At 34.5% G+C, this 60948-nt stretch overlaps 1 protein-coding gene, 1 non-coding gene and 2 pseudogenes across 3 annotated transcripts; all 4 read right to left on the bottom strand.

Moving 5' to 3' along the window:
- Positions 1-1751: 1751 nt before the first annotated feature.
- On the bottom strand, positions 1752-4373 carry LOC120173537 (annotated as a pseudogene).
- Positions 4374-6378: 2005 nt separating this feature from the next.
- On the bottom strand, positions 6379-8782 carry LOC120173538 (annotated as a pseudogene).
- Positions 8783-21741: 12959 nt separating this feature from the next.
- LOC120173548 lies at positions 21742-21847 on the bottom strand. Its single transcript, XR_005521076.1, has one exon. It is a non-coding gene; the product is annotated as a small nucleolar RNA Z43 (small nucleolar RNA).
- A 928-nt stretch (positions 21848-22775) lies between these two features.
- Positions 22776-27179, bottom strand: LOC120173478 (protein LIKE COV 1-like). 2 transcript variants are annotated; one of them, XM_039180634.1, is made up of 8 exons: positions 27062-27161; positions 26833-26966; positions 26081-26133; positions 25175-25287; positions 24494-24661; positions 24263-24360; positions 23754-23880; positions 22776-23098 (listed from the first exon to the last, which is right to left on the bottom strand). In XM_039180634.1, the coding sequence occupies exons 2-8, from the start codon at positions 26944-26946 to the stop codon at positions 23010-23012; spliced, it is 762 nt and encodes a 253-aa protein (XP_039036565.1). In that variant the 5' UTR covers positions 26947-26966; positions 27062-27161; the 3' UTR covers positions 22776-23009. The 2 variants fall into 2 exon arrangements, with proteins under 2 accessions (XP_039036565.1, XP_039036564.1); XM_039180633.1 differs by having other exon boundaries at positions 26833-27179.
- Between the last annotated feature and the right edge of the window lie 33769 nt (positions 27180-60948).

Here is a 60948-nt window from a genome sequence, read left to right as displayed (position 1 = left end):
ACTCGACTCAAAAAATAATATAATTATCCTTATATATTTATGGATAATTGTAATATATCCTTCTATTATATTTTTTCAATTAGATACTTATTTCAAATAATACAAATAAAATATATATATTTGTATCAAGTCGAGTATGAGTTTTTACTTATAAATCAGGTTGTTTCTGGGTCGGATGAATCTGAGTCAGATGAAAAGATAGAATGGTAATATCATATTCACATGACTAAAAATCTATATCTAACCCCAATCTGTGTACATCTCTACATTGACACTGATAATTGGAAAGTTTTAAAAAGATAAAGAGAATTTTGTCACCTTTTGCATTTTTGATTAAAAAAAAAGTGATTTGTTTATTCATAACAAGTTTTGAATCAAAAGCTTGTCAGTATGCAAACGTCTGGCTTGAAGGTCGACGTTAAATGACAAATGAAGAGGTTGAAGGCTTTGGCTATACCAACAAGTTTGAATTCAAATATCTATTGTATTTCCCATAGACAAGAGCCTTTGAATACGCAAACACAACGTGAATAGGGTATCTCACTGCCCAGGAAGCTTCCAATCAACAACGATACACATGAAAAACCCACATTTCTTATGCCACACCAACAGCTAAACGACAGCGCTTTTGAGTGATTGAGTTCAGGTTTTAGTCTAATATTATATGTTAATGTGTGCACGAATCCTCCTCTCGTCACCATTGTTATAGGTCATTATCGATTTTCATTATTTTAATTTTGGATCATTTTTTAATTTAGTTTTATATATTTTCGGGAGTAAAAGATTATAATAAAAATTAATTTAATATTATTATCGCACTTGGAAAATCTATTTTAAAGGTTTGATTTTTTTTAAAATGTTTTACAACCATGCATGTTTGCATCCGTGAGAATTATGTTACTGGGACCAAGGATGATATTTAAGTAAAATCCTTTTAATAATAATGTTTCTAAAACTTGAATAGTTTAATTTAAATGTTTGAGAGAAAAAGTTCACCGTCAACCCTTCTGACCACTCGAACAATAATGAGTACTGTCCATGGTAGGAGCAAATTGTAAGACAACTGACGTCACCATTGCTTGTTGGATTGCAACACCAATTCGAACCCGTCATCACTATTATTTGGGTTGAATTTTTAATTAAGTTGAGTTTTGTTCAAAAACTTGAGTTACTCTAATCTTGTTTTATAATATAAATTTTATTTAAAATCTTTTTGAGTAGAATCGAATTTATAAAACACGAGTCAAATTGTTTAAGATTCTGTTTAAATTTAAGTATAAAAATTTATAAAGCTACGATACTTAATGACTTCAATTTAAATAATTTTCTATAACTATATACAATATACATATATATTTCTTTTATATTTTTCATATGTGATGTGCATATATCATGTAAAATTGAGAGACTTCAAAACCAATCTATTAATTATTAAACATTTCGAGTTATTCAACTTCTTTTTATAACTCGAACTTTATTTAAATTATTTTTAAATCTAGTGAAATTATGAGTGGATTCGATTTTCCCAAGGCATATCCCTATTATGATCAGACTTAAGCATCGGAAAACGTCGTGACATACAAACTCCGATACCCCACGAACTTGACTAGTCCAAAAACTTTGGGCCGCCAAGTTGATATTTTGGTTGAACAAATCCAGAAAGAAGGGCGTGTAATGCTGCCCCCAAGTAATCAATGAGTTCATCCTGCCAATTTGAATAAACAAATTCATTCAAGTTACATTTTCTTTTTCCCTAGCACGAGCTATATCCGAATTCCAAAGTTTTGATATTTACACAAGCAAATGCCAATCAAAAACAATTTATCTAATCAAGACTCGCATCACCTGTGCTGTATCCTGCATATTGAGCAATCTGGGAAGCAATTTCAGAGATCCAGTTCAGTGCAGTTCCACAAAAGAGTTCCCAAAACCAGAGATCTAATGCAAGGACCCAAAAAAAGATGAGTAATGCCAATGTCTGGTAACGATTCAATGGCCACCCGGAAACTTCCGCCATTTGTCTTCAAAAACGGAAGGGAACTGCTCTGGAAATCTTGTTTCGTAATGGACCAAGCCGTTACCCATTGTACCCGGAAAGGAACCAGGTCGAATTCCTCTTTTAAGCGTCTCCCTAGGTCCGGCATGTGGCCACCCCCATATAGTATCGCTATCTTATTATTACCATCATCAATCACTCGTCTCAATGCTTCCATAGCAGCCCTGTTCCTCTCACCGATGATAACCGATCTCTCTTCCACATCAGCAGTCACTTGTGTGAACCTACACAAATAATATTTGTCTCTTTCAACAATTCTTGTCACATGATATATATGAACTTTATGTTCAATTCAGAACTACCCAAATACACAAAAGCATAGCTACCAACATCCAAAGCACAGAAATGCGAAAACGACTCCCAAGTTCAGAAAATAAGTTTCCTTGTAAAACAAGTGAGGTCTATCATCGCATTTCCAACCAATTGTAAATCCCATATAATATAAAATATTTTTTCCAAAACTTACTCGGAGGTTAGTCTTTTTGCAAGGAAAACCTTCATGGCTGCACCAAAGTCGAGCCTTGATAAAGCTTCTAGCTCTGGATAATCAGATGCCTGGCTTCCCACATCGGCACAAACACCACTGATAATGAGAAAACCTACAAGTGGCATAGGTAGCACACGAGAGGCCCATATAAGCTTGGATCTCCAAGGATCAAGGTCCTCTGGGACTGAAGCAGTCTGAACTAAAGCTTTTGTCGATTTAAGGGTCATATCGCGTGCAAATGTGAAGAAGCTTTCACCTTTTTCAAGCTGGATAAAATAGTATTTGAAACATTAGACGTATAAGCATGATGATAAAGCTGACCTCAGATTTCACATCATAAATGCATCCAACAATGTTATCTTACCTGAAGTAACTTGAAGGTGTCGTAGTCAAGATCTGCATGGTACCAATTATCAGCCTGGTAATCAAGACAATCTAATTGGAAATCAAGCATAAGTATCCGAGCCATCTGCCGCTGAATGCATCCCAAAATATTGAAACATCGTGACCGTGAACTTTTGAGTCTTTTTGCCGCAGAAGGGTTCCTTCTATTTTCCAAGCTCTCTCTGCTGGCTACCATCTCATAAAGAACACAATCATATGGTGCAAGCTCCTTCTGAAGGGTTTCAAAGTACCTGCAGCCAAGATTAGTCATTCAACCAATTCAACTAGAAAACTCCATGCAAGCATACATAGTAAAGTTGCTACAAGTAACCGGACATTTTTGCGATGCTCGCACAAACTCAACCCATTTTACTCCCAAAAAGGTTCTGATTGAAATATTAAGAAGAAAAATAACCTAATCTTTAACACACTTCCATCATTCCTTACGTAGGAAAGCCAAACCAAAACCCAGATTTTCATCAGCGGAGTTACATTCTTTCAGTGCCATTTTCAGTCCTTGGAGCACACAGAGAGTCATGCTTATCTACAACCAAAACCTATTGCTTCACTGCAAAAGTGCATTCATACAGGGTTACAGACTCACACACAGCCCAGATGATGCTCAACTTCACTCATTCTTTTTTTTTCCTTGAAATAGAACATCATTCAGTTTAATTCATTAGCATACAAATAATTTACCAGACATTTCCAGCTAGATTTCTGCTCAGCCTTCATAAAGAATTCATTCAATTATCATGTCTTCAAATTACGATATTACACTGTTTTTTGGAAAATAAACTACAATCAGATAACCAAGGAACAACCCAGCATTCAAAATACATTACCACGAACAAAAAAAATATAAATTACTTGTAATCTCATAAAAATTCTACGTTTGAATTAGCCTAACATACTCTGTATCCGCTATATGGATTGTTGAGACCAAATCAACCTGAAACATCAATTAACAGAAAAAGCCCCACAATTAGAACCCAGCAAACTGAATCGTCTTTAGATCATTCACAATTCAGAATCAAAGCTCGAGCGGTTGTAGAAATACCCGAAGAAAAGGAGAAAGAATAGACCAAGGGAACCTCTTACGATAACCGACAATAGCCGTCTGCAACTCGCCGCTACCGCTTCGACTCCCTCTCTTGAATCTCATGAAATCCGCTATCGAATTGCCGTTAAAAAACTGCTCCGGCGGCCCATCTTCAACGGTCGAGGAACAACCCAAGGGCTTTAACGACGGGTATTTGAGATGCTTTGAGAATCTGGGATTGGGTTTAAAGAGCTTAAATGTTACGGGCCAAAAAGATGTAGAATTGGAAGATGGATCGAGGTTTGAAGTCGAAGGAAATGAAGATGTGGATGAGACAAGTGAGAGCGAACTCGAAACCATAGTTTCCCGGGTGTGAGAATAAGGGAAAAAGATAAGGATTGGGCTTCCACTCAATAAAAATAACCTGCTCCATAGTTTTTTTTTTTTTTTGGGGGGGGAGATATTTTGCTCCGAGTTTCTTGGAGGAAACTGAAACCACCTATTCTCAATTATTCGGACAAGGAGGTCAAGGAACAATTGATTAACAACTCAACCAAATGTAAGCATCTAATGGGACAAGGGTGAGAAAATTAGATTCCACTCTAAAAAGTTTCGAATTTTAAGTTGTTTGAATTATTTGGTTCAGATTTTGAACTTAATCGAATTTAACTTTATAAAATTCAAATTTATAAAATATGTTATTGAGCATTTAAATTCGAGATATTTTCAAGTTCTAGTCAAGTTGAAATTTGATTTACAGTCGGAAACACAAACCCAGACACATAGAACAAGAGATGCTGGAAATGAAATTTATTACTGCACTGTTAAAACAAATGAATACTACTATGACATGAAGAATGTCCCCTTAAGGAAAAGAATAGTTACGTCTGAGTTGATCAATGTTTACAACAATGGAATGAATTAAAGCTGTCAACACACATTTTTATCCTTTTAGAATTTAAACTCTTAAAGATAGGATAGAATTTTTTTAGGATTCAAAAAATAGGATAGAGTTCTACTATTATTTAAATTCCTAAAGATAGGATCCACAAGCACTATAAATAGTCATTGTAACTCACCATTGTAACACACGATTTATACACAAAACATAGAGGAAAGCACGGGAAGATACAAAGGCAAAGCTATTGTAAAGGATTCGAAAAGGAAATAAAAGGTAGCATTTTCTTTTTTCTTTCTTTTGCATGTGCACGTTATTTTTCTTGAGATTTGGTTCGAATAACCCAAAACGTGGGTTGCGCCGATGACCAAAATGGGTGGGGTTTCAAAGTTTCGAACCTAGATCTACCCCGAGGCTTATTTTTAAAAACCAGATTGATTTTCGGTTAAAGGAGGGAAAGAGCTTTTTAAAAAATCTATATTAGTCCCTTTATTTATTATATGGATATTTATTCATTTATTTTTATTATTCATGTTATTATTATATATATATATATTAAATTATTTTCATTTGATTTTTTACTATATTTTATTATTATTATATATATATTTCTTTAATATTTACTTATAAGTCTAATATTACTATATATATATTAAATTATCTTTATCTAGTCGTATATTTTTTATACTTTTAATAGTTTATTTATATACATATTATTAAATATATATATTCTTAATTATTTTTATTTGATTATTTCTTTATTTATGTAATATATCTTATAACTTATATATTTATTATGTTTATTATTTTCGTTTTTTTTATTCATTATTATTATATTATTATTTTTTTTTAAAAACTTTGTGTCTTTATCATTATCATTATTAAACATTATATTATATACTACTAACTTAGAGGGCCCATTTTTTATCTTATTTCTTACTAGAGCCCCCCATTTTCGGTGAATTGGGAGGGTAGCTTTTCTATTTTTAAGTATTTGGTGTACATATATAGCTTATTTATTTTATTATACTTTGATATATATATATTTTATTTTTTTCCTTTTTCAAATATTACTATATATAATTATTACTTTACTATTTTTTCTTATCTTACTTATTTTATTTATTTTATTTTTCCCTTGTATCTTATTTGTTTTCTTTACCTTGTTTATCTAACATATTTCTCGATTTTTTTTCAAATCAATCAAGGGTAAGTAATTAGGATCGAAACTTTACCTTTTAATTTAACTTGTTATTTTTCTTAATTAAGACAACTGGAAATTACGTAGTACCGAAAGGGCGGTTCAAGGGTGCTAATCCTTCCTTGACCGTAACCGACTCCCGAACCCGACATATTTCTGGTAAGATGCAGATCAGGTAAGAAATAGGGTATCCGATCAACCCATTTATTTTTAAATAAATGATCGGTGGCGACTCCAATCCACATTTTTCAAGTCGAAGCCCAATTCCAAAGCCCAACCGAAAGACGGTTGCGACAAAAGCAAAGCAAAATGAAATGCAAGTTCTTCAAAGCATAAGCTACATGGTCATATAGAACGATAAAAGACATTCATGTATTGAGAGACCCGGTATCAATGCGAGAGAAGCTGAATGCCTGCTTCTAGATCTTCCAAGGTTATTGTGCACAGTTCATCGGCATCTATACAATCGAAACTGAGCCGAAGATCAATGTTCTCCCTAGCATTAACTAGCATCGGATCGACTAAACCTCCGTTCATCTCCTTACGCTGCTTTTCTGTTGTCTCTCTCTCTATTAGTCTTGCTATAGCATCTAAACTGCAAGAACTATCCAACTTAAATCCATACAACAAACTCTGCTCTGTTTGATTATTCATCTTGATATGGAGTATGTTGGCTAGGTCTGAGGAGTTGAAATCACTAAAGTGAAAAAATTTCGTCACCCTTCGGCAGAATCCTTCATTAGAAGCAATTACACGCTTCATTGGTTCGCTATATCCAGCGAATATGACTACAATTTTTCCGGTGTCCATTACGGACATGATCTCTTCTAAAGCCTCCAATCCATAGTCTTTATCATCTGATTTTTGCATAGGTATTAACCTATATGCTTCATCAACAAAAAGAATTCCACCCTCAGCTTCTTGGATCTGAGGATGATCAGTCCATAGTTCATCAGAAAAAAATAAAAATAAAAATCAAGCGAAAGATTGAAAAAAATAAAACCATGAAGAACAAGGAAACCTTTCTCCTTGTTTTTGGCCCTGTGTGCCCAACAAATTCACCAACCAAATCTGTCCTTTGAACTTCTGTTACCATGTCAGTAGGTAGAATTCCAACCATGTGAAGCAATTTCCCAAGAACACGAGCAACCATGGTCTTACCTTTTAAGACCAAACATAAGAAGTGTAAAACTACAGGTTTTATGGAATGTTTGCTAAAAAATGGTAATCAATTTTGAGCCATACGATCCAATTGCATTTACCTGTTCCAGGATTACCCAGGAATGCCATATGAGGAGGTCTTCTAATGCCAACTTTCAACCCAAGAGCCCTGCGCCTTTCATCCAAAAGCATCCCCTTTGCCCATTTCCGAAGCTGTACTTTGAGCTCCTGCAATCCCACGATATTTGACAGCTCTTTCTCAAGTTCGTCCATCTTAGCCTTGGCCTCACTGCATGCTTCTAGTGCTCTTCTCTTCGCTGCTCTTCAAGATGCCTAAGTAATAATTCCTGTAACTTCTCACTTCCAGGGCCTTTGGAGAGATGTTTATAGGAGTCATACCTCCTGCAGGTCAAAAGGGGTATCAACTACCATGAGTTGGTAATAAAAGATAAAACAAACATTAAGAAATCCACAAAGTAATACAATGAATACTACATCATCCTCGGCACTACAATCAGCATTGTACTCAAGTAATGTCTTGACAGTGCATGGTTGTCAGATCGAATTGAGTCCCAAACAGCTAGGTGTAAACGGTGTCATTCCATTCTGCATAAATAACATGGATGAAGAAAATCCTCAATAGAAGTCGAATTCTGCCATGCTATTCTAATAAAAAAAACATAATGCTGAAAGGAAAATAAGGAGCTGAGAAAATCATTAGCTTTGGCTTCAATGAAAGCACCATGAGCGAGAAGCAACCGCACAGCTTCATTACATCCGTTCTTGGCTGCCATATGCAATGGGGTCTCACCGTACTGCAAATAAAAGAACAGACAGAACTTAGAGGAGGAATCCAAAAGGTCCAAATCAAGGAGCACCATTAGATTTCAGAACAAAAATTAACTGATAAATACCGTTAACCTTTTCTGTACATACCATATTTGGCTTCCAATTCAACTTTCTCAGACCCTTGCCAGTCGAGCAAAAGTTAACTATCTGGTCTCTGTCATTTCCAGCAGCAACATGCAGCGGTGTCTGTGCTATCTGCATTGAGCCAACTGGAAATTAATAATCTAAGAATACGATGGAATAGGTTCCATACACATATCTGATACATGTATATGATAAACATGAAATTCAACATCTCTAATTCTTTAGGACTTTTAGCAAAGTAGTTCACATTTGTATGAATTATGAATGAATCATTAGCTCATACATAGTTGCCCATGAGCTGATTCCCATGGAATAGCTTCAATAACCCATTTCTAGCCAAGTAAATTCCCCGGATCTAAATAGTCCACTACACCCACAATTCCAAATCAGCTATCTTTGATTGATCCAAACTAACGACCTAAAATTTCACCATAAAATGCAATGAATTATAAAAAATAAATGAAGCTCAAAGGAATGGACTTACAACAGGGTTTCTCTCGTTGAGAAGAAAAGGCTTGTCATGAAGAGCTTTTGGAGACCAGCAAGATCCCCAGACTGAACCAACCCATGAACCGTGATGGGCTTGACAGATCTTGACCGTGATCCTGACGCCTTTGCATCCTTTCCAAAAGAAATAAAGATAATTTCTTTCCTCTCTGCCAAGTCAAAGAAAGAAGAAAGACGAAGACAGAGGAAATGAAATGAAGAGTAAAACCAAGGGGAACTATTTCGTGCTTTACAGAGGGATAGATCGGCCCCGAATCCGACTCGCGCGCCCTGAATCTAACACTGTTTTTTTAGCACTTCCTTTTGTATATTCTCTTTGGCGTTCGTAAAGTTTCCCAAATTTTGTGGTTTGGATTTGGGCCACTGGGGACCTTTACTCTACTGTGGGCGGCGGAGCTTCCCAGTTGCCACCGTCCACCAGATGGCCACCTATTTTAAAGCTGTCAACAATCAACCACTCAAATTCCTTCATGAAACAATAGAGTTAATTCCATAAAAATGCCCCAAGTATCATTTTCCTTCATGAAACAATAGAGTTAATTCCATAAAAATGCCCCAAGTATCATTTTAATTCTAAAATTCGTCCTTATTAAAACATCCTAATCCAGCTCATACAATATAAATATTACATCAACATGTCGTTTCTTCTACTTAAACTAGGTATCTCCTCTGTTTGATTTGGTTTTTTTAATAAAATTTAATTGAATCGTATCATACTTTTTTTTTAATATAATCGAATCAAATGACATAAAAACTAAAATTTTTATCAGATTTGATTCAATTTAATTGTTCATATTTTTCAAACTTAACTGAATGCAAACATTCAAGTTTAAGTTCACAAACAATAATGTTATTAGTTTTAAATTTCTTATAATTTAAATTTAGTTTGGATTGTTGTTTTCTTTGTTTTAGTTGGTTTGATTCGAAATAAATAAATTTTACATTGAAAAGATCAAATCTCAACCAAATTGTGATGTCTAAACCGAATTGAAACTAAACTGCATAGTTCGGTTCAAATCTTCTTCTTCTTTTATTTTATTTTAAAGCTCACTTTATTTGCTCTAACGACCAACACATAAGAAGTGTAGTATTCCTTAAATTTATTTGTCATATCTTTTTAATTATTATTTTACTAGTTTCATGAGTATTGTATTTAATCCTTTTATAAATTTATTTATCGATACTTATGTATTAATTTATATGATTTTTTTATTAAAATTTTATAAATATCCAAAGTTTTATAACTTTTTGTCCAGATCTTAATTGCCCATACCTTAAGTAGACGCATATTTATATTTTGATTCATATATTTAAATATATTATATATTAATTCGGAGCTAACATTTTATGCTCAAGCTAATAATTAAGGTAATGTCAGGATTTAATTAATATGATAATAATACCTTAAGAATTAATTGAAATATTTTAAAGTTTAATGACTAAATTAAAATTTGGGACAGTGTGATTAACCCAAATAATCATTTATCCTTTAATTCCTTACTGTTTCTATTTAGGGGTGAGCATTCGATCGAGTCGAGTCAAAGAATTTCGAGTTATTCGAGTTGACGAGTCGTATTTTACAACCCGAATTAACTTGAAAATTTTTCGAGCCGAGTCGAGTTTAAGAATTTCAAATCGAGATATTCGAGTTTCTATACTAATTTTATCATAATTATTTACAGTATTATGTCAAGAATTTGTTCCAATTCTTTGACTTTCTCTAACCATGTAATATATATATATATATATATATATATTCTATTCTTTTCACACTGTAATCTTATTTAATATATTAAATGTAATCTAAAATTATGAAATATATTTCTAATATTATATTTTAAAGAAAGTATTTTAAGGGTAAAATATTGATGAGAGTATAAAGGAGTTAAGTAATTGATGGGAATAAATAATTTGTAAACAGTTGTAGTCAAAAGAGTAAATTGAGTAAAATGCAAAGTTAAAGGACTAAATAAAGAGAGAGAGAGTACATTTTTAATTAAAAAAAGTAACAATTGAAGCCACATAGGTATTCTATTGTAGTATATGAGCATGTAGTTCAAAATTGATAAAAGCCGGACTTAAAATAAATAATGAATTGAAGAAATAAGGAAATTAAGAAAAATTAGGGGACTGCATTGAAAAATAAAAAATTATTATCAAAAATATGAATTGAAAGTACACATGTATTCTACAATGGTTTAGGAGCATGTGATTAAAATTTGATAAAAAAAACAAGACTTAAAATGAAGGAGGAATTGAAGAAATCATGAAATTAGGAACTAAATCGTAAAACTGTCAAAATATTTAGTAAATTTTTTTATTTTTTGAGTAACTTGAATTCCAAAATTTCAACTCGACTCAAACTCAAAAATAAAATTGATAATTCAAATTGACTTGAATAAATCGACTTGAATAACTTAAAATTAAAAAAATCGATTTTTTAATCGAATTTTGCTAAACCATATTTCAATTAAATACTAGCTCAATGTTCAGTTTTGATGAGCTGTACTTCAGCTTATCTTCAATAAGGGCACGTGTCGTTAGTGTAATTGTTGGAAATAATAATTGGGTAAAAAATAAACAGCAAACTCATTTTATGCATAATTACCCTGATATTATAAGTTAATGCATATATTTCATGGATATTGTCATTTACCATATTATACATAATTTACCCCCATTTTATATCCTGATATTGTAATTTACCCCATCTTTCATGAAGAATGGATTAATTTATGCATATATTTCATTAACATCATTGAATTTTTGGTACATAAAGAATGTGTTTGGTTCAATTTATGTATTTTTTATGTTGCAAAATCATAGTAAGGTATTTGTTACGTTGGTGGAGTTTTATTTATAAGAAATTATTAGATAGATTTTCATCGTGTAATTTATGGTTTAAACCAATGAAATTTACTGATTTTACATTTTGTTAAAATGAACTTTTATTTATTTCTTTGGTATAAATAAAAAGATACAAATCAAACGATCTCGATTGTCGCAGTCGTCTTTCGGTTGAGCTCGGAATTGGGTTTCGACTTGAATTGATTGGGTTAGAGTCGTCACCGATCATTTTAAAACAATATTTAGGTAGATCGGATACCATCTTACCTGATCTGCGTTTTACCAGAAATGTATCAGGTTCGAGAGTCGGTTACGGTCAAGGAAGGATTAGCACCTTTGAACCGCCCTTTCGGTACCAATTAATTTGTCGGTTGTCTTTAATTACGAAAATTAAAAATTTAAATAGAAATTAAAAAACCCGATTCAAATTACTTACATTTGATCGATTTGAACGAAGACCCTTAAAAAGATAGAAATATTAGATTTGTAATGAAGTGTAGGATCGAATTAAGATAGAGTGCATAAATATGAAAATAATAAACAAAACAAAAAAAAAACAAAGAGAAAATAATAATAAAATAAATGAAGATAAAAAACAAAATAATTAACATGGTAAAATAAATAAAAACAAAACAAAATGAATAAAAATAAAATAAAAATATAGAGAAAAAATGGATAAAAACAAAAATACAAATAAAACGAAAAGTAAATATATATATATATATATATATATATATATATGATGTTAGGTAAAAAGAAAAGAATAGAATAATATAATATAATATAAAGAGAAAAAAATAATAAAATAATAATAAAATAAGATATTATCTAACGGGAAGAAATTGAGTAAGGAAAAGAAAAAGTGGGGAAGGGGGACCTAGCTAAGACTAATAATGCATGTGGTAATATATATATATATATAATATAATAATATTTAAAAAAAGGAAAAATAAATATATACATATCAGAATATTAATAAAGCAACTAAGTAAATAAAATATTCGGTTGGTAGAGCATAAGGTTCTTAACCTTGAGATCGTGGGATCAAGTCTCATAGAAGGCATTTCATAATTTAGAGGTCTCCTACGGAAGTTGCTTTCAACATAGTGTTGGGGGCAACCTACTATCTTACCTCCCCCTTACCCCATTACATATGGGAACAATGGATAACCATTTAAGTAAATAAAATATATATACATAAATAAAACAACAACAAAAATAAAAACAAATAGAAACAAAATAATAAAAATAATAAAAAATCCAAAATAATAAATAATAAATATATAAATATATAAATATATAAAAATAGATATATAAAAAATATAATAATAATTAATCAAAGGGGATAAATTAGAAGAAAAAAAAATTAAAGGCCAATTTAAAAAATATTCGAGGTTTAATCCCAATTTTAAATGTTTAATCGAATATACGGGTCGGGTCGGTCTGGCTTTAGTATAAAAGCCAAAAATTTTAAATGTTTTAATCGAATATACGGGTCGGGTCGGTCTTGGGCTTTAGTATAAAAGCCAAAAAAAAATTAAACATGCTCATTTCTCTTTTCAACTCAAATTGAACCCCCTTTTCTCTCATTTTCTCTGGTATGTTCTTCTAAGCGAAGAACACAGGCCCCAGTTCCCAGAAATCGACCCTCGACCACCCCGCTCTGCCTCGCCGCCGGCGTCGATCCACCGATCATCGGTGACAAAACACAAAAAGATAAGCTTTTTCCGAAAACTTTTAACCCCCTCGTTCCAAAAATAAATTTTGTTTTTGCAAAGTGGCCTCAAGGGAGGCTAGATATGGGCTTTAAAGCCTCGAACCTTCCCCTAGAGTTCATCGACCGAACCTCCTTGGAGATTTTTTTGGGTTTCCTGGGCCACTTGTTTCTGCTGGGCTTTTGGGATGTTTATTTGTAAACAGGCTATATGTTTGGGTCTGTCATAATGTAATGAAAAATAAATAAATAAATTATGATATGTTTATAATATGTAATGTAATACCCATACACCATATATTATAAATAATTAACATGTAAATTAACATGCAAAAGCCATATGGACGAAAATGAGTGTCTACAGCTGCCCCTCTTTGTCCTTTTTCGTGACAAAGATAAAAAGACACAAATTTTCGTTTGGTGGAGTTTACAATTGAATCTGATAGTTTAATTAAGGATAACTCCCTGTTGAATTGAGTTTCGGATGGCTCATCCGTCGCGAAGTCAAGTCCATCTTGAAATGATATCAGTGACATATAACTTTTCTTGACTTAAGCTATGTCGCCGAAAAACAGTTTCTTTTCACTAAGGCACGGCTAACCCAAGTCTTCTTCTCGACTTGAAAACCTCGACTGCAACTGGACAATAGGGTGATTAATGTGTCATCGAGCTGAACGGAATCGAACTCAACAATTTTGCTGTAAATTTTGATATGCCTTTGAGCTGAGTGTAATCGAACTCGAAGGTCTTTTGTTGGCAGATAACCCTTCTCGACTTAAGATATGCTGCAAATGAAACGCCTTGGAGCTGAGCGTAGTCGAATTTGAAGGATTTTGGTTAGCAGATAACCCTTCTAGCCTTGAGTTATGTTGCAAATGATGTGCCTTGGAGTTGAGCGTAGTCGAACTCGAAGGTCTTCTGGTGGTAGATAGCCCTTCTAGCCTTGAGTTATGCTACAAATGATGTGCCTTGGAGTTGAGCGTAGTCGAACTCGAAGGTATTTGGTTAGTAGATAACCCTTCTAGCCTTGAGTTATACTGCAAATGATGTGTCTTGGAACTGAGCGTTAGTCAAACTCGAAGGTCTTTTAGTGGCAGATAGCCCTTCTAGCCTTGAGTTATGCTGCAAATGATGTGCCTTGGAGCTGAGCATAGTCAAACTCGAAGGTCTTTTGGTGGCAGATAACCCTTCTAGCCTTGAGTTATGCTGTAAATGATGTGTCTTGGAGCTAAGCATAGTAGAACTCGAAGGTCTTTGGATGGCAGATAACCTTTCTAGCCCTGAGTTATGCTGCAAATGAAGACGATATCCTTCGTTGTGAAGTTGAAATTGTGGAGGGCCCCTTCGTTGTGAAGTTGAGCCTTGAATTGGATATCCTTCGCCGTGAAGTTGAAATCCAATGTACGTTGCGTTGTTTCGAGGCCAATATCCTTCGTTGTGAAGTTAAAATTGGCTCTGAATGAAACTGGGAAGCTCATTTTTCGTGAAGTTGAGCTTTGAACTGGATATCATTCGTCGTGAAGTTAAAATCCAATCTTGTGTAGATGGGCACAATATCCTTCGCCGTGAAGTTGAAATCATGGATTTGTGGGCACGATATCCTCTGTCATGGAGATTGAAATCGTAGATGGCCCCTTCGTCGTGAAGTTGAGCCTTGACTTGAATATCCTTCGTCGTGAAGTTGAAATCCAACTATTGTATGTTGCTTTGAGTTGGATATCCTTCGTCGTGAAGTTGAAATCCAATCTCGAGAAAGTTGATTTTGAGTTGGATATCCTCCGCCGTGGAGTTGAAATCCAATTTCAAACAAATTGTGTCACTTCGAGTTCAATATCCTTCGCTGTGAAGTTGAAATTGACTCTGAACGAGACTCAGAAAGTTGTTTTGTCGTAAGACATTCGCCCCTTCACTGTGAGGTCGAGTAACCCCATCAACTTTTGAATGTGCTTTTGAATCGAGTATATTTCGTCTTGAAGTTGAAACTTGACTCAAAAAGCTGCAAAAAAATATGTATGCTAAAAATGATAAATGTGATGCTCTTAAGTATGTCTAAGATGCATGCATGAATTAATTCTGTTTTATCCCTTTGATAGAGCCTCATTTTTGTCTGCTGGTCTTGTCCTTGGAATCGACCATGCCCCATTTTCTTCTCAGGTTATTGGTAATGTCACAAGTTCTATATGATCTCTCGGACTGATTGTTTTGTGAAATGCTTGAAATTTGGCATTGTTCGTTCTTTCTTCAATGGAGGTAAAATGAGCCTTAACACATTCCAGGACCTTTCACATTTGAGACTGTCATGTTTGAAAATGTTTTTTCCTTTTTCTTATTCAGGAGGGGAAAATGATATGAAAATAGAAGAATTATGTAAAACATTGCCCCTTAATTCAGGCTCGCAATCAAATCGAATCAAATTATAAACATGAGTTCAAAGAATATTAAAGGAATTAATAGCTCTTTTAATTCTTTCAAAGTTATAACTCTTTGACAAATGTTCAAATGGATGAGTAGGCTTTAGGTTTGCCTCCTTTCTAAGGTTTCGGCCACCCAAAATGTCATTTTTTAAAACATCACAACAATGCTTTTTTTTGGCTGGCATTTAATTGGATGTGACAAAATGACGCAACTAGCATTATCAATTACTAGACTTTCTATTTTCGGTTCTCTGAAATCTTCCATTTGTTCAAGTTTTTGTAAGCTCCTCTAACAAGGTAGTGCAGAAATATTGGTCTAAAAATGAAATTCTTGAGTGTTCGTGTGAATTTGACTATAACAGGTGTTCCTTAACTCCCTTAGTTCATTTTTACCGAAAATCCTTATTTAAATTTGCCATTGTCTGGCTAGCTGAATCCATAAATCCGGGGAATTTAACCAATTGCTCTAGAGGGACAATTTAATATCATTGTATAGATATTATGATCGCCTTTATCAGGCTAGCTAAATATTATCCATAAAGCTAGGGTGTTCAACCAATTGCTCTAGAGGGACAACTCAAGCTTTATTGTATATTATAATCACCTTTATTAGGCTAGCTGAATCTTATCCATAAAGCCGGGGCGTTTAACCAATTTCTTTAGAGGGACACCTCAAGCTTTATTGTATATATATAATTTATATATGGGTATACGGGTCCAATTTCTAAGTTTGTCAAGAAGAACCTGTTATAGTCTAGGTGTTTTTGAAAGTCAAGGAATCTCATCTTTAGAGTTCAATTTCCAAACAACTGACCTAAACTAGATTTGATTACTCGACTATTCCATCTGTGAAGATCATTATCGTCACTGGACGTCTTAAACAAAAAGTATAGAAATGTTATATGCAAAAGATGCCCATGTTGTCCGCACCTATGCACATCTAAATACCAAGCCTCTTTTCATTCTTTTATGAGAGGAGAAGGCTATATGTAACACCCCAACCCATACCCGACCTGGATACGAGTCCGAGATGTCACATTGACATTTTCAAAACCTTTATTCTTGTAAAATACTGAACATTTGAATTTATATTAAGAAAATATGATCATATAGTTCAATTGTATTTGGTATAAAATTTTGCCATATGAACAGTACCCAAATGTTAAAATTTCCAGATTACAAATAGAAAACCAATACCATTTACATATATATATGCGTTTCAAAACTCGATCAGAGTGTATCCAATACAAATCCTTTTAATTATTACATGCCAACTAAATATTTTCTAACAAAATACATGTAATCGATCTACATTTCTGATCTGATCTTGGTAAGGAGAACTGACATGTCTTGTTCCTCTTTATTTCTCTTTTCGCTTTCCATACCTACGTGTGAAACAATCACACGCTAAGTCGATGACTTAGTGAGGCATATAAAACATAATATAACCATATATCATTTCTTATAAATAAAGGCATACATCTGCGAATACTATCATTAATCCCTTCACTTACCATATAGTCATCATGTAATTTCTATAACATATACTCACATGTATATCCTTGCAATTTAACATCCTTACATAAATCCTGTGATCTATTACATATAACAAATCGCATATACATATCATATTCAATATACTTATTAAATCTCTTTATTAGCCCATGTACACTGTTGAGAGCTTAAGGTATGTGAGTACATTGAGGTTGTGCACTATTATACTGTCACTACAGCTCATATAAATGTCCCGAAGGACCAGTCCATAGATTCCGAAGAACCTAGGTAATCAGTCCATATGTCCCGAAGAACATAGGTAAACAGTCCATATGTCCCGAAGATCATAGGTAAACAGTCCATATGTCCCTAAGAACATAGGTAAATAATCCATATGTCCCGAAGAACATAGGTAAACCCTCGACCCTTGGCATGCCAACTATACCCTAGCTCTCATATCACATAATATGGGCATTGTAATTTATAACAGCTCACATCACTTATTCATATCATTTTTTCTTTCTGTCACGTACCATATGTACGTGTAATCATTGATCTTATAATCACATATTTCATATAGTCACTTGGCTTATTTCATTTCGCATTGGGCATGTCTCATAGCATATATCACACATGCATATAATCATGTAACATATATAATAACCTATATCCATTTCATGTATCCATGCACATATCAGAATCATAAATCAAATAACATTTTAGGAGTCACTTCTTACCATAATAACTCCAATACTGGCTCATCGCAAGCCAATGTTCGTTCAATAACATAAGTACAATTAAAATTGCACTCACCTTAGCCTTGCTTTGATTCGATTATAATCCTTTGATTATTCCGGAACTTGTTTAGGCTCAATATCTATATAAATATATCATTTCAAAACAACTATCAGAAGCTTAAACTTTAAACTTGATGTTAATAACTTAAACCGGTTTAATGAATCAAATTCCATTTTTCATTTAGGGGGAATCGATACCCCCCCAGGGGGAATCTGTTCCCAAGGAATTGATACCCCCCAGGGGGAATCTGTTCCCCCTGCACATACTGGAATTTTCGTCCAAGAGGGGGAATCGATTCACTTCATAGGGTATCGGTTCCCTCTACCCAGAAATTGTATTTTAACCCCGAAAATCATCAATTCTTCACTTAATTCTTCTATTTTAAACCCCTATCATGTCATTAAACTCAACTACCATTACTTAAATAACTTATATCCATGAAAATCATCTATAACTTCAAAATCCTCCTTCATATGTAATTCAAGAATCATACTCAATTTTCAATATGTTCTAAATACAATTCTAACACTTCTATCTTCTTATTCTCATAGATGACAAGTCAAATTCAACTTAAAATTCAACTTATCAACTCTATTCCATGATTTCATATAAAAACTCATTTTCTTAAATCTCTTATAACTTCTTCATCTTTTGATTTTAAGATAACTTAAGCTTTCCTTAAGCTTAGTTATCATCTAAGGATCAAAACTCATGCTTAAAATCAACAAACAATCAAGAAATTAGAGAACTCACCTTTGCTTTGAGTTGTCACGTGGAGAATAGAAGAAGATGAAGAAGAGAATTGCTTTGAAGCTTATCTCTTCAATCATTCTCCACATGGGTATTATAATACCCATTATTATTTAATTATTTTCCTTGTTCAATTACTCATTTGCCCTTTGACTCCTTTAATATTTACTAACAAATTTCAGGAAATATCTCCACATAAATTATTAAACTATTCAATTATTCTACTTTAATCAATATTCTGAAATTTTACAATTTAGTCATTAACCCGTAGTTTGGGATGTTACACTATATCGGTTCTTGTAAGGGAAATGTCTTGTTTTGTTACTTTGTCAAAATCTGTAACTTTGAATCATTTACATATTTTTTTAATTCAGTTGATATTCAAAGAATTGCAAGTTGTAAATTTGATTCAATGATCAGCGTAAATTCATTGAAATATCCTGATAAAAAGAAATATGTCAAAGTTCAAAAGAAATATGAGAAAGTTCAAAAAAACAAGTCCAAACAGGATGCTGCAAAACAGAAGAAAGCCTCATTAGGATGCCCCACTATTTACAGAATGTCGAGGATTAGGGCCTTCATCTGTACTTGCTCCCCATTTTTCAACTGTTTCACTTGTCGGAACTCATTTTGATGTACTCTCAGCTGCAAATTTCTACTTCGGGAATGTCCTGGCTTTCATCGTAAAATTCCCGCTCTTTTCTATTTGAACGATATGTGGATGAGGTGTGCCCAACTCTTGTTAGTTAATGTGAAAAAGAAATGAAAATAACAAAAATGAAAAATATGTTTAAATGCATAATGCATGCAATGTTTGAGGCACTGATCCAAAAAATGTGCATGTTATTATAAATAATCCTTATTGGGGACAAAAATGTTACGTCTTAAGAGACAAAAAACATTTTAATGGTATAGATCCCAAACAACCTCTGACAGGTTGATTCGTCTTTCGTCTTTTTTCTGTCACCGGTTGAATACCCTGTCGAATCGTTCCGGCTACTTTGGCTAAACTGTGCAAGTGACGAGCTGCTTGCCCCAAAAAGTCTCGAATGATTGCATCTCCGGCTTTCACTCTCTGTTGAGCTTGTTCCTAACGAAAGCGCCATCGAAGCCCTCTATCGATAGAAACTATCTAAAGTTTATCTGCTTGTTTCTTGAATTCGTCAGCAATGGCATCCAGCTCAGCTAGGGTTTCACCATCTTGTTCTCGTAGTCTTCGAAAGGACTCTCCAGGTCATTAACCTTTTCCTCGTCTTGCCCCTGCAACTTTCGCCATCCCGTTCTGGAAAAGTTGACTTTTGACTTGCTTGGTGGAAATCCCGATCCATTATGAGTATTCTCTGACCATAGCTGGACTTATGAGTTTTTCATCTTTTGTATTATAACCCCCTTTGTCCATTAATGCAAATTATTTACATTTAATGAACACATTTTTGGTGGATCAACACCTCTTTTGAATGATGCAAATGATGAAAATTAAAATGAAAGAAGGAAAAAATGAAAAGAGTTGGTGAGGTAAATCAAAACAATAATGAAAATAAAAAGTTCTATCCCGCATGATATCTACCCCACATGCTTATTATTCCTACCCGGACATGATCTTTATCCCACATGCTAATTTCAAACAAATCATAACCGCATATTTGTCTAGTTTGCATGCTTTGAACAAAAAAATAATTCATGCATCCTAGGTTTTGAAATGAGGTTTTGGGGTGGGCTCTAATTTCTTGTACTCTCTCAGTTTAGGTTCTAAAAGGTACCCAAGTTCTCCTTGCTGGTCCATTGAGCTTTCCAGACTCTTAGTCCTAAGCCCATTACAAGCTTATGTGGACTAAGTTAAACTCGAGAGGATACATTCCCTTATGTCTGTGCGGTGAATAAATTCACACGAAGACATAAGGTATATGAATCCCGAAGGTTACTTGCTAGGCCTGGGCGGAGAATAATTTCTCACGAAGGCGCCGACCACCGGTCATCGACGGCAAAACACAAAAGATAACCTTTTCCCGAAAGCTTTCGATCCCCTGGTTCCAAAAATAAATTTTGTTTTTGCAAAGTGGCCTCAGGGGAGGCTAGATCTGGGTTTTAAAGCCCCGAACCTTCCCCTAGAGTTCATCGACCGAACCTCCTTGGAGGTGTTTTTTGGGTTTATTGGGCCACTTGTTTCTATTGGGCTTTGGGGTTGTTTATTTGTAAATAGGCTATATGTTTGGGCCTGTCATAATGTAATGAAACCAAAAAAAATTATGATATGTTTATAATATGTAATGTAATACCCATACACCGTACATTATAAATAATTAAAATGTAAATTAACATGCAAACACCACTTGAACGAAAATGAGTGTCTACATCGATAATAAAGGAAGTATTATTGTTCATTGAGATCTTGGTTCAAACGTTAAGTGTGTCTAAGGTACAAACGTTCAAGGTCAAATAAAAAAATATTTTTAAACAAACGTACTTACCTCGTATTAATAAAAATAATTATTTGAAAGTTAGTTTAAAATAAATAAATTTTATTAATTGAAACATGAACCACGTTGTAAACCAGATTCATTAAATAAAATCCAAGTATTTCCGGACAATGTAAACGTTGAAAATCGTAACAGTTATCGTAAACGAAATATAATTTTCAAAATTCACAACATTTCTAAATTTCGAGCGTTATATGGTCGTAGGAATATGGCGCTAGTAGCGAGTACAGTGAGCCGAGCAGCGAATACGGTTGGAGCAATGAAGGCCAGACCGACCAGGGAATGGAGACGAAGAAGAAGAGCCAAAATTATGGTGGAAACTCAACCCCTCCACCATTGTTTCTTATTTCTTACAGTCATGAGAGTCAAATTGATTGCAAAAAATGACAAGTTTTTCATGAGAAATAAATAATTTTTTTTTAAAGAGAAATGGATAATCGGCCTCATGGAGAAGATTAGGCATTTTCAACACAATATTTCAGACATATGCTTGTCATAAAACATGTTAAATGGTTTTCAATACAACCTAATTAGCATAAGCAATTTCATGTATATAAAAAATATTTGAAAAAAAGAAGGGACTCGGAGTATGGGTGGTGATATAGCAGGATAGTCGGCAAGGGCTATTAAAAACAGCCGATTTACGACGAACGAGACCTTTTACTGATGAGATCGTCACCGTCCCTTCTCACATAGATTTTCTTTTTGCAAAACAAAACGAAGAGCTAATTTCACAAGGCACAGACTAGAACTTGAACCCTGGAATAACGAAGGAGAAGGGGGGAGAGCAGGTCAAGCCTCCAAACCACAGTCGATATAGCTTAGCCTACGATGCTCGTGAAACCCCTACTTTATATAAGGAATTGGACGCAGATTAGGATTTTGCGGATATAACGGGCCAGGACCCTGGAATGAATCTACGAAGTAAATGGCTCCGCCGTACACCTTGTAACTTTGAATAGGTCTAAATATATGTAATCCTTATATTTGAATAAAATATTAATCTATTTTAAAAAAAATTAAAATTACGAGTCCTTAACATTTAAGTTTTTTAAATACAGAAACAGTCCAAAGTTTTCCCAAAATAATGGGATTGACCGAGTCAAAATTTTATTCCACTTAAATTCGATCGAGTATAATTTTTCTCTCTCTATCAAAAATAGAAAAGCTCCACCGTATCAAGATTCGACCTAATTTTTGAGGTAAAAACTTAGACCCAATCCAACCTTACCTGATACCCATATACATTATCATTTTATGAGATGAAATTAAAATTAATTGAAAAACTTAAATACAGAAACATTATAACAATTGTCTCTAAATTTATCAGGTAAAATAATTGAAATACATGATGACGACTTCTTAATCCCTCTTTTAGAGTTAAACCTTCATCGTATAAGTTAATTATTGAGATTAAAATTTTATATGTTTACATTATTCCCCTTTTATCATTTTCAACTTTCAATCGTAACCATTAATTTACGTTTCATACTAGCAAAAATTAATGTGCCGTGATTCAACCAAAATAGGGTCCATGCCCCAAAACAGTGATTGCCAGATTTCGAGACAACCCTTGGGGTGGGGCTAATTGAGTTAGCAATTGCAGGCCATATAAACTATTGAGACCAATCTACCCTCGAAAGCAAGCAGTTTTACATTCTATGCAAACTCAAAGTTACAGATATACACCAAAACCAGACACTACCATCAAATTTTCATAATCTAATTCTGAATCCTGTGATACTAACACATCGATTGCGTAGCCGATCAGGTGATCGAAACCCGGAGTTGGAGAAAATGCAATAAATAATGAACAACAAAAGCTCTACAACTGTCACCTTATATCTCAGCTCCCTCCAGTTCTACCTCTTTCCAAATGAGTATCCAGTGTTGACAGGATCCGAGGCATGGACATTCCCCCAGATATAACAATTTCTGCTATGGAAGAACAGTACGACATAAGTTTAAAACTTGAAACAATAGACATTATGGACATAACTTTTAGATCTATTCTATTTTGTTCATTATATAAATATACACCATATGTATTGGCTTTAATAAAGATAATCTAGAAGGAACTTCATTCTATAGCTCGGTTGTAACCGCGCAGAGCCAAGCTCAAGCTCAATTTGAAACCCACTGTTCAAAACTTGACTCAAGCACGAACGGATATTCTCATCTAAGTTCGAGCTCAGCTCAAATAATATCAAACTATCCAAAGCTCGGCTCGATTAAGCTTGTTTACACAATTTATAAACTCAAATATGAGCTTGAGCTCATTCCCTATTCATTCTTTTAGGTAAAGTAGTAAGTTCATATAAAAAATCAAAATATTGAAAAGTTATAAATAAAAAGCTCGATTTGGCTTGGGAGATGCTCGAATCTGAGTAATAAATACTTGAGCTCAGCTAAATAGAGCATTTTTTTAGTCGAATTCAAATAGCTTGGGAGCACAGGTGTGTCATTTAGACCCCTAGCTAGCTAAGTGTCTATATAATAACACCTCCCTGCATCCCCATCCAACCCAGCCCCAACTTTTTCCCCGAATTTGCAAATAACAACACAGAACAGGAGGAGTTGAATGCCTCACCAATTCCTTCACGGACTGATAGGTCAAGTCTGAAGACATCCTTGGTATTGACAAGGAATATATCACCAATGTAAAGATGATTTGTGGGAATAAAAACGCAGCATAGCTCTTCTTCACCATAGTAGCTCTGCATTTGAAAACAAAATAAATAAAACATCCTTATTTTACATTGCATGGTTTGTCTTAGATCCTACTTTCCACCAAATATTTAAAAATGATTTCAACCTCATTTATATGTTAAATGTTGAATCGTTGATAGTACAGCAAAGTAGATGATGAGATGTCAAATACTGGGCACAAGCACTCTTTCCGAGCAAGAGCCCCATAGAAACGAGAACTCAACTACTCAGAAACAGGCAGCCTCCAGAGTTTTATGGAAAGAAAAAGTTATGAAGACATGCATGCCAATAGGATCATATGAAGCATGAACATTATGAGTCAGGGAAATAACAAAAACAGGAAATGCACACCAAAATGATAATTTAGGAAGAAAAACTTTATTTGCCTACCTGCAAAGCAACAGATGAAGTGATGAATCCAAATGCGTATTCGCCGATACGTGGATGCCTTATGATGGCTACTTCCTTGAAGGCGTGTGAGTTCTGATCTGAAATAAAGTAAAGATGTAAACAAAAAAAAATGATTAACCATATAGATTGTCACAACCTGAACCAATTTTAATAATATGACCAAGCAAACTAATTTACTTCATGAGGAAGACAACCAGCAAAGTGGCGTACCTGGTGATATAGCAGAACTAATTTGCTTGGAAGCATTGTAGATGTGACGAACAAATGGCATCCGTTTGATAAACCACTCACCAAGGCCCAGGACGGAAGCTCCCAACCAAGATGACATGAATACCCCAACCACAAAGATGAATGTAATAGAAGTTACAAATCCAAGACCTATCCGGGAAGCAAAATGAGGTCAATACATTGAATAAACCTGTTAACCAGATGGTACATACTCTTAAAGAAGAGATTCTTGATAAAAATGACAAAGATAAAATATATACGTGGAAAGCATAAATAATTTGCAAAGCTCACTGCCTGTAAACCAATTTAGCTTTCTTGTAGAACATAGCATGTGAAAGATACATAAAACTAAAATCTAACTAAAGTTTTGCCTATGTTAAAAGGTACTGAACATATATATGTATTTATTTCCATGATATTGAATTCTGATTCTGTGGAAATTTCATATGAAGAATGCTAATAATTATTAAGTGGGCTAAGGCATAAGTTTTGGAAAAGTTAAAGAACCACAAATTAAGATTCCTCTAGTCTCAAAGAATATATCACGCATGCACTCGTAATTCTCATTCTCATTCATAGCCTTGTGAAAAGAAAACATATTTACAAACTCCAAGATCCAATTAAAGGGAGAGTTATTAGATTCTATCTGAATGTGATGCTCACCAAATATATTAATTCCAAGTTGAGCATAAATTGGAGAGAAAAAGCCATCCACAAAGTGAATAAACCACCACCATGTTATGTAAAATGTGATTGCTATAGGAAACAGAATGACACTGCAAAATAAATATATGATTCAGCATCATAAATGGCTACAGAAATTCTATTAGATTAAATTCCATAAAAATATCAAAACTAGAAACCAAAGCTACTAAGTTTTTGAGTTCATCAAATAGAAGTATGTAGAATTTCATGGTAGCAAGAACAAACATTTTGTAAGATGATAAAGAAGCAGAGGAATTTCAAGACATTCATTTTATGAGAAGCTTATGGAAACAAAAAAAAATGGAAACAAAAAAATAATTAAAAGAACATGTCAGGCAGTTCACATGATTAATTGTGTTACATCCATTTCAATTCTCATACCAAGATTTCAACATAACTCTCCCAATAAAGCATTGTGAATGAAGATATACTTGCTATAATGAGTAATGTCTGAATAATTCCAAGGGACAGTGAATCCATCCCAGCTATTCTAGTGAAATGCTTGGTTTCCACCAAGCACATTTTTTTCGAAATAGCTGATAATTGTGAAATATTCAAGGTATTTAGATTTATCTCTCGTTCCAAGAATTAATAGTTTCCAAAGTTCTAAAATTTAATGTAATTATACATAAAAGGTAAAACCTAAAAAAAACAATTTAGGCTCTATACATTAGGGAAAGCATTTTCACTCATGATCAAGGATATATGAGAAGAGACTGAACTGGAGGAATGTCTGTATCACTTTTTTTCTGTAGGAAGATAATAATAGCATTCTCCAAATCATTATCATACAGAAGAAAATTGTAGGAACATCCATCATGAGTTCATAAAGCTAAAGAAAGTAGAAGAAATAATGCCACATACCATCCTGTCATGAACTTCTTCGAAGCCCAGCTCTGGACAATTTTGTAAAAGGTCTGCATAAAACAAATCTTGTCAACATTTCTTTTGAAAGATTTCATCATTAACCCACCCATCAACCAGAAAAAAGACAAATGTCATATGTCATAACATTGGGATGACTTCAAATTCAAGCTTATAGTTCTATACCCCAAATTTGTTCGAACATTAACATTCTTTACATATCATTTTAAGCTTGAGAATTAAATCATAGATGCATAGAAAGCTCTAAAACGAAAACACAACCCATTATTATTAAACATGTAGCATGAACCCTATAAAGTCGGTCCAGTTATATCCCAAATGGTCTCATCTTCTAATCATAACTTTCTCACAAAACAAAAAACAATTTCCTCTTCTTTAATAGCTCCAGTAAATTATGCAAGATTCTACGTCCCAATACCAAGTCAAACACAATTAAAAACAGTTCAATTTCCAGACCTCTTCTAATATCAATAACTTCAAACTTAAAAATGAATTTAAAACAGCTGATTTCTCTCTATTAACAACCAATTCGGTCACATAAATTACCATAACGCTCTATTAAATGACTATTAAATTTATAAACTTCGAATCCAATCTTAGTTTACAAATAGCAACCAGAAAAAAAATGCAAACCAAGTCAAACCTAATTCAAACACAGTCGTAAATCCAATTCAATAACCAAAAATCTGTTTATAAAAATAAGTAAAAAAATGAAATTAGATAAAGGATACCTCACGGCCGGCGAGATGCGAAGAAGAGGAAGACGATGAAGAAGAATCTTTGGAGGAATCATCGCGTATGGAGTCAGCAACCGTAAGTAGAAGTTCTCGATCTCTACTCCCCATCTGGACCGTCGATTTTGCATCTGCCATCACCAAAGAGCGCGCTACCAATATCCTTACCAAGAATCTCAAAAAACCATATCTCGCTTCAGGCCCTTTCTCTAAACTCAGTGTTTACCAGTCAAGAAGAAGAAATACAGAAGAAATTTAAAAATAACAGAAATTTCAATTCTCCCAATCTGAGATGAGAAGCGACTCCTTTGAATTTGCTTCGTCAGTTCGGCGTTTCGCTGACTTTTTTTAATTATATATAAAATATTATGGGTCGGGTCGGGTAGACGCGTTGGATTGCCGATTTTATAACGTTTTCAGATATAAGTTAAATTCTATCATTACTCTATGTATTATTATAAAATATGAATTCAGTCCATTTTAATTTTTATATTTTCAAATTTTAACCATGAATTAAATGGTACACGGTTGATAAAACAAAACTAAAAAGACTTAAATAATTAAATTTGATAATAATCTACAAGTAATATTTAACTTATTTAACAATCAATGTTTGAACTAGTGATGGATTTTGATGACATATATTAAAGGGTTTATTCAAATTATTTTGAGGCTTAATCTAACTTTTCAAAAAATGAGAGGTTTAATGACACTTTTTAACAATTTTGAGGGGTTTAATTAAAAACATTCAAAAAAAATTTAAGGTCTTTTAAAATTTTGAGAGATCAAATTAAAATTATTAATATATTTGAGATGTATTGTGGACACTAATTTTTGACCGACCATATATATATATATATATATATTACTTTCATTATTATGGTATAATATATATATATATGTTATATTTATTCTATGTTTTCATTTATTTACAAGCCCAATAGCATAACACAAATTACAACCCAAGTACAAGCAAACCCAACAAGCAACCCAACAGACCCAGTGGAGCAGCCCGAACCAAGTTGACACCCGTGACCCGAAACCCGACTGGAGACCGAATCGGTTTGGATCTAAACCAATTAGGGTTTTGAAACCCTAACCCTATCTTCCAATGTTGCATGCCTCTTACCCAACAGTCGTCACGTTTCTTGGTCAACCCCGAATCATTCCACGAAAAGGGGAGCATCACCAACAAACACAACAACCATGTTAGATCGAAGCGTTTGAGTCTAAGTAGGACTCTAACTCAAACAAAAAATAGCATGTTTCCTATTATAAATAAGGCATGTAAATTGATTCGAAAGGGAGGATTTTTTACAAATAAATTGATTCGAAAGGGAGGATTTTTTACAAAAGAAATACGAAAATACCAGAAAAATACGAGTGAAATACCAAAGTGTTCGAAGCATTTGTAACATTTTCGAAGTGAAATAAAGGTAAAGTTCATACTTTTTTTCGGTTTGAAGGCTTGCATGTGTGTTTCTTCTCTTCGTATGGGTCGAAAATCAAGGGCCGATGAACTTGGGGAGTTTTTTAGGATCTTCGATCCTAGATCTAGCTCCCTCGAGGCCTATTTGAAAACTATTGCATATTTGAGTTGGGAGAGGGAAAGGCTTTCGAAAAAAAATAAAGTTTCGCCGCCAATGAACGTTGGCCGGCGAGGCGACCAATGGTCGGAATCTGGGTTCACCTAAAACCCACGGTCGTGTCTTCCTTGAGGGAAGAACACTTGAGAGAAATCTTGAATGGGGGGATTTTTGTTGGCTGCAAATGAGAAATGAGGTATTTTTTTTTGCCAAAGTGGGCTTTATACTCGACCCGTGGCCGACCCGCGACCCGACCCATCCACCCTCTGACCCGCGTGTTTTTAAATAAAGGGGAAAATTACAATTTGGTCTCCCCGTTTTTTTAAAGGTTTAATTTGGCCCCTAAATTCGATTTAAACTTTAATTTTCTTTCAAATTTTACGTCTTATTTTCTTTTCTTTTTTTTTAATTTAGTCTTTTTATTATTATATATATATATATATATATATTTATTTCTTTTACCTTTTTTTTATTATAATATCATTTTTTTTTTTTTTTGTACTATTTTTATTTTTTTGTTTTTATATTACTTGTTTTTCTTGTGTTTTATTTATATATTTTATTTTATTTGTTTTTTGTCTTTTTTACATAACATTTTATGTATAGATTATTTATTTATTTTTTTATCATTATTCTTTTTATTTAAATACCGCTATATATATTTAGTTTTTTTATTTCTATTATTTTTTTTATTTTTTACTATTTTTTTATTTTTTATTTTTATCTTTTTCTTTACTTATTAAATACTATATTATATATATCTTACCTACCTAGGCCCCCCTCTTTTTGTCTCCTATCTTTGACAAATTTTTTTCCTTCTTTTACTTTCTTTCGATGAAAGGATGTAGTAGCATATAAGTTAGGTTTTGTTTTCTTTTTTATTCTATTTTTTATTTCTTTAATAGTTTTTTTTTTAATTTTTAATTTTTAATTTTTCCTCTTTTTTGTGTTCTTTGATTTATTTTTATTTATTATTTTTTCTTTTACTTATTCTTTTTTATTTTTTTTTTTTCAATTTTTATTTAATTTTTCTGGTTATTTTTATATTATTATATTATTTTATTTTATTTTTTCTTTTGATTATTATTTTTATTATATTTTGTCTATATTTTATTATATTATTATTTTTCTATCTAACATTTTCGACCTTTTTTTAGAAGAATTCCAACCAATCAAAAGTAAGTAATTGGAATCAAGTTTTTAAATTTTAATTTATAATTTTTTTCGCAATCAAGACATCCGATAAATTAATTGGTACCGAAATAGCAGTTCAAGTGTGCTAATCCTTCCTTGATTGTAACCGACTCCCGATGTAACAACCTCAATACCGGGATAGTGACTAAATTATAAAACTTCATAATTTGGTGACTAAAGCATAATAAATGAATAGTATTGTAATTGGTATAGGGTTAAATTGCAAGGAATAAGGAATAGAAGGTTAAAATGGTCATTTGTATGGGAAATAATTAAAGAATAGATATTTATATATTAACTCCACGTGGAAGAGAAGAAAGAAAAACAAGGTTCCAGAGTTCTCTTCTTCTCTTCTTTCGCAATACGTGAAGAAGGCAAAACAAAGGTGAGATTTCTTAAAAGCTAATGGTTTGCTGAAATTTAAGTCTGGTTTTGATCCTTAGATGCTAATTAAGCTTATGGAAAACTTAATTTGTTTTAAAGTAACCAGATGAAGAAGTTATAAGAGATTAAAGAAAATGGGTTTTTAAATGAATTTATGGAAAAGAGTTGATAAGTTGAATTTGAAGATAAATTTGACTTGACACCATGCTAATTAAGGAATATGAAGTGTTAGAATTGTATTTAGAACATATTAAAATTTGAGTATGATTATTGAATTACATATGAGGGATAGGATTTTGAGGTTAAAGATGATTTTCATGGATATAAGTTGGTTTAAGTAATGATGGTGAGTTAATGCATGATAGGGGTTTAATAAAGAATTAAGTGAAGAATTGATGATTTTCGGGCTTAAAATACAAATTATGGGTTGTGTGTGCATCGATGCACTATCAAATAATTGAACATCGAATGCAATTAGTGCATCGATGCATAAGGAGTGCATCGATGCACCTACTTAAAATACAAACTTCGAATGGGATTTATGCACCGATGCATAGATAGTGCATCGATGCACCCGTTAAAGGATACATCGATACATGGTGTAGTACATCGATGCATACCTTCATTAAAAGATAAAAATATCTTTCTTTTTAGCCTAAGGAGTGATAGTTTAGAATATATCAATTAGTATACTGGTATGTATCAATGTATTACTATGTAGATTTAGAACGTAATCTCATTCCGAAACAATCAAGAGATTAGAATTGAGTCAAAGCAAGGCTAAGGTGAGTGCTCATACTGGATAGAATTGTATGGAGATAAGACTTGCGATAAGTCTATCTCTTATAGTTGAATTCCTGATTTCATTCAGTACATGCATCCACATATATATTGGATACAGTGATTTCATGTATAGTTCATTTATTACTTTATATTATATGAAAGAATGAAATTGTCAGGATCAATCAAGTATGTGAAATAATGAAAGTGATCACATGTGTGTATATGAAGTGAAATACATGTTTATATGAAAGTGATGAGAAGATATGAAATGAGAAATGTATTCATATTTAAGCCCATGTGAGTTAATATGAGAGCTGTAGGTATAATTGGCATGCCAAGAGTCGAGAGTTCTACGTGGTCCTTCGGGACATATGTAATTCTGTGGAACATATATGTGGTACTTTGGTACACTTATTTGGTCCATTGTATTATGTATATGGTTCTTAAGGAGTGGTCCTTCGGGTCATATACAGTGGTCCTTCGGGACATAGTGGTTCTACGAACAATCAGTGGTCCTTCGGGATAAATATTCAGTGCCCCTTGAGGGAATTATACGAGTTGTAGTGACAGTATAGTGCACAACCTCTGTACTCACATACCTTTGTTCTCAATAATGTACATGGGCAATCCAAAGATAAATTAAAGCGAAATCAGAATAAAAATATATGTCTTATATGTGCATACTATCATCATATATGTTATAGTATAGTAAATATATGCAAGTTAAGATGTCATGATCAATGGTAAGGATGCATGTTCATAAATTCATTGTTATACATGCGTATACATATATTTATGTTATGCCTCACTAAGTCTATGACTTAGTGTGTAAGTGATTTACACGTAGGTACCAAGAATCGAGCAGACACTAAGTCTATGACTTAGTGTGTAAGTGATTTACACGTAGGTACCAAGAATCGAGCAGAACTGAAATAGGAGTGTCAATAATAGCAGCACTGCCAGAAGATCAGATCAGAAGTAACTGATAAAGTATGTATTTTGTCGTGTATAGTATGTTGACACGTAAGTAAAGTGTCAGTTATGAATGCTCTGATCAATTTTGGTTGTTTTGGTCATGTCATGTAAGTAAACTGCTTTTCAAGAAGTGGTAAACCGTGCTAAAGCTCTGGAAAGAGATCAAAATGAGAGATTCGGGGATCTTGAGTTTAGACTTTGAAAAGATCGGGCACATCATTGAGTGTTGCAACCGTCAAAAAGGGGCAGAGATGTGAGTCTTCCCAAACGAGATAGAGTCAGTTGCATCTTCTGTAAGGGGATCAAATCAGATGAGGGGTCGAAAAACACAGTCAGTGGGATCTGGAGCTGGAGATCTAACCCGAGCCAAGCAAACAATGTCCACATTGTGGAGAAAATCACTCGGGATATGCAGGATGATTTCTGGAGCATGTTTTAAATGTGTGGACACTGGACATTTGTTCGGGATTGTCCATTAGTTGGTGAATCTGCTCAGCCAGAGAGGTCTGCCTCACTACCCAGAGAGAAAGAGGTAGAGGCAAAGGAAGAAGTCAATCAGAGTCATTAGCTCCGCAAGAAATACGTTCTACAACTTGTGTGTAATCTCAGGACTAGCGAAGATAGAGATGACCCAGAGATAATACAGGTATCTTCCAATTGTATGACAAGAATGTGTTTGTATTGATAATTTGGGGTCTATATATTCTTATATGTACAGTAAGTTAGTGAAAGAATTGAATATTTCTTTAGAATCTACTAGCAGTGAGGTATAGTGACTAATCCGTTAGGACGTAGTGCTCGAGTCAATATGGTGTGTCGAGGGTGTTCCATACGGATTCAGAGAATTGAATTCCCTGCTAATCTGATGGAATTACCTTTTGAGGAATTCGAGGTGATACTAGGAATGGACTGGTTATAATCGTTACTATACTAAATTGACTATAGACTGAAAAGAGTAACGTTGAGAAGTCCAGAAGGTATAAAGTTATTTTATTTAGTGAATGATGGAACCCGTGGCTAATGTAATATCAGTGATGTCAGCAAAGAAGTTATTGCTACAGTGATGTCAAGGGTTATTGCAAGTGTGTTGGATGTGAGAGCAAAAGAGAGGGGAATGAAGAAATTTCTATAGTCAGAGAGTTTTCTGACGTTTTTCCTGCAGAGTTACCGGGTTTGCCTCCAGACAGAGAAGTCCAATTTCAGATTAAAGTCATGCCGGGAACTGCACCTATTGCCATGTCACCATACAGAATGGCCCAAAAGAATTACAAGAATTAAAGATTCAATTACAAGAATTATTGGACAAAGGGTTATCAAACCGAGTGTTTCACCATAGGGAGCTCCAGTTTTGTTCATCAAAAGAAGGATGGATCCATGCGTCTTGCATTGATTATAGGCAACTCAATAAAGTGACCATCAAGAACAGTATCCACTCCCCGATTAACGATTTATTTGATCAGTTAAGGAGCTTCATGTTTTCAAAAATTGATTACGTTCTGGTTATCATCAATTGAAGATTCAAGATAAAGATATTCCAAAGACGGTATTCAGAACGAGATGTGGTCACTATGAGTTTATCGTAATGCCGTTTGGAGTTACGAATACACCGACTGCTTTCATGGATTTGATAAATCGAATATTCCAACCCTATTTGAATCGATTCATTATGGTATTCATTGACGATATTTTAGTGTATTCGAAGTCGGAAGAAGAACATAGTTCGCATTTGAAGATTGTTCTACAGACTTTGAGAGAAAAGAAGTTTTATGCCAAACTTTCTAAATGTGAATTTTGGTTGAAGGAAGTGACGTTCCTAGGACATGTGATTTTTGCGGAAGGAATTCGAGTGGATCCTCAAAAGATCAAAGCCATTTTAGAATGGAAGTTCCAAAGAATGTATCAGAAGTCTGGACTTTTCTAGGGTTAGCTGGCTATTACCGAAGGTTTGTTAAATTTTTTCGATAATAGCATTACCCCTAACCAAGTTATTGAGGAAAGAGGTAAAATTTTCTTGGACTCCAGAGTGCCATGAGAGTTTTGAAAAGCTAAAGAGGATTTTAACAGAAGCTCCGGTATTGATTCAACCCGAATCTGGAAAAAATTATGTAGTGTACAGTGATGCGTCTCATAACGGGTCGGGATGTGTGTTAATGCAAGAAGGTAAAGTGGTGGCCTATGCTTCGAGGTAACTAAAACCACACGAGAAGAATTATCCAACGCATGATCTGGAGATGGCTGCGGTAGTTTTTCGCTCTTAAGATTTGGCGTCACTACTTGTATGGTGATAATGATATTTGTATACAGACCATAAGAGTTTGAAATACTTGATGACTCAGAAGGAGTTAAACTTAAGACAGAGAAGATGAGTGGAATTCCTAAAGGATGATGATGTAGTGATGATTTTTATCCGGGGAAAGCGCGAAAGACGTTTGTAACCTTACGAGCTTTGGATGCCAGACTATCGTTAAGAGGAGATGGTGTCATATATGTAGAATTGACTCTCAAGCCATCATGGCTAGATCGAATTAAAGAATTGTAAGCTGGAGATGAAAAGTGTTTAAAGAAGTTACAGCAGATAAGGAATGGAGAGGCCACAGATTATGTAATGAAAGCTGATGGGAACTTATATATCAAGGGAGTTGGTGATCCAGATGATGATGAGTTAAAGAAAGACTTGTTAACGGAAGCTCATTGTAGTCCATTGACTATGCATCCGGGAGGAAATAAAACGTATATGGATCTCAAAAGTCGATATTGGTGGCCTGGAATAAAGAGGGACATTACGGAATTTGTATCCAAATTTTTGACGTGTCAGCAAGTCAAAGCTGAACATCAGGTTCCGTCAGGATTATTGCAACCAATGTCTATTCCTCAGTGGAAATGGAGAGGAACAATGGATTTTGTAACGGGGTTACCTTTGACTCCAATTAAAAGAGATTCCATCTGGTAGATAGATTGACTAAGTCAGCTCATTTTATTCTGGTATGAGTTGATTTTACCATGGACAAGTATGCAGAGTTGTACATCAGGGAAATTACACGTCTACATGGAGTACCTGTTGCTATTGTTTCGGATCGAGATCCTAGATTTACTTCACGGTTTTGGAAATCATTACATAAAGCGTTGGGGACCAGGTTGAATTTCAGTACAACTTTTCATCCTCAAACCGATGGGCAATCGGAGAGAACAATCCAAATTTTGGAAGATATGTTGAGAGCTTGTGTTATCGAGTTTAAAGGATCATGGGAAAGGTACTTGCACCTTGCTAAATTCGCGTACAATAATAGTTAGCAATCAAGCATCAAAATGGCTCCCTATGAAGCTCTTTATGGAAGAAAATATTGTACGCCTTTAAATTGGTTCGAGCTTAAAGATAAAGAAATTTTGGGTCCGGAGTTGATCTAGAAAGGGGAAGAAAAAGTTCAAGTAATTCAAAGTAATCTCAAAGCAGCAGCTGATAGACAGAAATCATACACGGATTTAAAGAGAAAAGAGATAGAATATCAAGTTGGAGATAAAGTGTTTCTCAAAGTATCTCAATGGAAGAAAGTTTTGAGGTTTAGACGTAAGGGAAAACTTAGTCCTAGATTCATTAGACCGTATGAGATCGTAAAGAGAGTTGGACCAGTGACATATCAGCTGGCGTTGCCACTTGAAATGGAGAAAATTCACAATGTCTTTCATGTCTCAATGCTTCAGAAGTATCGATCTGATCCCACCCATATCGTGATACCAGAAGAGATTGAGGTTTAACCGGATTTAACTTATGAGGAGGAACCAGTTAAAATCTTAGCTTACGAGGTTAGGCAACTAAGAAATAAGACCATTCCCTTAGTTAAAGTATTATGGCGGAATCACAAGATTGAGGAAGCAACATGGGAACGTGAAGAGGACATGAGGATTCAGTACCCCCATCTCTTCGTATAATGAAAATTTGAGGACGAATTTTCTTAAGGGGGAGATTTGTAATAGCCTCAATACTAGGTTAGTGACTAAATTGTAAAACTTCATAATTTGGTGACTAAAGCATAATAATTGAATAATATTGTAATTGATATAGGGTTAAATTGCAAGGAAGAAGGAATAGAAGGGTAAAATGGTCATTTGTATGGGAAATAATTAAAGAATAGATATTTATATATTAACTCCACGTGGAAGAGAAGAAAGAAAAACAAGGTTCCAGAGTTCTCTTATTCTCTTTTTTCTCCACACGTGAAGAAGGTAAAACAAAGGTGAGATTTCTTAAAAGCTAATGGTTTGGTGAAATTTAAGTCTGGTTTTGATCCTTAGATGCTAATTAAGCATATGGAAAGCTTAATTTGTTTTAAAGTAACCAGATGAAGAAGTTATAAGAGATTAAAGAAAATGGGTTTTTAAATGAATTTATGGAAAAAAAGTTGATAAGTTGAATTTGAAGATAAATTTGACTTGTCATCATGCTAATTAAAGAATATAAAGTGTTAGAATTGTATTTAGAACATATTGAAATTTGAGTATGATTCTTGAATTACATATGAGGGATGGGATTTTGATGTTAAAGATGATTTTTATGGATATAAGTTGGTTTAAGTAATGATGGTTGAGTTTAATGACATGATAGGGGTTTAAATAGAAGAATTGAGTGAAGAATTGAGTGAAGAATTGATGATTTTCGGGCTTAAAATACAAATTCTGGGTTGTGTGCATTGATGAACATTCAATGTGTATCGATGCACTATCAAATAATTGAACATCAAATGCAATTAGTGTATCGATGCATAAGGAGTGCATCAATGCATAAGGAGTGCATCGATGCACCTACTTAAAATACAAAATTCGAATGGGATTTATACACCGATGCATTGATAGTGCATCGATGCACCCGTTAAGGGATGCATCGATACATGGTGTAGTGCATCGATGCATACCTTCATTAAAAGATAAAAATATCTTTCTTTTTAGCCTAAGGAGTGATAGTTTATAATATATCAATTAGTATACTGATATGTATCAATGTATTAGTATGTAGATTTAGAACGTAATCTCGTTCCGGAACAATTAAGAGATTAGAATTGAGTCAAAGCAAGGCTAAGGTGAGTGCCAATACTGGATAGAATTGTATGGAGATAAGACTTGCGATAAGTCTATCTCTAATAGTGTAATTCCTGATTTTATATTCATGTACATGAATCCACATATATATATTGGATACAGTGATTTCATGTATAGTTCATTTATGCTTTACTATGATATTATATGAAAGAATGAAATTGTCAGAGGATCAATCCAGGTATGTGAAATAATGAAAGTGATCACATGTGTGTATATGAAGTAAAATACATGTTTATATGAAAAGTGATGAGAAGATATGAAAATGAGAAATGTATTCATATTTAAGCCCATGTGAGTTAATATGAGAGGAGTAGGTATAATTGGCATGCCAAGAGTCGAGGGTTCTACGTGGTTCTTCGGGACATATATGTAATTATGTGGAACATATATGTGGTACTTTGGTACACTTATTTGGTCCATTGTATTATGTATGTGGTTCTTAAGGAGTGGTTCTTCGGGATATATACAGTGGTCCTTCAGGACATAGTGGTTCTTCGGAACAATCAGTGGTCCTTCGGGACATAGTGGTCATTCGGGACAAATATTCAGTGCCCCTTGAGGGAATTATATGGCTGTGGTGACAACATAGTGCACAACCTCTATGTACTCACATACCTTTGTTCTCAATAATGTATATGGGCAATCCAAAGATAAATTAAAGCGAAATCAGAATAAAAATATGTCTTATATGTGCATACTATCATTATATATGTTATAGTATAATAAATATATGCAAGTTAAGATTTCATGATCAATGGTAAAGATGCATGTTCATAAATTCATTGTTATACATGCGTATACATATATTTATGTTATGCCTCACTAAGTTTATGACTTAGCGTGTAAGTGATTTACACGTAGGTACCAAGAATCGAGCAGAACCGAAATAGGAGTGGCAATAACAGCAGCACTGCCAGAAGATTAGATCAGAAGTAACTGATAAAGTATGTATTTTGTCGTGTATAATATGTTGGCATGTAAGTAAAGTGTCAGTTATGAATGGTCTGATCAATTTTGGTTGTTTTAATCATGTCATATAAGTAAACCACTTTTATGTTAACGAAAGTTTTAAATTTCCTTGATTTTTCATCAAAAGTCAAAGGTTGAAAAGTTAATGTGACACCTCAGACTCGTATCCGGGTCGGGTATGGGTTTAGGGTGTTACACCCGAATCCGACATATTTATGGTAAAACGCAGATCAAGTAACATGGTGTCCGATCCACCTAAATGTTTTTAAAGTGATCGGTGGAGATTTAACCCAATTATTCAAGTCAAATCCCAATTCTGGACCCAACCGAAAGACGGTTGCGGCAGCTTGGCGACTCCACTGGGGATAGGTAAGTGTGTCAGGCCGAAATTAATTTTCAATTGTCTTTTTGAGCTAAAATTACAAATTTTAATTTATTTATTCGATTATAATTATTTATCTTTGATTATTTTTCAAATAAATAGTTGTACTGACGTTTTTCTCAATGATTTCAGATTTTTAAAATTTTTCATCTCAAGCTCTATATCCGAGCTCCAAAACCTTTTAAGTGGGGGTGAAAGTGACGCTCTCATGAGAATTTATTGTCCGTATGGGCCTAGCAAGTAACCTTCGGGATTCATATACCTTATGCCTTTGTGTGAATTTATTCTCCGTATGAGCATAAGGGAATGCATCATCTCGAGTTTAACTTAGTACACACAAGCTTGTAATGGTCTTAGGACTTAGGGTCTGGCAAGCCCAAGGGGGCACCATCAATGAGAACTCGAGTACCTTTTTAAAACTAAACCGGGAGACTACAAGGAATTAGAGCCCACCCCAAAACCTCATTTCAAACCCTAGGCTGCTTTGATATTATTTCCTACTTTGATATTATTTCCTGCTTTATTTTCTGTTCAAAACACATGAACTAGAAATTTATGTGGTTAGGACTGGTTCAAAATTAACTTGCGGGATATAGATCATGTCTAGATAGGAATAACAAGCATGTACGGCAGATATCATGTGGGGTAGGACTTTTTATTTTTATTACTGTTTTGATTTACCTCACTAACTCTTTTTCATTTTTGTTTTCTTTCGTTTTTTGACATTTGCATCATTCAAAAGAGGTGTTGATCCACTAAAACGTGTTCGTTAAACGTAAATAATTTGCATTAATGGACAAAGGGGTTATAATACAAGAGATGAAAAACTCAAAAGTCCTGTTATGGTCAGAGAATACTCAGAATGGACCGGGATTTACATCGAGCACACCAAATGTCAACTTTATGAGCCGACAAAGGTTGCAGGGGCAAGACAATGAGAGTCCTTTCAAAGACAACAAAAACAATATGGAAAAATGGTAGCTGAAACTGAAAGCCATTGTTGACAAATTCAAGAAGCAAGCTTCGGATAGTTCCTATCGATTGAGGGCTTTAATGGCACTTTCGTTAGGAACAAGCTCAGTAGAAAGTGAAAGCTGGAGATGCAGTTATTCGATACTTTTTTGGGCAAGCAGCTCGTCACTTGTATAGTTTAGTCAAAGGAACCGGAATGGTTCGACAGGGTATTCAACTGGTGATAGAAAAAAGCAGAAGACGAATCAACCTGTCAGAGGCTGTTCGAGATCTATACTTTTAAAATGTTTTTTTTCTTTTAAGACGTAATACTTTTGTCCCAATAAGGATTATTTATAATAACAGACACATTTTTGGATCAATGCCTCGAACATCTCATGCATCATGCATTTAGATAGATTTTGCATTTTGTTACTTGTCATTTCTTTGCATTCACATTAACTAACAGAAGAATGTCTCATCAAAAGAAAAAGTTACTGGATACACCACCTCAAGCATTGGATACACCTCATTCGCATAACACCCGCTTAAAAAAGAAGAAGATACAAGCAAAAATTGCTCAACTCGAGGAAAATATGCTGATGTTATAGAGAGAACTAGAAGATAAGAAAAACCAAAACAGTCTGAGTACTCTGGATACAATCATGAAAAGTCAAGAGTCCTTGGTCGATCAAATTATGGCCAAGTTATCTAGTCTACATAGAGCAAGTGTACTTGGGCAGGTTCATCGGAAGGGGTAACTATGTCACCTACCCCAAAGGTGGTTGTCTCACCTGGAATATTATATGAACTTCAAGGGGACTCATCCGCTTCAAAAACGAAGACCTTATCTACTGCAAAGATATAAACTATTGTATTTGACCCTGAGAACAATCTAGGCTATTACCATAAACCGGATTCGGACGAAGATGACAAAACAATGAAGATGGAGGAGAAAATCATGCATTTGGAGGACCAAATGAAGGTAGTTAAAGGAGACCATGACTACCATGGAGTCGATGCCGTAGAACTCAGTTTAGTCCCAGACTTGGTTCTTCCCCCAAAATTCAAGTCCCCTAAATTCGAGAAGTTTGATGGGAACAGTTGCCCATCCACTCACATCACCATGTTCTGCCAAAAGATGCAAAATATGTAGAAAACGACTAACTCCTAATCTACTGCTTCCAGGAGAGTCTGTCGGGCTCAGCCATCCAGTGGTACAACCAGCTAAGCCGATCCCATATCAAGACTTGGAAGGACTTGGCAAGTCATTTCTAGAATAATACAAGGACGTTAATGACATGAGGCTAGATCGAGTTATGATACAAAGCATGAAAAATAAGCATAACGAGAGTTTCAGGAAATATACACAAAGATGGAGGGATTTGGCTGTGCAAGTTCATCCATCTTTGGATGAAAAGGAAACTAGAAAACTTTTTGTACAGACCCTGAGGCTTCATATTTCGGACACCTGGTTGCAATCACATCAGGAAGCTTTTCAGACTTAGTTATGGCCAGAGAAATGATCGAGTCGACCATAAAGCAAGGCAAAATTAAGAATGGGGAGACCAATAAGAAACCTCCTATGAGGGAGAGGGATGGAGAGATTAACAACATCAACCACGTCAATAAAGGTGTTATAATCTCCATCCCAAAATCAACTGCAACTATACCGTCAGGTACTTCTAAACAAGATTCTAGAGAACCTTGGAAGGAAAGGGAGCATTTCGACCCTATTCCGATGACATACAAAGAGCTTTATCAACAAATTTTTGACACCCATGTAGTGTCGCCATATCCGGTGGAACCCATGAAGCCCCCATACCCCAAGTGGTATGATAAGAGTGCCCATTGCGAATATCACGGTGGTGTCCCAGGTACACTATTGAGAACTGTTATACATTCAAAAGAATCACGCAGAAGATGCGTAACAAGAACTGGATCGACTTTAACAACTCAGGGGAACCCAAATAAAGGAAGAAGATCATTTCATTTTATCATTTGCAATAGCCTGTTTGAATTCATTTTTTGAACTTTCTTTTTATATGGACAAATTTATGTTACTTTAAGGATGAAGAGCAATGAATCAAATTTGCAAACTTAAAATTCTTTGAATATCAACTGAATTAAAAAACTCTGTAAATGATTCAGAGTTACAGATCTTTGACAAAGTAACACGATCAAAAATGGATAAAACAATGACTGTTGACCTTACTTCAGGACCGATACAATATTCTCATCTCATAAGGGAATGAACAAAAGGCTTGGTATTAGGTATACATAGGAGCGGACAACATAAGGGGATCTCTTGTGTATGACATTACTATACTTTTATTAAGGACGTTAAGTGATGATAATGATCTTCACGGATGGAATAGTCGAGTAGGTGGATCTAATTTAAGTCAGTTTCTTGGAAATTGAACTCTAAAGATGAAATTTTTGACCTTCAACAAACACCTAGACTATAACAGGTTCTTCTTGACAATCTTAAGAAATTAAATCCGTAAAGTTGAGCTATTCCACTAAGGCAATTGGTTATAGAGGAAGCTCGAAAGCCCTGGCTTTATGAATATATTGCATTCAAACTATGAAATTATTCGAACACCTGGCAATTTGATGTTTGCTCTACTACTATTGTCAGGCCGAAGACTTTGTGATGAATCCGTAAAGTTGAGCTATTCCACTAAGGCAATTGGTTATAGAGGAAGCTCGAAAGCCCTGGCTTTATGAATATATTGCATTCAAACTATGAAATTATTCGAACACCTGGCAATTTGATGTTTGCTCTACTACTATTGTCAGGCCGAAGACTTTGTGATGAGATGAACCCTTCAGTTAACCTGATAAAAGTGATTATAATATTAAGTTGCCCCTCTAAAGCAATTGGTTAAATGCCCGACTTTATGGATCCGGCTAGCCAGAGAATGGAAAATTAAATCAAATTTATCTAAACAAGATATTTTCGGTAATGATGGACTAAGGGAGTTGAGGAACACCTGTTATAGTCAATTTCACACGAGCACTCAAGAATTTCATTTTTAGACCGATATTTCGGAATTACCTTTGCTAGAGAAGCCTACAAAGCTTGAACAAATGGAAGATTTCAGAGAACCAAAACAAAAGGTCTAGTAATTGATTACGCCAGTTGCGTCATTTTGTCTGCATACAATTAAAATGCCAAGCCAATCAATGACATTTTTTGATGGCCAAATAGGAGGTCAACCTAAAGCCAACTCATCCATTTGAATATTTGTCAAAGAGCTATAACTCTGAAAACATTAAAGAGCTATCGATTCCTTTGATATACTTTGAACTCATGTTTATGATTTGATTGATTGCAAGCTGACTTAAGGAGCAATGTTTATAGAATTCTTTAGTTTCCCTCCTAAAATAAAAGAAAGGAGAAAAACATTTCAAACAGAACATTCTCAAATGTGAAAGGCTGCAACTGAGAAGAAAATGGGGCATGGTCGATTCTGAGTACAAGATCGAAAGACAAAATGAGGCTCCATCCAGAAGATAAAACAGAACCAATTCATGCCGCATGCATCTTAGGCATATTTAAGAGCATCACATTTACCATTCTTTTTAGCATGCATAATTTTTTGCAGCTTTTAGAGTCAAGTTTTAACTCCAAGACGAAATATACTCGATTCAAAATCATCTGCCAACAAATACCTTCGAGTTTGATTACATTCAGCTCAAAGGCACACCAAATTTATAGCATAGCTCAAGGCAAGAAGGGCTATCTGTCAAAAAATACATTCGAGTTCGATTACACTCAGCTCAAAGGCACATCAAATTTATACATAACTCAAGGCTAGAAGGGCTATTTGTCAACAAAATACCTTCGAGTTCGATTACACTCAGCTCAAAGGCACATCAAATTTACAACATAGCTCAAGGCGAGAAGGGTTATCTGTCAACGAAAGACCTTTGAGTTCGATTACATTCAACTTAAAGGCACATCCAATTCACAGTATAACTCAAGACGAGAATGGTTATCTATCAACCAAGACCTTCAAGTTCGATTACACTCAGCTCAAAGGTACACCATTTGCAGTATAGCTCAAGGCGAGAAGGTTTATCTACCAACAAAATACCTTCGAGTTCGATTACACTCAGCTCAATGGGACATCCAATTTACAGCATAACTAAAGGCGAGAAGGGTTATCTGTCAACCAAGACCTTCGAGTTCGATTACACTCAGCTCAAAGGCACATCCAATTTACAGCATAGCTCAAGGCGAGAAGGGCTATCTGTTAACCAAGACCTTTGAGTTTGATTACAGTTAGCTCAAAGGCACATCAAATTTACAGCATAGCTCAAGGCAAGAATGTCTATCTGTCAACAAAAGACCTTCGAGTTTGATTACATTCAACTCAAAGGCATATCCAGTACAACATAACTCAAGGCGAGAAGGGTTATATGTCAACAAAAGACCTTCGAGTTTGATTACATTCAGCTCAAAGGCATATCAAATTTGCAGAATAGCTCAAGGCGAGAAGGACTATCTGTCAACCAAGACCTTCGAGTTCGATTACACTCAGCTCAAAGGAATATCAAATTTAAAGCATAACTCAAGGCAAGAAGGGATATCTGTCAACAAATACCTTCGAGTTCGATTACATTTAGCTCAATGGCATGTCAATTTCACAGCATAGCTTAAGTCGAGAAAAGCTATATGTTAACGAAGACTTTTGAGTTCGATTTCGTTCAGCTCAAGGGCCTATCAACCACATGGTGGAGTCAAGGAACTATTTTCCAGTTAAAATTTTAAACCAAGGTCTTTAAACCGAGAAGAATACCGAAGTTGATTACAATTTCACAAAGAGAAGCCACATTCTGATTCAAATTTTGGATTACGGCTTCAATTCCATATCATTTCAAGATGGAATCGACTTCGCGACGGAGGAGCCATCCGTAACTCAATTCGATAGGGAGTTATTCTTAATTCTCAACTTCACCAAACGAAAATTTGTGTCATTTTATATTTGTCCTATTTTCGTTCCACAAAAAAGGACAAAGAGGGGTAGTTGTGGACACTAATTTTCGACCGACCATACATATATTTTGTTATTTTCATTATTATGGTATAATATATATATGTATATATGTTATATGTATTCTATGTTTTCATTTATTTACAGGCCCAATAACATAACACAATTATAGCCCAAGTATAAGCAAACCCCATAAGCAACCCAACAGACCCAGTGGAGTAGCCCGAACCAAGTTGGCACCCGTAACCCGAAACCTGACTGAAGCCCGAATCGGCCCGGATCTGAACCAGTTAGGGTTTTAAAACCCTAACCCTATATTCCAGTATCGCATACCTCTTATCCAACAGTCGTAGTATTTCTCGATCAACCCCAAATCATCTGGAAAAAAAGGGAACATCACCAACAAACACAACAACCATGTTAGATCGAAGCGTTTGAGTCCAAGTATGACTCTAACTCAAACAAAAAATAGCATGTTTCCTATTATAAATAAGGCATGTAAATCGATTCGAAAGGGATGATTTTTTACACAAGAAATACGAAAATACCAGAAAAATACCAAAGCGTTCGAAGCATTTGTAACATTTTCGAAGTGAAATAAAGGTAAAGTTCGTACCTTTTTTCGGGTTGAAGGCTTGCTTGTGTCTTTCTTCTTTTCGTTTGGGTTCGAAAAATCAAAGGGCCGATGAACTTGTGGGGAGTTTTTTGGGATATTCGATCCTAGATCTAGCCTCCCTCGAGACAGATTTTTGAAAACTAGTTGCATATTTGAGTTGGGGGAGGGAAGACTTTCGGGAAAAAAAAATCAAATTTCGTTGCCGATCAACGGCGGTCGGTGAGGCGGCTAATGGCCGGAATCTGGGTTCACCTAGAACCCACGGCCGTGTTCTTCCTTGAGGGAAGAACACTCGAGAGAAATCTTGAATGGAGGGGGATTTTTGTTAGTTGCAAATGAGATGAGGAATTTTTTGTCAAAGTGGGCTTTATACTCGACCCATGATTGACCCGCGACCCGACTCATCCACCCTCTAACCCACGTGTTTTAAAACGAAAGAGGGAAATTATAATTTTGGCCTCTCCTATTTTTTAAAGCTTTAATTTGGCCCCTAAATTCTATTTAAACTTTGATTTTCTTTCAAATTTTACCTCTTATTTTATTTTCTTTTTAATTTAGTCTTTTTATTATTAATATATATATATTTATTTGTTTATTTTACCCTTTTTATTATAATATCATTTTATTTTTATTTTTTACTATTTTTTATTATTACTTGTTTTTCTTACGTTATATATATATATATAATTTTATTTTATTTTATCTTTTTTTACCTAACATTTTTATATATATTTTTTATCATTATTCTTTTTATTTAAATACCGTTATATATATATTTTAGTTTTTGTTTATTTCTATTATTTTTTTCTTTTTTTACTATTTATTTATTTATTTATTTTGTATCTTTTTTTTACTTATTAAATACTATACTATATATATTTTACCTACCTAGGCCCTTCACCTCTTTCTGTCCCCTATCTTTGACAATTTTTTTCTTCTTTTACTTTATTTCGGTGAAATAATATAGTAACATATAGACTATGTTTTGTTTTCTTTTTATATTCTTATTTATTCTTTTTTTATTTCTTTAATATTTTTTTTAAAATTTATATTTTTATTTTTCTCTTTTTTGTGTTCTTTGATTTTTTTTATTTTTTCTTTGACTTATTCTTTTTTTTGTCTGGTTTATTTTTTATTATTATTATTTTCTTTTGATTTATTATTTTATTATTCTATTATTTTGTTTATTTTTATTTAATATTTATTTATTAATTTTCTATCTAATATTTTCGACCTTTTTTAGAAGAATTCCAATCAATCAAAGGTAAGTAATTGAAATATGGTTTTTAAATTTTAATTTTAATTTATAATTTTTTCATAATCAAGACAACCGATAAATTAATTGGTACCGAAAGGGCAGTTCAAGGGTGCTAATCCTTCATTGACTGTAACTGACTCCCGAACCCGACACATTTCTGGTAAAACACATATTAGGTAAGATGGTGTCTGATCAACCTAAATATTTTTTAAAGTGATCAGTGACGACTCTAACGTAATTATTCAAGTCGAAGCCCAATTTCGGGCCCAGTCGAAAGACGGTCGCGACATATATAATGCAAAATTTCCAAAACTTTGGCGGTGCCATCGAGCCGTGACACGAGTTCCAAAATTTAAGGGGTATAGAGATAGAAAATGTTGAAATTAGAGTACAATGGCTGAATACATAATTGACGTATGATAAAGGACTCGTAGAATAGTTTGACCAAAAACATATGGACCTAAGAAAAATAAAGAGGAGAAAAAGGGTTGTAAGTAGATGCCGGAAATCTGAAAAAGTTTATCTGATTCATACGCAATAAGCCATCAGTTGAAGTTTCTCCTCCGTGAGAACACAAGAAGCTTCACATTAATAGGCTGCTCAAGCAGAACATCAAACCATATAGCCAAAAGTTACGGGACTGAAAGGAGTAGCAGAAATTAAGGATATGCTGGAAGGCAGAGAAGATGCAAAGCCAAGCCAAAGCATGGCTTATGCTTCTCAGGCGAAATTGCAGAGCCATGCCACTAGGCCAGCCATACCAAACAACTTTATCGTTCCTCGGCGACAATGATGATTCATGGTTCCTGCATAAATGTGTAAAAGATGCCATATCATATATGTGTTTCAAGGAAGTATTCATGAAATATATATGAAAAGAAGAATTATAAACATATGTCGATTCATCTGGTGCGCCTAGGAGCCAAGCTTTAATGAAGATTTTGAATCCAAGGAGACACAGCCAACGCTTTTGGCTTCCGGCTCTGCCTTCTTATGTACATCAAAGTAAGCCTATTTACAATGCTGCATCACTGGCCACTTTGAACAACTTAGGCACAAATCCCCTCAATCAATTCGCTTAACAGTTGCTTCTCTATATCGTCCACCACTTGCATCGTGCCCTTCACACAAAATCCGTTTCTCCAACCCAAGTCCCATACTCCACTTAAAACTTCTTTGTGCTTCATATCACTTTCCACCATCGAGTAAAGGCTACCGGTACTATAGTTTTCACCGGCAGGCTCGCTATAGCTACTCAATAGGAAAGCTTTCTGTCTGGACCATCTCATGAAGCATTTGCTGTCGGATCCAATTGGCAAGATGCGGTCATCATGGATGTCTCCGATAGATTTTTGGTTGTTTTTATCATCAGTAGTCACCAGGGTAACATCACGAACAGGACTATCACCAGGGTAATCTTCAATTAGAATATCAGTGTGTTTTGTTCCCTCCTTTGTAGAAAGCTGATCTGCAGTTTCAATGCTATATTCTTCCGAAACATTATCATTTTCCGATGCAAGATCAACGACCTTTCCTTCCAAAACCGTATTGTTTCTGGATATAACATCAATCTTCTTCCCATCTGAAACAATACCATCTCTTCTGTATTGTAATTTCTCAGTCTGCAAAGAAAATAAACTGCATTTAATTTACAATGCTTGATCTAAATTTTCGTAGCTCAGTGCATGCAGCAGAGACATTTCCAATCTCATATGTCGACATGATGTTTAATAGAAGTTAGAATTATAACTGCAGAAATTAAGCTTAAAAGTACTCACGGTTATGTTAGCAGTTGTTGCAGCCTTGCCAACTGTTTTCTCCTTCTTCGCCTGAATCTTTTCCCAATCATCGGTAGCACGAACAGTAGTTAGTGGTCTGTGCCTAAAGTTGGAGTTTACAGTCGAGATTTGCTGATAAGACATTGTATTTCTTGTAACAATTGATCCATTTTCAAGCTTACTGGACTTTGGAAGGGTAACCTTGGCTTCATCTTTAGACCTCGATAAGTTGTCTTGTGGTTGCAGGCACGGATCAAGTTGAGGTTTTATGAGTACAATCGGGGGGCTATTGTTGATCAACTTCTGTTCCGAAAAGAAGTCACTCCATTGATGGGAATCATACTTGATATCTTTGACGAAGTTGCTTTTCAATAGTACTTTAAAGCTTCTCTTCATCTCTTTCCGGAAATTTGTCTGCAATGGTTTTGAAGGCATCTCATCTAGCCCCATAAGCTTTGCGATCAAATTCGGGCCTTTGCCTTCTTCTCTAGAGATGCTAATGGGATAGATGAATCCATGGAAGTAAGGTTGTTGGTTCGGACAGTCGAAGATTGCCCGAGCTTGTTGACAGGATATCTGAAGCCGAGTCCGGAACTGTTCCACTGAAGCATCTCTTTTCATCAACATTTATGTTAGGCAACATGTTTTGTCTAGCTAAGCTGTCTCTAACCACTTCCCTAAGCTCCTCAATGCAATCTCTTGAAGAACCATCCACCGAAAGGCGCCGATAACTCCACTCTCCGAACGGACTTGAATCCGTTCTCCGAATCACCTGATCATTTCCGGCTACTCACTCGTTGGGGTCGGGCCACCCATTTATCGCCGACCACCTATTAATCTGTTACAATTCTTAATTTCATCTCAAAACCTTAAATTTTCAATTCTCTAAATTTCAGATTTTAATTTCTAAAATCTTAAATATCTAATCCTTAAATTCATTTAATCGGTCATGATAATCAACTGTTTAATCGATTGTGGAAACCAACCCCCTGGCCATTTGAATTTTGGCCGTTTAGCCATGAAACTTTTCAGCAACGAAAGGGACGGAGGGAGAGCAGGGGAGGGGAAGGAGAGCAGCACACGCAGGGTTTTTTTTTTTTTTTCTTTTTTTATAATATTTAAAAAAAATAAAAATTATAAAATTATAAGTGTGTGACATGTGTCACTTAACAGATCTTTTAAACAATAGTTAAAATTGAGATACTTTAAATAATAATATTCGTAACGTTAGACATCTAAAATAACAAATATTTATAATTTTAGACACTTAAATGGATAAAAAATAATTTAGACACTTATTTATAAAAACATGGATAGTTTTTACACTTATTTTATACTTAAGCCAAAGTTAAAAAGCAGTTACCAAATGAATGAATCAAAACTTTGATTGCTGGACACTTCTTTCGGTATCAGTTTCCTTGTTTCTCTGGCATAATGATTATTTAATCCTCAATGTTTATATTTTTTATTAATTTGATCCTTATTTTTAGTTAAATTTGTTTTTCATACTTTTAGAAAAAAAAGTTGCAATTTGCAAATTGTTTTCCTAAACAAAAATGCTAACTAAAACATCAGTTTTTCAGTTTTTATTCAGTAGCAAGCTATTTGGTATTATATGTCAAAATTTCAATAAATCATTTAAAAAGGGTAAAGTAAAACAAATGTCACTAAATTATACTTGAATAATTATTCTGTCATTCAAATTTGGTCCTTGTCAACTGACGTAGCAAGCAATTTAATTAAGATGTGATCACCCGAGTTAATTGTCGTTAACAACAGTTAAATATTTTGATATAATCACACATTTGATCATTGTTATTTACATATTCTCTCAATTTAGTCCTAAAGGAAAAAATTAAAATAAATTTAATATTCTAATCGAATGATTTCACATGTTATTCCATGAGTCACCATTCGGTTGGAGGACTAACTTTATTTTAATTTAGCATATTTATTTCCACCAATTAAAGAGTGACACATGTCACCCTCTAGTTGAAAGACCATATATTTTGTATCTTAGTGTATAAATACTTAAATTCATAATATTATATATATATATTAACTTAAAAAATATTTTTCTATTAACTTATTAAATATATTTTATTATTAATTTAATTTAAAATATTTTTACTTTTCATTTAAAAATATATATTGTATTTGAGAGAATATGTAAATAAAAGAGACCAAATGTGTGATTATATCAACTATTACGTCACATATTATGTTAATTGTTAATAACAGTTACCTGTGATGACCACATCTTAATTAAATAAAAGCGAAAGTGACCATATCTTAATTAAATAAGAACAAAAGTGATCATATCTTATGATTTTGAAATCAGTGACTAAAAGTGGACAAAACATAAACATAAGTGATCATCCGTGTAGTTAATCTAAGTTTTAATAGATGAAGATTTAGTTTTGAGAAAATAACCTCAGTGACAAAAAAAGCCTTATAATATACGATTTTAACCAACTTTTTTTGGATTTGCCAAAATGACCAACTAAATCGCAATGTGATCGATAATTTGCAACGCGATCTCCGGTATCGCAAATCAGTTTCCAGATTCGCAACGCGATTCTGACTATCGCATTGCAATTTTCCAAATTCGCGTTGCGATTTTCCTAATTCGCAATGCGAATACGTAAATCGCAATGGAATACGTAAATCGCAATGCGAATACGTAAATCGCAATGTGAATACGTAAATCGCAACGCGAATCTGACTATCGCAACGAGATTCTGACTATCGCAACGAGATTTTGACTATCGCAATACTGAATTTCAAATTCACAACTCAATTTCTGAATTAGCAACAGGTTTTAGTTTCGCAACACAAATGTTTTGGGTATATAACTACGCAGCAGCAACAACTCATAACCTAAATCCCTAAATCGCAACTCATTCCATCTCCATCTATCACTCTCTCCGGCGACATCCGTTCCTATATCCAACGACATCCTTCCCCATCCGGCAACAGGTTTTAGTTTCGCAGCTCGTTTGTTTAGTAAATTAATTTACAATAATGAAATCATCTAATGTTGATCATGTTTGGATAGATTTGTGTTTTGGAGGGTCATGGAGAATGTTCATGGTGTTTTACAATATATGCCTTTACCCATGAATCTTCAACTAAAACTGTCATTAAAAAAGTTAACTTATGAAACTCTAATGTTACGTGTTGCAAATAAATTGAATTTAGATCCCCTAAGTGGATTTAGGCTATCTTATCAGAGAAATGGTAAAGTTTATTTGTTAACCGAAAATGAAGATGTTGAACGATTCATTGCTTACATTAGTGTTTCAAGTGATGATGTTACATTGTATGTTGTTGAACTTAGAAGTAGTGAAGTTGGGTCAGTAGCGGGTAGTAATCAACTAAGTTTTTCAACCCCAGTTTATGGTGCTCAAAATTTAATGGTTCCACCATAATTTCATCACCAAGCAAATTTTGTCGAGATTGTCTACCCTATTCCACATCCTTCTGAGTGGGACATACCAAATGACTTACAAACAGTTTTGCCACCAGCCATGGACAGAAGGCTACCTGGCCGACCAAAAAGTCACGATCGTATACCGTCTAAGGGTGAAGAGAAGAAGAGATCGACATGTAGTCGGTGCAAGGAAAGTGGTCATACAAGGTTGACATGTGGATCACCAGTGCCATCACAATCATTTTTTCCTCTACCAAAATATGGATCCTCATCAAAATCCCAATCACAACCGGCTTCACCTTTTGGGACTGTTAACTTAGGTGATTTTTAAATGCAAACATTGTATTATGTGTATATTATGTGTGAACTTTTAACATTTTCAGTTAGGCATGTATTAGTAACTTGAGTTTGAACATTGCTATGATATGTTCAGTTGTTATCACTTATTAGACATTCATTTGACTATCGCAACGCGAATATGACTATCGCAACACGGAAATGACTATCGCAACGCGTTTTGCGTTGCGATTTTCATTTTCGCATTGCGATTCTCTCGTTGCGATTTTCATTTCGCATTGCGATTCTCTCGTTGCGATAGTCATTTCCGCGTTGCGATAGTCTGTTTTGCATTCAACATAATGCAGATTGAAATCAACAAATCAACTATTACATTTCAATCAATTAAACAAGCACAAATAATAATTATGTACACATCAATTAAACAAATCAACATTTACAAATCATCTTTTACAAATCAATTAAACAATCAAAAAATAATAATAAGAATTATTTCCTCATCAATTATTGAATCAAATTTTGCACCCATACATCCATTTCACGCAGCTCACTTCAGGATTAACCTGCAGAAACCAAACATTGAATCAACAACACTTTCTACACATCTAAAACCTACAAACACAAATTATTGAATTCTAGCTACTTAACCAAACATTTTCAAACCAAAAAGAGTATATATGTTTAACAACACTTGCATTTGACTTACAAATTGTTTATGGACACTTTTATAACGGATGCAGGTAGGCAGCGTCTCGCATATATCGCTCTAGCCATAAAATGCCAAAACCACAAGCCTACTGCACCTCTATCTCTATCGGTGGGAGGTAGGAACTGTGTACTTCTTGTCGTCAAACGCTCCAAGCACATGCATACGAGAGGACCACAATCCCCTCTGGCTTCCTTTGTTTGTTGTGGTGCGGTCTCGTCTCTGATAACTGTAACATTGAACTTCTTTGGCTTCTTGTTTCCAGAATTAGTCCAATAATTAATTGCATCCAAGAATTTAGCCAAATGAGAGCTCCATCCCTTAATAATATCTCTCAAATCAGACAATGATATGTAATTTATCATGCTATCATATACTATTGTCTTTAGGGATGGGAGCTGAAGCTCGACGAGAAGCCAATGAGTACGTTCCAAAATAGGGATAAACACCTGCATCGAAATGTAATAATTCAAATTGCGCACTTATTTATGAACACCTTTAAAATATTTAAACAAATAAATACTAACCTTATCGACCTCCCACCATGCAGGATAAAGTTTAGCTTGTCCATTAGCCAACACATATGATTCATGTCGTTGATTCTTCAAGTGAACTACGTGAAAAGACGTCAACATAATTGTATATCGCGTTTTTTTTTTATATTTTTCTTCAATTTCCTTACAATTAGAAGACGTGTCACCCATGCATCAATATGTTGTTTTACAAAAAAAGACATATATTAGTGAATTACATAAATTTTAAAAAAAATTAAACAAACTGAAATATAAGAAGAAATATAAGACTTACCCCCCATCGAAATAGCCGTTGTCTTCAACCCCTAATAATACACCCCACCAAGACCGTTCAATCAACAAATGCATATCATCGTTGAGTTTGTATATGTCAGCGTAACACCCTTGGCTCCGCTCATGTAGATAAAAATCAACTGCGGTCTTAGCCCAAAGGGTATTATCCAGAATTGTTTTCGGTAGTTGTTTCCTATCCACTTCATCTGCCGGAATGGTACTGGCCGGTAACTTATACGAAAGCCAACAGTCATCCATCATGTCCGGCACGTGAGGGGCTTCTCAATAATTCGATATTACGCCGTGTGAATCGGGCTCTAGAATGTTGGGAGGGACCTCTTCAACGATGACAGTGGCCTCTTGAACGGTGGGAGGGGACTCTTGAGGGATGATAGGGGCCTCTTGAACGATAGGAGAGGCCTATTGAACGATGACAGATGCGTCAGGCTTTTTCTTACGGATTCTTCGCACTATTAGGGTGAACGGAGACGTAATGGCACGTGCACGTCGTCTGATGCGTGAACTCCGTCTTGCAAGAAAAACCCGACGTAGAACATCCACCTTAGCGGGCCGCTAAAAATAAATTAATACATAAATCAGTAAATAAACAGACATGATATTAAACAGATGAAAACAAAGACAAATATATTTCAAACTTGCACGGTATTCTCCCAAGTCATTATTATATCATTGTTCACAAAATGCATCAGATAACATTCCAGAAGTAAGCACTTATATAAACATTAATAAGGACAACATATAGGTTTAGTGCAGGTTCAATGACAACATAAAGAGTAGTAGTTTATTCTTGAAACTTAAATTTTCAACATTATGAAGTTAGTATTTGTCTTTTGGTTGAAGTAATGCAATTCATTCAAGTTTCAATTTGCAGAAGAAGAATATAATCTGAAACTTAAAATCGCAACGCGAAAATGACTATCGCAACGCGAAAATGACTCGCAATGCGAAAATGACTATCACAATGTGAATTTGACTATCGCAATGAGAGAATCGCAATGCACGAAAATGGCTATCGCAACGTGAAAATGACTATCGCAATGCAAAAATTACTATCGTAACGAGAGAATCGCAATGCGATTTTTATTTCGCATTGCGATTCTTTCGTTGCGATAGTCATTTTTGCATTGCGATAGTCATTTTCGCATTGCGATAGTCATTTTCGCGTTGCGATTCATTTCGCATTGGTGATAGTCATTTTCGCATTGCGATAGTAAACTATTCTTCTTCTGCAAATTGAAACTTGAATGGATTGCATTACTTCAACCAAAAGACAACCAAAAATAAATACTAACTTCACGGGGTTAAAGAATAAACAGTTAAACAGTATTGGCAGCAACCGAATGAATTTACTAAGCAATCTAAGTGAAATTACGAGTAAATTTATCATCAAGTTAAATATGAAAAATATTAAACTTACCTCGTTATGTAGAGTATGAACCTCGTTCTACAACAATGCTACAATCTCACGTAGAGCTGCTACCTCACCACGTAAAGTAGACACCTCAACACGCCATGCACCATTGTCATCGCGTAAAGTACCGACCTCCTCACGCAAGGCATTGACCTTATTACGTAACTCCCTGAACTCATCCTGTGGAGGTGGAGGTGGAGAACAGGGAGATAAACGTCATGGCATCTTTGCCGGTCGCCTATCATGAGGTGATGGTGGAGAAGAGGCTCGATGATGTGACAGAATAGGTGACGACTCTCGTTGTGGAGGTGTATATTCGGGTCGATCAGTGATGGCTCTGGGTGAGGTGATGGCTCTCGAAGTGGTGGCTGCTCATCATCTGTGCATCAAAAAACGCTTACTAGCTTGCCACCAATCAGTGGCAAGCTCAGCTTCCGTAGGTGTCAGCCTCTGTAATGGATGTTGGCCTCCTAACAATATAAAAGCTCAAACAAAGTTAAACGTGTACTAGTAATAACTTGTTTATAAAATATGGTAGTATTTGTGTTAACTTACATTATTTATTGTAGTATACGGTAGTAAATCTTCCCATTGCTGCAAGGACCGTTTCCTCTTCCAGGAAATAACCCTAGGAATATCATTAGAAGTTTTTAATGCATATGTCTGCATGGCGGGAAAGGCCTCAAATATCCAAATCTACAAACAATATAATAACAAACATTAGTAATTGTTAAAGAATTAATTATAATTTTGGAAACATTATATAAAAATTATTACCTTAAAGGCCCAAATAAAGCCTGACAAAGTGTATTTGGAACCATCGCCACACAAACGTTTTCGATCATCAAAGGCAGACGACAACTTATTCCATGTAGCTTTCCATAGATACGAACCCACGGAAACAGGTTCCATGCATTTAGGTCCTCTACCAATTTAATTAGATCATTAGGAATAGGTTGTCGGGCCTCTCTGCCTAAAAAGCCGGCTTGCAAAAGTATTAGAAGGCATACTCGGACAACATCGACGTCATCCATCCGAGAAAACCATATTTCTTATTTAATAATCTCGTTAAGTCTTCCACGTGTAAATTCGACAGCTCAGGAAAAACCCGGGAAAACCATGATAGGCGGGTAATATGTCTAGTGTACCGATCTACATCATCGTGTCCGAAGCATAGACCCGTGATTAAGCAAAACTCCTCCCACCCAAAACACGTATACGCCGGTGGAAAATCAAACCATATCTCTTCATCACAATGTTGTATAGTCTTTGGTAGATCGCTAGTCATGATTTGAGAAATAGATGGGTCAACATAGCATCTCCACCCGGATGTTGTACTTTCAGCCATGGCCCGAAGTAAGTATCCTCAAATATTTTTCTTTGTGCAGGTGAAAGCTTCGACGCAATTGTTTTGGCCAGGCTTAGTTTATTTCTTAAGGTCAATTGAGCCGAATAAAAGTTATGCAAAAACAATAAACATACCATGTTAGATATACCAAAAACTACATTATGAAGATATAACAAGAACAATAAACATAAAGAGTAGTAGTTTATTCTTCAAACTTAAATTTGCAACACTGTGAATTTAGTATTTGTCTTTGTTTTTTGGTTGAATTAATGCAATTCATTCAAGTTTCAATTTGCAGAAGAAGAATAGTTTCTGAAACTTAAAATCGCAACACGAGAAATGAAAATCGCAACACGAAAATGACTATTCAACGCGAATTTGACTATCGCAACACGAAATGAAAATCGCAACAACAGAATCGCATTACGATAGTCATTCTCGGTTTCAAATACTAAAATTGAAAGAAACTTGAATGGATTGCATTACTTCAACCAAAAGACAAAACAAAGACAAATACTAACTTCACAGGGTTAAAGACTAAACAGTTTAGCAGTATTGGCAGCAATCGAATGAATATAATAAGCAATCTAAGTGAAATGGTTAATCTATTATTGAAAACACCAGTAAACTTATCATCAATTTCAATATGAAAAACCTAATAATAATGCAAAAATTTCAAAATAAAAATAATTAAAAAAACTAACCCTCAGTGGTTGATTTTCCATTTCTGACCGTGAATGATTTCACCGGAGATGGAGACTGATATCGTCGGAGCTGGGGACTGATTTCGTCGGAGATGGGGACGGATGTCGCCAAAAAGAGTGAATGATGGAGATGAGACTGTGTTGTGATTTAGGGTTTTAGGTTATGAGTTGCGATTATGGGATATACTGTGGACGGTTCAGTGTTCCGATATATTAATATATTCGTGTTTGGAATTTGAAAAAAAAATACGCATTGGATACGAATGGCGCTATGTAAATCGCATTGCGATAGTTAGATTCGCATTGCGATTTACGTATTCGCATTGCGAATTAGGAAAATCGCAATGCGAATTTGGAAAATCGCAATGCGATAGTCAGAATCGCGTTGCGAATCTGGAAACTGATTTGCGATACCGGAGATCGCGTTGCGAATTATCGATCGCATTGCGATTTAGTTGGTCATTTTGGAAAATCCAAAAAAAGTTGGTTAAAATCGTATATTAAAAGGCATTTTTGGTCACTGAGGTTATTTTCTCTTTAGTTTTTGCAGTAAAGTAAGAGTTTAAATGCAGTCATAAGACTCTTGCAATTTATATGTATATATGTTATTACCATACCGATTCTACTTTTGGTTCCCTATCATAAATGTAATTGAACCCTTTTACGCTTTGAATATCAAGAACTTTTTGAGCATACTCCCCTATCGATCACTAAACTAGTAAACCATTTAATTTATTACCAAAACTGGCATTAAATTGTGTTTATTTTTATTTTGATCGTTAATCGTTAGAAAATTAATGGAGATCGTGATGGTGATGTGGCCTTGTATAATAACAACTTTGGTTCTCAAAACTTATACATTCTATTAGTTTGGTCTTAATTCAAAATAATTCAATAATTGTTGATAATTATTCCTCGTTGTTGGATTTACACTACTGATTTGGTTCTATTTTCTTATTTTTGTCCATAAACTTAATTTTTAGAACCAAAATTAAAAGGGTTGTATTCTATATTTTTATATTGGAATCGTGGCTGGAGACATGAGCACTACCCGAGGCACAACGTTCTCCGACGTGGTAGAATTCAACGGTCCAATCAATAGGAGTTTCTAGAAGATCCAGTAAGCATCCTCTGGAAGGTGAACTGACAGAGTTATCTTAGAAACTTAAATTTACATTTGAAAATACTTTGGGATTTATCTTTTGAATTTTTTTATGATATTTTTATTTTTTGAATATTTATTTTATCTTTAGGATATTTCAAGACTATAAATACCTCTTTGGTAAACTTGAAGATGTACTTTTCTTTTCTTTTGATGTAAACAATTCTCGGGTTTTGTTTTATTTTCTTTCAACTTTTATTTTAAGTTTTTATTTTATTTTTAAAAAATGTTACGTACGATTTCAATCATGCTTAGCTAAATTTTCATTTAGCCAAAAGCTTAGCAATGACTCAGTTCTTGTTGTGAGAATTGAAAAGTACTTAATATATTTGAATAATATTCTTGATTTTTTGAAAAACTTAGATTAACAATTAGTTTTTCCTTTAAAAATCTTGACATTTTCATTTCAAAAAGTTAACGTTGTCTTGAATGTAGTTCTGATTTACTGTTGGGAGGAAGAATCAACTGGTCGTATTTCAACTTGAACAAACTTAGCAATGGGTCTCTAAAGTGAATTGAGATCGGGTTCAATTCTCATTGATACATCGTAACCCAAGTAGGTTTTTTCAACGCTTAAAGCTATATTGGTGCTAATGTCGATAGTCGTGGTTAGTCCAGCAAGGAGAGAATTCTGAATATAGACTTGGGAATATTGGTTTACCAGAGAGAAAAATAAGTTGAAAGGGTTGAACCTTGTAGACTGTAACCGACAAGTTTCCCAAAGTAAAATCTCTTTCGATGATAAATTGGAATTGAGGCAAAGCGTAGCTTGAAGCTATTTTTATCGTATTGATTTCTTTTAAAAAAATTACTTTTTTTTGTTTTCATCATTTTTATATTTTCACTTTTCTTCTTATTTCAAAACCCCATTTTCTTTATTTTAATCGCTGAATCAAGATCAAGACAATTCAACATTGGAAACTCCGGATCGACCCTACTTCTCTGTACTTCTTTTCTATTATTTATTTTGAGAAATATGAATTATTTATTTGACAATTACGATGCTTCTCAAATTGGTACCATTTCGGGGACTTCGACAAAGTTACTAATCTATTTTTGTTTTAATCTATGACCAGGTTGCTTTCAGGAAATTTAACAAATTACGAACCCAAAATTGAAGAACTTGCCTTGAGATTACATGGAGAAACACTTCAGCGAAGAAGACAAGAACAATAACAACAAAACTTGATCCAGATTTAGGAGAGATATCAGATACCAAAGTATTGTTCACGTACGACGATGAAGAGTCAATTCAGATGGCTAATTAAATAATCTGAGAGTTAGTTGCTACACCCAATGAACAATAGTCATTCTGCATTACATTTTTGAATGGAAAAACATCATTCGAGTTAAAGACGATACTAATCCATCTTTTACTGAAATTACATGACCTTCAATGTGAAAACCTGCACAAACATCTTAAGGAATTTCACATGGTTTGCTTAAGAATGAAGCCATGGGGAGTATCTTAGGATCATATTAAACTTCGCGTTTTCCCTTTTTTCTTAGCCGATTTGGCTAAAGATTGGTTATTTTACTTACCACTAGGTTCGATCGAAACATGGGTTGATATGTCTCGATTGTTTCTTGACATGTTCTTCCTTATGACGAAAGCAAGTGAACTGAGGAGAAGTATCTTAAGGATTCAACAGAAGGATGGAGATTCGTTATATGACTATTAGGAACGTTTCAAGAAATTATACGCTAGTTGTCGCAACACGGTGTAACAGAACATACTCTCCTTCAGTATTTCTATGAAGGAGTACTTCCTATGGAGATGAAGATGATCAAGGCAACAAGTGGAGGAGGTCTTGTGAACATAACTCCCACTGCGACGAGAAACTTAATTTCAACTATGGCTGCCAACGCCCAGTAATTTGGTCTATCTAGTGAACCCATTCGACGGGTTCACGAAATAAGTACTCCCTCTATAGAAGATAAAATTTATAAATTAAATAACTTGGTTTAATCTCTTATTCTAGGCAAAATAGATATAACTAGACTATGTAGAATTTGCACAATGTCAGATCATCCTACGAATCGTTGATTCTTAAAGAAGACACTACAACTCACGTAGATGTTGTAAGGAACTTTCCAGGACCTCCATAGATAAGATATGTTCTTAATGCAAACACCTATAATCTGGGATAAAGGGATCATCCAAATTTCAACTATGGATCGAATCCTAGACCAAACTAAGCTTATCAACTGAGGCCATCTGTACCTCAGTAGTATTAAGTGCAAAAATCTCCTTGGAGTCGATTGTGATACGTTTGGAGATATTATATGAGAAATTTTAGAATAAGACCGAAACTCACTTTCAAGGCTCGATAAACAAACGAGTCAACTAGCACAAGCTATGAGTCGATTAGAGTCTTAGGAGAAGTTACCATCGTAAACTGAGCTAAATCTGAGGCAAAATATCAGTGTCATTACCCTTTGAAGCAGCACTGTCATCGAAACCAATATTTTAGAGAAGGTAGGCACAAAGTTCTAAAAGAAGAAGAAAGAACATAAAACTCATACAAAATCTCCTAATCCATTACCTAGTATCGTACCACCTCATTTTTTAACAAGGTTGGTTAAGCGTGACAAGCAAGCCGAAAAAAGGAAATACTCGATGTTTTTCGAAATGTAGAAATAAACATACCCCTTCTTGACGTAATCCAAAAAATTTCGAGGTATGCCAGATTTCTGAAAGTTCTCTGCACAAAAAAAGAAAGCTTACCAGGAATGAAAAGGTAAAATTAGGTGAAAATATTTCTGCCATAATTCAATGTAAAATTCCACCTAAGTATAAGAATCAATGTATGCTTGCAAGCTCTTGTAAGATTGGTAGAGTTAGTATAAAATATGCTATGTGTGATTTGAGAGCATCAATTAATGTCACGTGTCTTTTGAATTGTAACTTACTAAGTATTGATGTAACATCCTCAATACTGGGTTAGTGAGCAAATTGTAAAATTTCAGAATTGATTTGGTTAAAGTAGATATTGAATAGTTTAGGGATTTATATGGAAAATTTTGTGTATGACTAAATAGCAAAGAATGATGAATGGAAGGGCAAAATGGTCATTTGATCAAGAAATGAATTAAAAATGGTTTATGATAAGAATATATACACGTGGAGAAAGTTAAAAGAGAAAAAGGAAGATTTCTTCAGAAAACTCTCTTCTTTTTTCTTCTTCAAACGTGAACCTTAAGAGCAAAGGTGAGTTTTCTTGTTAGTTGATTATTAGTTGAAATTAAGTTTGG

This window comes from Hibiscus syriacus, unplaced genomic scaffold (genome assembly GCF_006381635.1).
Source record: "Hibiscus syriacus cultivar Baekdansim isolate YM2019G1 unplaced genomic scaffold, ASM638163v2 tig00111954_pilon, whole genome shotgun sequence".
Lineage (NCBI taxonomy): Eukaryota > Viridiplantae > Streptophyta > Magnoliopsida > Malvales > Malvaceae > Hibiscus > Hibiscus syriacus.
Note: the sequence above shows the minus strand (reverse complement) of the source record. Positions and strands in the feature narration are given on the sequence as shown.

Excerpts from the sequence above, each read along its gene's own strand:
- LOC120173478 (XM_039180633.1), bottom strand. The coding sequence starts at position 26,973 with ATGGCAGATGCAAAATCGACGGTCCAGATGGGGAGTAGAGATCGAGAA. Across the intron at positions 26,134-26,832 it reads CGCATCTCGCCGGCCGTGAG|ACCTTTTACAAAATTGTCCA; the intron begins GTATCCTTTATC and ends TGTTTTATGCAG. Across the intron at positions 24,361-24,493 it reads TAGTTCTGCTATATCACCAG|ATCAGAACTCACACGCCTTC; the intron begins GTACGCCACTTT and ends ACTTTATTTCAG.